We start from the raw sequence: 70794 nt of genomic DNA, 5'->3' as shown, positions 1-70794 counted from the left end.
GGCCCTGGATCAGTTCAGCTCTAGCTACAACCACCTCCAACCTCCATTCTTCACCTCACTGCAATCTGTGGAGCAGCTGTTGCCTGGTAGCCTTCCCTTAGAGGCCAGGGTTGCTGTGAGACCAAACACCAGGCTAAGCTGCACAGGTATCCAGTTGTGTCGGGATGGCTGTGAGCTATGCTGTATGGACATACAAGGGTGGATATCCAAGAGAGACACCTGCATTCCTGAACTGGGTGGTTCCATCTGGGTTGGACCTGGGCGGGGGCGGGGTGTGTGTGTGTGTGTGTGTGTGTGTGTGTGTGTGTGTGTGTATGTCAGGCAGGTGGAGAGAGGAGAATAATTGCCAGGCTGGGCTGTGGAGGGAGAAGAGGATTGCCAGGGGCTGCAGCAGTCAGGAGCAGAGGAAGAGCAGGGAGGCCGTCCCACTAAGGGAGAACATGCTGGCCACTAGGGTAAAGATGGAGCCTTGCTCCATCTGTGTGTCTGTCTATGGTCATATTTGAAAGGACATCCTAAAGCACTCCAAGTAACCATTAACAAATTAGTGGACACACAAAGTGTGCCTTCCCTGGAGGAACTCTAAGGACTTGCCTTATTTACCTTCTGCCTTCCAGAACTGACTTGCTATTTGTCCCGCTGAAGGTCATCTGTCAACAGGTCTGAGCGAGCACTGCCTGGGATGTAAAACTTCCTGTTGCCATAAGCTCAGCAGTGTCCCCAGAGCCTCTGGGAGCAGTGCTTGCCACAGGTTCAGGCTTTGGTTATTTAAGGTAAGAATGGTTTGGTGGGTCTAGTCGTGGCCAGGTACCCAGTATACACGACAGACCTGGGGAAGAGCTGACTCCCTAGGACAGTGGTTCTCAACCTTTTCAACCCTGACCCTTTATTACAGTTCCTCATGCTGTGGTAACCCCCAACCACAAAATTATTATCGTTGCTACTTCATTACTGTAATTTTGCTACTGTCGTAAATCGCAATGTAAATATCGGTGTTTTCCAATGGTCTCAGGCAAACCCTGTGGAAGGGTCCATTCGATCCCCTGCCCTGCAAAGGGCCCTGACCCACAGGTTGAGAATCACTGCTCTAGAACTCTCTGACCACTTTGAGATTCCATCCCAAGAAGAAAGCTCCGTCCACCAGCATCATGTTCTGTCCTCCTGGGTTTGGGCTTTGTGGATAACGATGGAAGGCCTGCCACACTAATGTCTCCACAGGGTACCCAAGGCTGACCTGTGATGTTGATAGGGGGAGGAAATAGTGTCTTTAACATACGGTGATCCTGCCCCCTTAGCCACTAGTTCAGTTACCCGTGGTCTGAAAAGGTCACATGAAAAATTCTAGAAATAAATAATTTGCAAGTTTCTGGCCAGGCGGTGGTGGCGCACGCCTTTAATCCCAGCACTTGGGAGGCAGAGGCAGGCGGATCTCTGTGAGTTCGAGACCAGCCTGGTCTACAAGAGCTAGTTCCAGGACAGGCTCCAAAGCTACAGAGAAACCCTGTCTCGAAAAACCAAAAAAAAAAAAAAAAAAAAAAAATTGCAAGTTTCAACCAACATTTATTACTGTGCATTAGAATAGTTCTGTTTTGTCATTATCATTACTAATCTCATAGTGTGCCTAATTTATCGATTAAACCCAATCATAGGTGTGTGTGCGGGAATCTGCATTGTGTATTGGGTGGAGGGGCAGTCAGCTGCTGCTGCAGGCGCTCGCCCGGGTGTTGTGCAGGCCCTGTGATTAAGCACAGACTGCACAGACTCTGGTGTCAGAGCCCCGCCCCCTCCTCATTCTGACAGTTATGTTTGCCTCTCTGTGTTTCCAAATGGGCAAGCAGTGGCCAAAGGCAGGTACGGGGTGTCTCCCCTGCACCCCAGAACATGGGTGTTCATGGTGGTCCTCACACACACCTCCGAGAGAAGTGAACTGTAAACCCAGTCACACAGGCTCTGTGGCAATGGATGAGTCACATGACCAGAGTGGGTCACAATTGTTTCTCCACCTGTATTCCAGTCCCCAAACTCATCAGTCACAGAGTCATGTATCACCCCCAGATCCAGGGAGGTCACCACTGACCGGCACTGGACAGCCCCTTACTTTAGTTTTTCCAGCTCTAACACCCTCGGTTTGTCTCCAGAATGAATTTTCTGCTTGCCTATTTCGGCCTGATCCCGCCTCCGTGTGGGGGAGGCTTTTGTCACAAGGGAAAGGAGTCAGACAGAGGTGTGGTTAGAAACCCTAGTCAACCACTTGCTATTTGTGTGACGTTGGGTAAACTATTAACTTCTTTTCCTCATCTGAGAAATGGATGAGAAGCTGTACAGGTCAGGGCCTTTGTAATCACGAGAAACAGAAAACCACCCAGCTCAGGGGCAGACAGCCTCTGATAAGACCAGTGCCTTACCTGTCAGCAATAGTGTCCCCTGGAGGAACAGGACTGTCTCAGCTCTTAGGTTCTGCACCTGTAAGGCTTCAAAAGAAAAAAAAAGTCACCGTTGAAAGCTGGTGTTGAAACCCATGGTGTTACCTACCCATAGGGCCACTGGTTGCTACTGGCACACATGGTGGTCAGCAGCCTGCCCACTGGGCCTCTATGAATGGGTGTCCCAGGGGAACACTACCAAGATGGCTGCGCTAGCTCACACACACGGACCCTGACTTTACTCTCAAAGTGCATCCTTAGCAGGAGCGGGCCGTCAGCTTCCCTTCCCCTGGGGTAGACATTCTGACTTCAGCCCATATGTCTGACAAGCTCCCAAGTGATGCCCATGGGCTGGCATAGAGGCTGCCCAGGGAGGCTGCTGCAGCTTCATGGGGCATTTTCAGGTAAGGCCACGGTGGTCCAGGAGGAAGGGATGCTTAAGCCTACCATGTGCATGATACATTTGAACAATGCAACAGGGTGTACCGACCCCACCATGGTATCACACAGAGAAGTGTTCCTACTCTCTGCCTACTCCTCTCCCCCTCAACAACTGATAACTGCAAGTCCTTCAACAGGAGACAGGGTACCCAGCTGGAATCCACTCCATGCTGTCTTGCCAACTAGCTTTCTTCCAAGGTGACATGTTACTAAGATGGCATCTTTGATGCCTCTGCTCCCTCCTCTAAGCCTCATAAAAATCTCTCTGATTAGGCAAGTCTCTTGGCGCAAGGCCTGTGGCATTCTATGCTGTGTGGCTAGCTGCCAGAATCACATATGAATGTTCTGAGTGCTTCCGGACTGAGTGGGGCTGTTTGATTTCTGTTATTGGTTGAATGGCTGTAATTTATCCAAACATTAAAGAAATCCCTACTGAAACATAAAACCTTCCCAAGCCACACTATAAGTTTTATCCTAACTCTTAATCTCAGATCATTTCAAGTCCATTAATTTCTGTTCTCTATCAGAAAGTACAAAAGCAAGCTATGAATAATGATGCACACTCTTAATCCCAGTACTCAGGAGGCAGAGTCAGGCAAGTCTGTGAGTTTGAAGCCAGCTTTGTCTGCAAAGTGAGTTCCATAACAGCCAGGGCTATGCAGAGAAACTTTGTCCTGAAAAACAAAAAACAAAAGCAAACAAGAAAAAGTGATATAAGCCTTATTTAAGGGCTGCTAAAGAGTTACCAGGTTTCGGATATACTAAACTAGACAAAGCCGTTAATGTCAGCATTCCATGGAGTACTGACAGTCATGAGAATAATCCCATCACAGCCGTGCTCAACAACACAGCCTCACTCCGGAAGTAATTCCCACCTCCATCATGATTTATTTTAACACGTCTCTGACAGGCTTAGTGAGCAAAGCTCCTGTTTAACCTGCTTAAATTTAGTCTTTAGTGGCCTCAACCAAGAATGAATTGGGCAGAGATGAGAGGGAGACTTGGGACATGAGTGTGTGTTTGCACGGCCATCCGTGAGAGCCCTTGCTTGGCTGATGATTTGAGTTGTTTAGATACATTTTCACATGCCTATGTTTCTCTCCGCTTTAACCTTCACATATATGCATTCAGTATTCCTTCACCAGATGTTAAGTAAGAGGCCACTGTACCATTTGCATGTTCATGGGTAGGGCAATATTTTTATTGTCTTTACCCTGACCAGCATTCACGGCATCCTCTTGTCTCCATAGCCTCCGAGGAGAGCACACAGGATGTCTACAGCCGGTGATGCCCGCCATCGGGTAGGGAACTCACTTCCGCTCTCTCCTGTTGGGTTACCCTCTGACCCAAAGTTGACTTTCCTAAAATCTGCTCTAGCAAGTCATATCTTGACAATTGCACCATCCCATTAAACATAGCCACGTGCCAAATTACCTCTCTGTCCATCACTGACCGTGGGTACCACCGTGGTTCGTAGGTGTGCAGCTGGCTATTTGTGTAAGCATATTCTAGAACGTTTGTGCAATGACTGAGTGCCCGGTGATGCATTCTCAGAGTGTCTTTCCATTGTGAAGTGATTCGCGACCTTAATACATAAACCACGAAACTGTGAATGCAAAAAGAATATTAAAACCTGCAATCTCAGTGAGAATGAGTCACTGGAAATAAAGGTCTGACAGAGCTGTAGTGAGATAACTGGAAACTGGGGGGCGGATAATGAAGAACCCTGCACGCCCATTGCTTCGAGCACATCTTTAGCGGCTGCACAGACAGGCTCAGCAGTAAAGAGCACCGACGGCTCATCTGGTCCCCAACCAGCCGGATCAGGAGGCTCAAAATCACCTGTGACTCCAGCTCCAGCCCCAAGACTCCTCTGACCTCTGTGAGCACCTGCACTCACGGGCACATACCTAGACACACACACCTGCACTCACGGGCACATACCTAGACACACACACACACACACACAACTAATAAAAAATAAATCTTTAAAAACGTCTTTAATTTTTAATTTCTTCCACATACTGATGAATAGGTATGACTGTGCAAAGACAATGTGAATTCCAGAAGGAAAAGAAATGGGAAAAAAAAAAAAGAAATGGGCCCTACAGCAGAAGGGGACAGATAAATGTAATTGCATTCTTTTTTTTTTTGATTTTATTTATTTATCATGTATTCAGTATTCTCAGTATTCTGTCTGAATGTATGCCTGCAGGCCAGAAGAGGGCACCAGATCTCATTACAGATGGTTGTGAGCCACCATGTGGTTGCTGGGAATTGAACTCAGGACCTTTGGAAGAGGAGGCAGTGCTCTTAACCACTGAGCCACCTCTCCAGCCCGTAACTGCATTCTTTAAGGATAAATAAATGTTAAGTAAATATGCTCTTAAAGACTTAAAATATTTTTACTAATTGAGAAAACCCTACGATGTATTGGGGTCATACCCCCCCACACACTCATCTCCCTAATTCCACCCAGATTCACCCTTATCCCCTCATCCCTCTCGGTCTCATGTTCCTTTTTTGTTTTGTTTTGGGTTTGTTGTTGTTGTTGTTATTGTTGTTTGTTTGTTTGTTTTTCGAGACAGGGTTTCTCTGTGGCTTTGCAGCCTGTCCTGGAACTAGCTCTTGTAGACCAGGCTGGCCTCAAACTCACAGAGATCCGCCTGCCTCTGCCTCCCAAGTGCTGGGATTAAAGGCGTGCGCCACCACCGCCTGGCTCATGTTCCTTTATTGTGTAAGATTTGTCCATTTTTACTTTATGTGTATAAGTCTTTTACCTCTATATTTGAATTTACACCACATGGGTGCAGTGTCAACAGAGAAGAGGGAACTGGATCCCCTAGAACTGGAACTACTGGTGGTTGAGGCTGTCATGTGGGTGCTGGGAACTGAACCTAGGTCCTCTGCAAGAGCAGTCAGGGCTCTTAACTGCTGAGCCATTTCTCTAGATGTAGATCAGGCCTCTTCCCTTTTTAAAATAACCCATATGTGTGCATTGTTTAATCGCTGGTTTCCATTGTCCTATACAGAAAAGATCTCACTGCCTCATGCTAAAGATCCCCAGTCCTACACATGGATGGATCCTTGGAAGCTGAATTCAAAAGACAAAACTCCAGTGTACACTTTCCCTGCTTTTTCGGATAATACAGAATAGAAATACCAGTCTATAATTTGTGCCACAGTTTGCTACCCAAAAGAATGCTTCCCTATGAGTAGTAAAGAGAATCCTGTTCTGTTTATTGCAACAGCAAACCCCATGCTATCTTATGGATTGGAAGAAACATTATATCATTCTCGTGTCCCTGAGTGTTGGTCAGGCCTTCGTCCTCACCATGGGTTCCACGCCAGTCACTCTCTGAGTCTCTCATTCAACTGCCACAAAGAGCCCCTGGGTATGTCTTGAGAGCTTGAGGTTAAATCTCCAGACTTCTGACTGGGCAGTGGTGATGCACACCTTTAATCCCAGCACTCAGGAGGCAGAGGAAGGCAGATCTCTGAGGCCAGCCTGGTCTACAGAGTGAGTTCCAAGAAAACCAGGGCAACACAGAGAAATCCTATCTTGCCGGGAGGGGGGGAGTGGGGGGGATCTCCAGACTTCTGATACTGCCCTTAGCATTCCCACGCCGAAATGCTCCACTGCAGAAATGGGAAGAAGAGGAGAGGGAAGAAGAGAAGAACTCAGAGCCTGAGAAGAAATATTCGTCTTTGGGTCAAACATTCAACCTAAACCTCCTTTTCCACCTGGGCCCAGGACTGTGTGAAGAGCAAGGAACAAACCCAGAGAGTGCAAACATCAGAATGTGACCCTGCAAAGGCGAACTCCTGGAGGATTGCATGGCATATAAACCCTCTCTATTCCGAGAAGCCTGCTAAACTTGAGAGGAGTCCAGACCCCCATGAAGCAGGCGGGGTGGGCTGCAGAAGGACGAAGGCTTTTGTTCTGGGCTCATTCTGACTCCTGTATCTGGTATGCAGTTAATAATTACCGCTTTCTTTTTTTAAATGCTACTTCAGCAAAGCTGGAGTGTCACCAAGAGAGGAGGAACACTAAAAAGGAGATTAAAATGTATAAATAAACCCTGCAAAGCCCAGCAAGGGCTGGGCTGTGACCTCCACGTGGGAATCAAATGTGGAGCCTCTGGGAACGTGGTTCTCTTCTGCTGGCCTGGTCTCCACCCCCAAATGCATGTCTCCTGCCCACCAGCTTTCTGTCTTCTTTTCGTCTCCTAACAAAATGAAAGTGTCTGGATGCCCAGAGATGATTAAACAAGGTACCCTGTACACCCCACCGTGCCAGAACTCACTTAAGAACTTCTTTTTTTAATTCATTTATTTATTATATATACAGTGGTCTATCTGCATGTATGTCTGCACGCCAGAAGAAAGCGCCAGATCTCATTACAGATGGCTGTGAGCCACCATGTGGGTGCTGGGAATTGAACTCAGGACCTCTGGAAAAGCAACCAGTGCTCTTAACCTCTGAGCCATCTCTCCAGCCCTGCTTGAGAACTTCTTGAAGGAATGTAGGTCCCAGCAGCCAATGTCAGCATCAACACTACAACAAATCTACCAATGGCTAGAGAAAATGCAATCAGAAAACCTCAAAAGCTATCTGTCTCGTGCTGACCTAAAATTCTACCCACATGTAGAGTGCGGAGCAGAGAGACAGCAAAGACAGTCATGGCTGAGAAGGAGCGCACACAAACATACAACGCATGCACACACACAATACATATACACACATACAGCATAGGACGAGTACCTCTGTAGAGATGTCAGGCTTACATCAGACACGAAGTTCACCTGCATCTCAGCCTTGCCCATCCCAGTACCCCCCTGCAGTAGTGCTGAAGTTCAGTGTGAGGGTCTCCATGGTAAGTTCTGCACCTGCCAACCCTTCCTGTAAGAGCTAAGCATCAGACAACCATAATGATAACTTGAATGTGGCTCATAGCTAGCTATGAGACATGGAGAAATTAAGTTGAAACTAGAAAGGAAATTTCCTCCCTTGTGGCTAGTTCTTGTGCTTTTAGAAGGTGCTATTTAGGCTGCTGGAGGGGAGAAACCATAAATGGTTTAGTCCAGTAATGAATGGGGTATGCTACACTACCCACCTGCTAGAAAGTATATGTGACCGGAGCAGCAGTGGCTTAGATGCCAAGGGGTAACTGATTGCTTTCTGATTGGGTTTGAGGACTAGACCACAGAAGGGAATTAATGCCTGGTACTGTAAACCTGATCAAAATCCCGTGCCTGGGGAAGTCATAGGTCCCAGGGAGGAACCTACTTCAGTTGTTTTGCTAAATGAACATATTGTCAAACTGCCTTCTAAAGATTCATGACTACGCACATAAATTAGTTCTCTCGGCTTTGGTCTGAGAGAACTTACTTTTGCAATGGACAGTGATTAATACTGAAACTGATAACTGGCCAAGTGCTGAGAATAAGTGACTGTTCAGTGCCTAACTCTAAACAGGGCATCTTTATCACGCCTTCTCTTCTCAAGACTCCAGGGACATCACTGAAGAGAGGGCGCAAAGCGTGTTGGAGTTGAAGACTAAGGAGGAGGCGCTTTGAGATGCTCTCTTCTAGACATGGCGTGGCCACTGCGTTCAGGAATTCCCAAAGCTACAGTTCTCTACTCTAGACCTACACACAAGGTCAAGTCCGAAAGACCACTCGGTGTTCCAGCTCAGATGGAGGAGGGCTCATGGGGCGCCACCCCTCGTTGGGGAGTCATTGCTGTTGAGGTCTGCTGGGGAAGGAGTGTCGCCTGTCTTCAGGGGTGGGGCTGCAGGTAGACCGCCCATGCTCAGAGTCACTGCCATATTCCCCTAGCACAGGGTCATGCCTTCCTGGAAGGATGGTTTGGGCACAGGCATGCGCTGCCAAAGCCTAGCAAAGAGAAAGACAGATTTCCAGCTAGTATTTCTGTCACAAATACCCCCTCTCCACTTAACTGATCTCTCACCTCACGCTCGCAAACTGCCAGGCTGTGAACTGGCTGCCCAGAAGTCCAACTGCTTCCCAGGTCTCATGAACTATGACATTCAGTGTCTCTAAGACTAGGCTCACCCGCCTGGAGCAGCCTGGCTGTGGGTGCTATAACAGAGAAAGAGAAAAACACCCGGTAGCTACAGCTATCAAAAGCATTACGTGCTTAAGAACAGTTGCAGACAAACCATTTCCAACAGGAGCTGCTATTCCTGACTCCGTGGTATAAAATGCTTGTGGTAGGAACAAGAAATAGATGCTCCTCCCTGGTGAGAATGCCAGGCTGTCACTGAAAACCTGTCGGTGGGCACCCAGGATGACATCTCAGTGTCGCTGGCTCTGTTGACAGCAAAAGCACCTGAGTTGAAGTCATCTAGACTCCGCCTGGTCTTCTTTTGCTTTTGTTTGCTGTATACTTTTTTTTTTGTCCCCAAGACCCAGTTTCTCTGTAGCTTTGGAACCTGTCCTGGAACTAGCTCTTGTAGACCAGGCTGGCCCCGAACTCACAGAGATCTACCAGTCTCTGCCTCCCGAGTACTGGGATTAAAGGTGTGTGCCACCACCGCCCGGCTAGCTTGCTGTGTACTTCATAAACTCACTTCTTGGAACCTGAAGTGTGACTGCCGTAGGTCATTCTCTAGACGGAATGGCCACCTGAAGCATTCTTGGTTTGCATTGTTGTCTGAAGGAGATGACAGGCATGGAGCTTTGCTATGACGAGCTCGTCCTGGCAGGAAGTGTGGGTTGATTTGGAGTAGAACAGGAGCTTGCCTTAGATGGGGGGGGGGGGACTAAACTCGACTCTGAGCAGAAATTCATGGGAGGGAGTGTCTAACAAAGCTAGCGAGGTAGATGTAATAATGAGAAGAGGGAGGCCTTTAAGATAGTTCATTTGTTAAGAGCGTTTGGTGTTCTTTCAGAGCACCCAAGTTCGAGTCCCGGCATCCACACCAGGCGGCTCACACCACCTGTAAATCTGAAGTCTTTGCCTCCTTGGGCACCTACATTCCACCACTATGCATAAACCACCTCTCTACACACATATACTTTTGAAAAAAAAAGCAATAAGAGGAAGCCGATGGTGTAATGGCAGAAAAGGATAAACCATACATAAAAAGAATCACAAGTTCAAAATCCATGACATCACGGTCACTTAGCATAGGAGCATTTAACTCAGGGATGATGGTGTTGTAATGCCACCTTATAATGATACAGTTGTAATGATGTTGCCCTTCAGAGATCTTATGTTATATTACAGAAAATAAGAACATTATTATAGAAGGTATTCAAGGGGGCTGGAGAGACGACTTAGCAATGAAGAGCACTGAGTGGGTTCAATTCCCAGCACCCACACGGCAGCTCACAGCTGTCTGTAACTCCAGTTCTGGGGGGACCTGACAGCCTCACCCAGATATACATGTAGGCAAAACACCAATGCAAGTAAAATAAAAACAAATAAATTTTTTAAAAAAGAAAGTATTAAAAAACGGTAAGTACAGGGGCAGAAAAAGTAACTCAGAACACATACTGCTCTTCCAGAGGACCAGAGTTCAATTCCCAGCACCCAGGCAAGCATCTCACAATTGCCTGTAACTCCAACTCCAGAGGGATTGATGCCTCTGTCTTCTTTGGGAACCTTCACACACGTGCTCACACACACACACACACACACACACACTTACACACATATACATACATGCTCATATACACACATACATATGCACAAACACACATACAGGCATACACACAAATACAAACACACACATACATGCGCACACAGAATTAAAGTAATAAAAATAACAAGCCTTTCAAAACGCTAAGTATAAAAACTTTTGTATTCATTCAAGAGGCAAACTTAGGTGTCCAGAAGATTCCCTCACACAAAACATCTCATATCCCAAACAATAACTAAACAAATTCTAGCCCTACCTGAGACAAATGGCTTTCAAACGCACACTACTTTACTTTGCTGAGCGGTGAGTGGAAAGCATGGCTTGGGAATCCAAGTTCAGGGCGTTAAAATATCCATTATTTATATGAATGAATATCCACCTAAATACTGTACAAATGTACGGACCTCATCCGGGCAAGGCTCCTGACGAGAGAAACGTGTGGTAGTACCAGGGGCTTGGGTAGGATGAAGGACCTCGACGTTAGCGGGTAATTTCACATCTCCCACTGAATGGTGGCGTGTCCAGACAGTTTCCGCAGCAGTCCATCCCTGAATAGAAACTGTGGAATTGTTGCTGGAGAGACGCTGAGTGGCCCAGGGCACTGACTGCTCTCCCAGCATACACGAGTTCTATCCCCCGCACCCTCATGGTGGCTCTCTAGTCCTAGGTGATCTGAAGCCCTCTTCTGGCCTCCACAGGTAAGAGGCACGCACACAGGGCACATCCATACAGGCAGGCAAAAGACATGTACACACACAAATAAAATTAAATAAGATAAATCGTAAGAGAGAGAAGAGAGGAGCTATTCACAGATCTATAGCTGTCTTTGTGGGTTTATATAGAAATGCAAAACCAGAAAGAAACCCTCCTGCCCAGGATTAAGCTCTTGGTTTAGAGAACTAGACCCCAGGGAAATGTAAAGGAAGCTCCTTGGAATTTCTAAATAGCTAGAAATTCTATCCTAAGACGACTGAGGAAAAAAAAACAACACAAAGAATCTTCTAGAAGATGGAGCTTCTCCCTCAGCTGGACTGTCCCTCCATTTCTAATGAGGACTTTCTTCAACATCCCTTGTAGATTATTTTTGACTTAGCCACGCAGGGAGCCTATTTTAAAGCTCTCAATTTGAAAATCATGGACGCTTTATACAGCCCTCCACCTGCGTCTCTTTTTAGGAACACAGCCCTTTATTCGCTGATGGATGAAAACCCCCAGCAAGCACAAAACTTTGTTAAGCTGTCACTCTCAATAGAGTAAGAAAAAAAAATGATGGACAAAGAAGGAACAAATTGCATCTTCCAATAAGTTTTCTTGAAGCCCTTGTTAGAAGCTGTAACCTCCGACGTTAACTAAATTTAACCCACTGCGACCCAGAAGGTGACCTTCACCTCCCCATTCTTGTGCTTCCTGAGGCTGCCGGAGAGAACTGGCTCCTGCATTGGAAAAGGCCTCTCTGTCCTACACAAAGGCCCAGCCTTGCTGCCACCCTGCCTGGAGGCCCCTTGCCGCCCGAGGGGTCAGCACCTGGGCCGAGAAGCAGGTGACAGTAGCCTGCCTGCCTCCTTCTAGAGCAAGTTGTAAGAGTGTCTACCCATCAAGGATCACGTGGCAGACGCAGGCATTCAAGCTACTGAAGTCCAGGTTTCCTTTGTGAGCGCAGACTTTACACAAATCAATCTATTGCTGTTCAGCTGACTGTAAAATTGGTAGATTTACTGTTGCAAAAAAAGAAGAAGAAAGAAGAAAAACACAGTTTTCACTTCCATGTTGGCAGGGCCGTGGATGCATAGGGCTGCCAACAAAGCCGCCTTTAAAATCTTTGCCGGGGAGGACTTAGCAGTTTTTTGTGGTGGGGGAGTGTTAAACAATGACTCCAATGGACAGCGGACAGTCTTCTCTACAAGCACACATGTAAAACTCCACACCCCAGGAACTTGGGAAAGGAGAGTAATTGGCCTCTAATTCTATTTGCCTCAAGGAGAGTGACGGTCCAGATTTTCCATCATCAATGTACTTACTGGCAGACCTGCCCTCCTCAAGTAGCGAGGAGCCAGACGCTGTCACACGGCATCGAAAAGCGGTGCTGTGCTTTATGTGAAGTGTAAGTGCTAGGTGATATGTTGGTCGTGTTTTGCTGTGACCACCACAGTAAAGAATATGGAATGTCTTCTAAGTTTTTATCGTCCTGTCCTCATTGTTCTGTGTGATGTGAGCAGTGGGAACTACTCACTTTAACAGTTTCAAAACTGAACGCAGTTGGCTCTGAGGCCATAGCTCAGTTGATACTGTGCTTGCCAGGCAAGCATGAGGATCTGAGTTCAATTCCCAGCACCCATATAAAAAGTTGAGTGTGGTGGTGCCCACTTGTAATCCCAGTGCCGAGGAGGCAGTGACAGGAAGATCCTGGGGCCTCCAGCCCAGCCAACCTAGCCTAGTGGGAGAGGTCCAGGCCAATGAGAGACTGTCAAATTTTGTCAAAAGGAGAGCACCTGTGGAGCAATAGCCACCATTGACCTCTGATCCACTGGTCCTACACATTTGTGCATATGTGTGCACGTGCGTGCATGTGTGTGCGTGTGCACACACACACACATCAGTGATGAAAGTTGGCTAAGTCACTCCAAAACCCACCACCTTGCTTTTCCAAATGAGACATTTCAAACCCATTTTCTCTTTCATTTGGTTGTGCAAAAAGACTATGCATGGAAGAGAATGCTTCTCCTTCTGTAAACATTGCATTTAATGCACATGATAGCTTTTGAAAAATCACGCTGTGTAGACTCCGACACACTTATTGTGCTCATTTACAGATATGGTCGTGGTTTAATAATTGGTGTCATCGGTTTTTGACAAAAGAAATACTTGATCTGGAGTGCGATGCTGTGAGGGGCTTTATACATGATGAAGAGGTGTATTCTGGATTGATTTATAGTCTTAGGGTACATGAAGGGCTGAAAGACAGGTGTGGCTACCACCAGATGCTCTCCAGGTCTCCTGGGGGGACCTGTCTACGTAGTCACGGAACAAATGTGTCACACAGAGGACGATTCTCAAGTCTCACACACGTTGAAAGCACAGCTAAACCTACTGGTGTTTTTATTTTGTTTTGTCGTGTTTATTCAGCACATTGGTGTTTGGAGTGAGTGACCCATGGTCCCACCTGAGAGTAAATGGTCAACATGAAGACTTATCGTGATAGTTTATGATAACAGACTCGTGGATTCGTGGTAGTCATCTCATTGGATGGAGGCGGTCATCTTCAGGAAATTTTGAATGCTTTTTCTAACGTTTGGTCAAAGCCTACCCCCACCCCAGCACATCTTGTTTCCTGCATCCCTTTCACCATAGCAGCAGGCAGAAGGTGAATGCGTGTCTTCTCAGCCATTAGACCCACGCTATACTGACAGAGTCACTGCCCTGAACCCATGCAGACTTGACAGCATCTCTACAAGTTCAAAAGAAACCCAAGAATTGCACTAGTATGTGGTTTGCTTTTAAAACTGTGACTGTCCCTAGTCACCAAGCAAGAGGGAGTGTCTGCTGGTGTCTGTGCAGACTTTCTTCACCAGCTTGTCCCAAGGTACCCTCTCTGGTGCCCTGGCTGCTGTGGGTGGCCTAGCCGCTCCCCTGAAAGGTTGGACTCATTGACAGGCTTACTGTGGACACCAGTGTCACGCTCTTTGGTGTGTAAGGACCACTTGTTCTGAAATTAATTTGAGACAGAAGTTTTGAAAGAGTTTCCATGGAGACCTTTTTTGGTCATTTTTGTTTTTTGTTTTGGGTTTTTTGTTGTTGTTGTTTTGTTTTTAGTTTTTTGAGACAGGGTTTCTCTGTGTCGTCCTGGCTGTCCTAAAACTAACTCTATAGACCAGGTTGGCCTTAAATTCACAAAGATCCACCTGCTTCTGCCTCCTGAGTTCTGGGATTACAGGCATGTGCCACTACTGACCGGCGAGACCTTTTAAATAAAAGTAAAATTTGGAAAAAGAAATATTGAGGACTTATTGACCTGCCATCTCTTAAACATTCATCCTGACAGGACTTTTTCTGGAGCTATAAGACAGCTTTGTTACCGGTGAGAAATGTAACAGAGGCAGCAATGGTACCAGAAAGGCTTAATACAGACAGAAACCCCCAATATTCCAATATTTGTCCAAAGAATCTGGAGTTCTTTTTTGACAGACAAATCAGAAACTGCGCCTTGGGAAATAGGTGAGAGAAAGACAGTCTCAGGGCAGGGTGCTTGTTGTATGTGTTGTCTTCATTCAAGAGTCTCCAAACCCTGCCACCACCAAGCTGAACCTATTGCTCCCATGTCTCCTTAAAATAGGCCACATCCTGGAGAGATGGCTCAGTGGTTAAGAGCACTGGCTGCTCTTCCAGAGGATCCAGGTTCAGTTCCCAGCACCCACATGGCAGCTCACACCTGTCTGTAACTCCAGTCCCAGGGGATCTGACTCCCTCACACAGACATCTATGCAGGCAAAACACCAATGCACATTAAAAACATTTTTAAAAATCAGATTTTTTTTAAAAAATAGACTACATCCCATTTCCTGGAGGCTAAAACAGGATTCAGGAGCTGAAGGGGAAAGTGGGGGTGCAAGTCCTAAGGCCATGTCTATAGCAGCATTCCTCCTTCTGTCTGACTTCTCTCAGGAATGCAAAAGCAAAACCACCATCCTAGGTCCAGCGCTGTAGCACTCACCTTCTCGCCCAGTGCTCAAGAGGTCAAGCAGGGCACGCTGCTTGTTGTACATGTTGTATGAGACAGAGGACCTCTGTGAGTTCATGTCCTTCCTGGTCTACTTTGGGAAATCCAGTACAGCCAGGACTGCATAGAGAGAGCCTGTCTCAAACAGAATAAAACAAACAACATTTTTTTAAAAACCCACCATCATGTAGGTGTTAGGACAGCTAATGGTGGCAGCTGCTCCAGCCATTCGCTAGGTCCCATGGCCTTCAAAGAAGGCTACAGCAAGATGCTGAGCTGGTAAAGTAGTTACCAGGGATGTCTGTCTGGTTAAATTTCTTAAACCATAATCTTATCAAACTGTAAGCCCTTTGTTTGCATAGTAAATACTTCTGTTTCCTTGTGTCCATTGGACTTAGCGTTTCCACAGAGCAGTGTCTCTTCTCCAGCACAAGTACTATCGAGGAATACGGCACCAGGCTGCTTGGGTCAGCTTTTCTTTTTCTCTTTCCCCTCTTTTCATTTCTTTTATTTTTAAGTACTCAGGATAGAAACCAGGGCTTGCACATGCTGGGCAAGTACTCTTGCTCTGGGGTTAGGGATTTAACTCAGAGTTAGAGCACTTGCCTAGCGAGTACTAGGTTCTACACCCTAAATCAATCAATCAATCAATCAATCAATCAATCAAACAAGGATGATCCGTCACTGAACTCTTTCCCCGGTCCCCTTCACTCTTTCTCTTTTTTTCTCCTTTTAAACTCTTTTAAAGTTATTTTGATCTGTTTGTGTGTGTGTATGTTCCTGCATGTACCCGCGTGTATGGAGGTGCCTCCAAGGTAATAACAGGGCGTTGGGGTCCTTGGAACTGGAGTTACAGGCAGCTGTGGGTGCTGGGAGCAGAACCCAGGGCCTCTGCAAGAGAAATACCCTCTTAACCACTGAGCTATCCAGCCTTCTTGTTACAGTCATTACATTGCTAATTGCGTGATGTCGGGACAAGTCATATAGTGTCTTCATGTTTCTGTCCCCTCATCAAGGAAATGGGTAATGACAGCAGTAGCTCACGAGGGTGTCTGGAGGATTAAACTAACTTGATACACATTAAGTGCTTAGAAGTGTGGCAAATGTTGTCGTAAATACAGGCGCATGTGGCCGTAGTGGGCCTGTCTACCCAGAGGTATCCGCACAGCTGTGCTTCCGTCTTCCCATCAAGGACTAATCCCAGCAGAAGAAAATGCGTCTCTAATTCTTCATTTCACTTGGAAATGACCGGCATGCAGGCCCCAGACTGGTCTTTGGGTCGTACAGAATTGCTTCAGGTTTTGCCATATCACAGATCCAAGGTTCATGTGCCAGAGGCTGTGATTCGATGGGAAAAGGAGACTTAGACGTGGCTCTCAAGAAGCTATTTAAGGCTGCCTTAGTTTCCTCTGATGCAAGCGTAATAGCTGTAATCAAGTATTACCCTGGTTATCTGTTGAGAATTAAGTAAGACAAGTCTTGTCATATTTAACACGCAGCCTATAAATACAATGGTTTCCCTTCACAAAAAGAATGTAAATATCACCACTTAGGAATCCCCTGTTGAGAACCGAGAGAAGAAGGGACTAACGCCGAAGTAGGACAGTTAATGGCCTGTTTGCAGGGGTGCGGACCCCAAGAGCCAGAAGGTGTAACACAGACCGTGAAGTTCCCATCTGCCCTCTTCCCCAGCTCTGTGGATGAGGTGCGATTTCTCCCAGTTCTGACAGCTCTGGAACCTGAATCCATCACTTGTCTTAGCAGGGAGGCTTACTCCTGGCTACCCAGAGTTCTCACTAGCCTGATTGCTCTTATGGCAGTATTCATACCAAAGAGTGGAGTCCAGACATTTATGGAACCCATTTATGAGGCATTTGATAGTTCGTTAATACTGCTATTAATGTAATTGACCCAAGTGATGCAGTGACTTTGCTCCAGGAACTTCACTTTGGGTTTTGTTTGTTTGTATGTTGCTTGGTTTTGGTCTTTCAAGACAAGACTTCTCTGTAGCTTTGGAGCCTGTTCTGGAACTCGCTCTGTAGACCAAGCTGGCCTCGAACTCACAGAGCTCCGCCTGCCTCTGCCTCCTGAGTACTGGGATTAAAGGAACGGCCACCACCGGCCCGCTTGGGACTTCACGTTTTAACGTTCTCTTCGCCTCCGGAGCAGCAGAAGGTAAGTAGCAATATCCTCGACTTCTTCCTCAGAACTTCTGCACTTCCGTCGTCCCCCGCTCTCCCCCCCCCCCCCCCCCCCCCCGGACTTTATCCTAAAAGCGGAAACCACGACTGCTGGTGGCACCTTCCCTTTAAAAGACTCGGGAAGTCCCGCCTGCTACGGAAGCCGGCGCGGTCCTTCCGCGGGGCCCGTGTACCGATCTGCCGTTTCCTCCCGCTCGCCGTCCCCGGCCCGAGTAGCGCTAAGGTGAGGGCTCGGCGGTGCGGGGCTGAGGCGGAAGGACGTGTCCCGGGGACAGTGTGCAGAACACCCTAGGCGGACGGGGTACGGCGCCCCCAGGCTTCAGGACCCAACCCAGCGGCCGCGCTCCCGAGCCACTGAACAAGCAATCCCAGCCATTTTCGCCGCGCAGGTGCGCACGCGCACGACAACGGGGTGGGGGACGTGGTGGGGGGGGGGTGTGTGCTTCAGGCTTCCTGGTGGCCGTGTCCTTCGGGTGGGCGTGCCCGCTGCCGACCCTTAGAACACCTTGTGAGGATTTTTTATTTTCCTTATTTTTGTCTTTTATTGAAACAGGGTCTCACTTTGTAGCTCTGGCTGTCCTGGAGCTTACTCTGTAGAGACCCGCCTGCCTTAATTTCCATAGTGCTGCTACTAAAGGCGCGCGTCGCCGTGCCCGGACTTTTGAAACTCCTGAAAGTGGGGGTGAGAGAATCCATAGTTGTAGTGGAGGCCAAAGTTGAGTCCACGGTATATTGAATCTACTCGAGCCCATTCCTTCTGGAGTGAATAGGTGTCAGGATGTCAGGGCTTGTGACTATGAAGTGATAAATACCATTAGTATGTTTAGGATCCCTTCAAAAATTGTTGGAAAGCCTGTCCAATCCCAAGCCATAATTCATTTTATTATTATTATTATTATTATTTCAGAAAACTAAGCAACTCAAATAGCAATTTTTAAAACAAGACATTGTAATACGTTACAGCTCAGAGGTAGACTAATTTGATTCATACTAAAGCATGTCAGCAGGGCTTATTAAAAGTTGTGAACCGTAAGCACTTTGCAGTTCGTAGTAGTGCCGTAGCCTTGAATCTGAACTGAGGTGTTTGAGGCAGTGGGCATTTGCTGGTGCTCTGTGCTCTGACGCAAAGTAGGTGCGAAGCGTGTTGTGGGTTTTGATGCTGTCAGGCAAGCTCACTGTGGTGTGGCCATAGATCAGGCTGTGTTGAGGACAAAGGCTGCCATGGAGTTGCTAGTTGCAGCATGAGTGCATGCTGGTGGAAGCACCATGGGCTCATTGTGCAGGTGTTTGTGAGTTAATTTTTGATTCTTGCTCATTCGGACATGATATTGAATCAGCTGCCACATCCAGATACACAGCCCCCAGTTTAAGAAGCTGGATATTAAGCGTTCCTAAATTTTGTTCTAGAGACGTCTTTGCAGCCCCATCACCACTATCTTGTGAAGAACACAGTCCGGGCGTCACACGGTAATCAGTCCCTTATCCATAAGAGCCTGAGCCCAAGTAGCTCAGGTGTCCGTTAATAATAAATTAGACTTCTGCGGGGTGCAGTGCCGTGTCCTGAGGACCGCTTCTCAGAAGAAGGTACAAACTAACAGGTGTTCTGTATCGGACACAGTAAGTCAGGTCAAGCCCAATTTAGAAACTAAAAGCAGGTTTATTTGCACAAAGCAACTTCCCAGGGAGCTCTCCAGCCCCAGAGATTGAGGCGGGAGAAGTCACACGCCAGGACTAAAGCTGGGTGCGCATAGAGCCTCTAGGGGAGGGGTGATGACATGTCCACCGTAAGCTGGGTTTGTGCCCAAGTATGGTCAAAAGCTGACCACTTCAGGTGGGGATTTGGACTGCTGGGAACTTCAGCCTAAGAGATGTTTGCATTTTCAGCATGTTGAAGGGAATTACAGCCGTTTTCCTTAACGTTTAAATCATGCAACTGGCTAGGGAGAGCCCCTTCATGCTGCCAAACTGTAAGTGAAATATCACCGCCAAACAAAATTATAAGGTGTTCAGGGAAATCTAGAACCCAAGAATCTTGTCTAGAAAGGGCTGTCAGGCCGGGCGGTGGTGGCGCACGCCTTTAATCCCAGCACTCGGGAGGCAGTTCCAGGACAGGCTCCAAAACCACAGAGAAACCCTGTCTCGAAAAAAAAACCCAAAAAAAAAAGGCTGTCAGGGCTGGACTGTCGTGTTAAAAAGACCAAAGCGGGGCAGGCTATGTCTGCTGGCTACTTTGTAAGCGATCCTAGCTGCTCGTGGGTGGAGGATGGCACCAGTTTCTGCATAGGCTGCTCAGTACATTGTTTCTACGCAAAGATTTTCCAAGATTGTTGCTGCTGTGTTTGGGGGCTGAGGATTAAACCAGGGCCTTGCACGTTTTTGGCAAATGCAAATGTTCTACCACTGAGCCAAATTCCCATGTCCCCAGTAAAGAATTCTAAATAATACATTCTTATGAATTTGTGATTTTTTTTTTTCCCCTCAGGCAGGGTCTCACTGTGTAGAGCAGGCTGGCCTAACACTCACAGAGATCCACTCTGCCTCCGAAGTGCTGGAATTAAAGGCGTGCACAAGAAGAACCATGAGAAGTGAGAACAGCACTTTTTATTGTTTGACTGTGGTAAAGAAGCATTTAAAAAAAAAAAATCAAAGTGCCTGTGTGTGTGTGTATATTTCTTATATTTTACAAGTGCTTAGCCGGGCGGTGGTGGCGCACGCCTTTAATCCCAGCACTCGGGAGGCAGAGGCAGGCAGATCTCTGTGAGTTCGAGACCAGCCTGCTCTACAGAGCTAGTTCCAGGACAGGCTCCAAAGCCACACAGAAACCCTGTCTCGAAAAAACCAAAAAATAAATAAATAAATAAAAAATAAATAAATATTTTATAAGTGCTTGTCTGCATATGTATCTGTGTACCACATGTGTGCAGTCTCTTTAGAGGCCAGAAGAGGGTGTCAGATCCCCGGAACTAGAGTTACAGTTGAACATTTGGACACCGTATGATTGCTAGGAATCCCGCCCAGGTGCTCTACCAAAGGATGAGACTCTTAACCTCTGAGCCATCTCTGGAGCCCCTGAAATGACATTTCTACTTCATCCTTGTAAACAAACCCTTAGGTAAACTTGACTTTTGAGCTGGTACTGTAGGATCTAGGAAAGAATAGATGTCACGAATGTGAAAGCAAAGGTAGAGAGTGAAGAGTCGTGCCGTGGTGCTCAGTCTGGTCACCAGCTGCACTAGGGATGGTAGCCACCAAGGGGCCATGCCTTGCATGGATCTGGTGATCTGTGTGCCGTAAGGCGCCGCAGCCTCGCCTGCACCACACTGTGCCATACTAGCAGACCATGGCATCATCGATTGTGTGGTAATACACTTTCCCCATTGCTTTATCAGGATGGCTGTTCTTCTGAAGAGGCTAACGCTGCAAACCTCAATTAGAAGATGTTTCAGAAAACCCATTGTGAAGCCAGACCCGGCACAGCTGTCCCTTGCTGCCTCCACCACGAAGCTCGTGCATCTCACCTTTGCCAAAGGTTTCAGTACTGCTGGAGACGCCCACAGTGAGAAGAGACAAAAGAGGAAAGATGCTTTTACTAACACTGGAAGGAAAATCAGTGAACGGATTATCCGCGTCCTGGATGAGAAAGGCAGTGACCTGGGACTGATGCACCGAGCCGATGTGATCAGACTCATGGACAAGCAGGACTTGAGGCTGGTGCAGAGGAACACCAGCTCAGAGCCGCCAGAGTACCAGCTCATGACCGGAGCACAGATCCACCAGGAGCGGCTCAAGATCCGGGAACAGGAAAAGGCCACCCCAAAAGCTGGTAGGTGCTTTAATATTGGTGCCTCAGATACACCAGAACAGTGTTTCTCAGCTTGTGGGTTGAGATCCCCCTTTGCACAGGGGTATACGGAACAGCAATCAGATCACCATGAGGGACTATATTAAAGGAGACAACACTAGGAAAGTTGAGAGCCACAGCTTCAGGACACTCTCGTGTTTGCCAAGGTGTCAGTGGGACGTGAGGAACTGGGAACTCTGGTGTGCCCAGTTTTACCATCATTGCAGGGAGGTACACATCCCTACTTCCAGTCCCCTCATTTTTGATGTCCCATGTCCATCACTTCTTTTTTTTAAACTGTCAAGTATGGAGGGGAGACACTGTAAGCCCACCAGAGTGATGGAAGTCGCCGTCATCTTGCAGCCTGGGCTCCAGATGCAGTGGCGAGCCCTGGGGCTGACGGGGCTGATGGGGCAGTGAAGTGACACTCTAAAGAGAGGTTTTCCAGATCCAACCTCCTTTCTGTCATTTTGCTTTTCAAGCACCTTATAAATGCTGGAACTGTTCACAGTACCCCTGGCCTGTGCACATGGCCAGTCACCTTCAGACACCTGTCACGGAAGCCACCTGGAACTGGGCACTCAACGAGGAGTTGGCTTTTATGGCTCCCAGGTATGGAAGACTCCATTCCATGGACTTCATGCTGTGACAAGGATTAGGGGACTGGCCCCACTGTGGGAGGCTGAGCGCTGTGAGGAAAGATAACCTGTTTCTTTACACCCCAGGAATGCTAACCAGAAAACAGACATTCATAGGAAACTAATGAGATCAGGGAGTCAGGATATCAAACCATGTCACAGCCAGAAAATGTGGAGCAGACTGGGAGCCTGGAGAGCCTGGCGGGTTCACTCCTTTCTCACAGAGACCCAGAGCCAACTGGTGGAAAACAAGGGGTGCTAGAAACTTTTTAAAGACCTATAAGAAAAGGCACTAAAGGTGGTTGTGGTGGCGTACATCTTTAATCCCAGCACTCAAGAGGCAGAACCAAGTGGATCTCTGAGTTCGAGGCCAGCCTGGTCTACAAATCGAGGGACAGGATGGCGAGGGCTGTTAAACACAGAAATCCTGTCTTGAAAAAAACAAACAAAAAACCAAAAATACAAAGGAAAGGAAAGGTAATAAACAGTTGTTTATCAGTGAATCTGGCTGTGGTTCAGGTTTTAAAACATTGTGGAAAAGTTGGCATCTCCTCCACTCTCCCAAGAGATGTTGTCATGGACTTGAGCCAGTGTTAATATGACAGATGTTGAGAAACAGTGTGTGGATTTTTAAAATGGCACATCCCATGTCCGCAGGACAGCTGTGGGTAAGTTACTGGATCTGATTTGTTATTCCATCTCCACGGCATCTGGCCTCTTCCGTTCTTTGTTCTTATGAATGTTTGTGTGCATTCTGGAGTCTGTGAACCTAAATGGGCCAGGCTGCAGCGCCTCTGTGTTCCAGTACTGTCACAGTGATTTTCAGCACAGTGACAGTGAGGAGCCACTGCTGTCTGAGCGAGTCTCCGAGTTGTCCACTATGCCCCAACTGTATCTCTTGGGTGGTCTTCCTGCGGAGTCATAGCTCAGTCTGACACACGGTCTGGGGGCGGGGTCAGTGGGTGAGAGTGCTTGTGCACAAGAGTGGTAAAATCCAGTCTCAGCCGCACTCCAAGCCTGCCCCTTTGGGGAAATGGGAGCCCACAGGCTAGTGACCCTGGTGTACAATGTGCAAACAAGACTTTCTCCAGGGAGGTGAGAACCGCATGCACACATATCTGCACACGCATGCACACCTGCATTCACAAGCACAAGTGCACACATACACACAAAAGCCTTAGCGGATCTTAACTATTAATTTAGCACATTAAAAACAACAAACGTTTATGCCTGTCTCCCCCATTTAAAAAAGCAGCTGATGGTCCATGAGGCTGAAATGAGATGGGGCTCAGAGCCTGTGGGCCTCAACTCTTACCAGTGTGTGCGGAAGCTGTTTCAAAGGAGAGCAGACACAGCCCAGCAATAAAGTTCACTGTTTCCACCCAGGACCAGCTGTGACAAAGGAACTCATGTTTTCTTCAAATATTGGACAGCATGATTTGGACACAAAGAGTAAACAGATTCAGCAGTGGATTGAGAAAAAATACCACGTTCAAGTCACAATAAAGAAGGGGAAAAATGCAGACCAGCCAGGGAATGAGCCGGTGAGTAAGTGTAAGCACCCGCTGGGTCTTTGTTCTCCCGTGCAAAAATACAACTGTCGAAAAACTGGAAGACTACAGGCAAAGAAACTGACTATAACTACCACCCTGTGTGGTACCAGCTTGCTAGTGTCAAACTGTACACTTACTGTATGTTTTCTGTTATAATGTATTTGCCACATGTAAACCCAAGGACTCAGGTTCAATCCCCAGCATCCACATGGCAGTTGACAAATTTCTAACTCCAGTTCTAGGGAATGATGCCATCTTCTGGTCTCTGTGGGCTCCACACACATGGTGTACATCAGGCAGAACACCCAATCACAGTTTTTTAAGAATTGTAATATAAAAGCTATATTGTCTTTTAAAAAATACAAAAAGTAGATAATTCATAGGATTCTCTTCTATTCACCTGTTCTCTCGAGAACTTTATTCCTTAGACTTGCTGGAGTTTCTGTGCTGTGCTGTTTGGCCTTAATCCTAGATCTCTTTATCCACACCAAAGGTGCACTGCTACAGTGGGTTTGCAGCCTAGGCTGCCGTCACATACTCGCAGGGCACAGCTCAACTGCTTCCAACTGAGTCCAGGTGGGACCTTCTTCCCTCCCTTCAGAATAAGGACGGTACTTTGCCAAGATCCAAAGCCAGTGCCTGATTTTGGGAAAGCATGGGTGAGCTAGCTATAACAGAGCAGAGGCTGCAGTCCGTCAGTGTTAGCACACATATGGAGTTCCCATGTAGATGTCAGTGCATAGCAGACATGGGAACTGAGTGGCCTGTCACAGAAGCTCCAACGTGCAATGCTCAGTTTCACCTCAGCATCAGAGACACCAAGTTTAAACTAATCTTGCACTGTTGTCCTTTGTAGGATGAGATATTTAACCAGATTCTCCAGACTATGCCTGGAATAGCAACCTTCTCAAGCAGACCGAAAGCCATTAAAGGAGGAACAGCCTCCACATGTGCTTTTCGTCCCTTAAGCAAGAAAGAAGAGAAGGCATACAGAGACTCTCAGGAGGCGGAGAGAAGACACACTCTGAGCAAGGATAACAGAAACACGGAGTCAGAAGTTCTGTGTCACTGACTTTAATAAAAAAGTCCAGGCTCATGCAGAAGCTCCTGCTGGCTGCTCTAGAGTCCCTCATGTGGCCAGTGCTGCTCACTGGAGGGTAAGTGATGCAGCTGGTGGGAGCATTTGGCCTTGCAGGCTGCTGCCTAAAGGCTCCGAGGAGTCTGGCTCTAGTTTCTTTTTAGGAGGGAGGTACCCACTGAGGTGAGAGGCCAAGCTCCGTCTTTCCCGACGTGGTCTTACCTATGGGAGTAAGGAAAACAGACAACTGAATTCCCCATCAGAATTGCTTGTGTCACAACCATATCCACTTCGATGGAGTTACACCTTCAACGGGTGGGATACACACACAGCGGTGGGGGCGGGCCAGGTGGAGTTACACCTTCAACAGGTGGACAAATACAGGGTGGAGGGGGCCGGGGGATAAATGCCAAGCAGACTCGTGCAAGCAGCTCGACTTACTTTGAGCTTCATCCTCTTCTTGTCAGGATCATGCACAACGCTGTGTCTTATAAGGCTTTGCTGCAGTGCAGGAAAAAGAAGGCCACTTTAGAAACCCTTGGTCCAGGGCTGGAAAGCTGGCTCAGTGGTTAGAGCATGAGCCACTCTTGCAGAGGACCCAGGTTCTGTTCCCAGAAACCACATGGCGGCTCAGAACCACATGTATGCTGGTTCCAATAATTAAGCTTTTAAAAATTTAAAAATTCTTGGGTATCTGCTAACATTAAAATGTCATGAAAATCTACAAACTACCAGCTGCCTTTCTGTTGTGGAATGAATTTGACCAGAGCCTAGGGGACTTCCACTCCTCAGCAGAGTGGCGTTCAGTCTTTCCCAAGGGCCATGCAGGGAATTTATTCCATCCGTCTACTGACTTAGATCTTGCCTGAGAAGGGAAGCCTGCTGGGATTGAACTCCCAGCTCATGCTGCTTAGCTGACTCTCTCTGTGGCATCCTTGAAATCTGGCTTCTGCCCTGCTGGCTGGCAGCAGTGGTCACCACACCTGTCCCAGTGTGGACTGACCTGAGCTATGCTTGGAGAGTTTACAGTCCATAGTAAGAGGTTGTAAGAGACCAGCTAGGCCGAAGCAAACTGCACAGTCCCCTGCTAGGAACCATGTTCTCACCTGACCCTGTGAATCATGCCAAGATCCCACAGCTGAGAGGTTGCCCATCCGTGGTACCCACCTCCTTTCTCAGGCCCTACGTGATGGTCTACAAGTTCACAGAGTACTGGCTCTCTAAGTGGAGATAAAGGACCCTGGCTCTCCCACAGCACAGCTAGAATCCCCTAGAGCAGTGGTTCTTAACCTGAGGGTCAAGACCCCTTTGGGGTTGACTATCAGATATCCTGCATATCAGATAGTTACATCATGATTTATAACAGTAGCAAAGTTATAGTTATGAAGTAGCAAAGAAATAATTTTATGGTTGGGGGGGTCACCATATGAGGAACTTTAAAGGGTCACAGCATTAGGAAGGTTGAGAACCACTACCATGAGCAATTGTCAAAATAAGTTCATCAGCTTCCAAATCTGGGGCTTCTGGCCTGGCTGGGGTCAGAATGGGGGCCTGGGGTTCTGCAGGCTGGACATGAAGACCACCTGGTTGGAGCAGGACACTCACTTTCATTGCAAACGTCTTGCCACAGCCAGCATGCTCACACACGAATGGCCGCTCTTCCTCGTGGAAGGAGAGAATGTGGCTCTGCAGGTTGAACACGGTAGTGTAGGTTCTCCCACAGCCTTCTCGCAGACAGTGGTACACGTCTCTCTCTGGAGCATGAGTCTTCATGTGCTGCTTAAGGTAGTCTTTGCGCTTGAATGTCTTCTGGCACACCGCACAGGTGACTTCCTCTGGTGGGGAGACACTCACTTAGCCAACCTCTCTATTACTGCACGTCTAGTCCTGAGACTACACACAAACCGGGGATGTCAGAGGAAACTTAAACCCCTCATCTCACTGCCGCTGGCTCCAAACCCCTTAAGTCCTCTCATGACTCCCAACTTCCCTGACTCTTCATTTGGCAAGGAGCAGGTGTCCCTAGCATGGTGACTGGGCAGGCATCTGCCTCTGTCCTCTGACATGCAGCAACATTTCCCAAGAAGCCCTGCAGAGTTGCAGAGTCACAAAAGCCAAGTGAACAGCAGCAGCAGCTTGGAGATGTGGAGCCCAGGAAGCCAGCACTACACATGATGCCGAGCCCTCCTTTACAGCATCGTGTGCAACTCAGTCTTTCAGAGTGCGCCCTCAGCTCCCCAGGGCTGATGCCCGCCCTCAGCTCCATGTCGCCTACCTTTATGGGCTTCCCTCATGTGCTTCAAAAGCTCTGTCCATGTTTTTGCCACAAAGGAACATCCCTTTTGACACAGATAGCCTGTTCAAGAAAACAAAAACAAAAAATTATCCACTGCCTATTCTGAACCAGAAAGGAACCGTGTGCCTCCTCTCTCAAAACTGTGCTGCTCTGCTGGAGGAAATGAAGTGGGGGTGTTAAGCTCACTGCTCTGGCAACTTCGACTGTCTAAACCTTTTGTGCACTTTAGAGGAGCTAACTAGAAAGAGACTCATAGGTGGCACACAAAAAGGGTTATTAATAATCTCGAAGCATAGCCAGGTGCTTAGTACCACACTGGTTTAATGGCAATGACAAGGGACCAAGACCCAAATAACAGAGCAGTGTCCTTTCCCACACAGCTCTATGGAGTGACTAAGGATGCCAAGCGGCCCGAGCAGCAAGCACATCCTGCTGTTGGTGTGTCTCTCAGTGCCAGCATAGTGCCCGTCTGTACGTACCCTCGTGAACCTTCCCATGCCGCTTCAGACTACTGGGTGAGGCAAAGTGCTTCCCACATCCCTCCTGGGGGCACCTGGGAAAGCAGCACAGGAAGCATTAGCTAGTCCCTGACCATGGAGAACTTTGTTGAGATCCTCTCATCAGAGCCCATCGCTTCCCACACCAAATCTGTCACCAAAATAAAAACTCAGCTGTGGCCCTAAATACAAACACCAGTGACTTGTCCAGCTTTGGAGCAAAACAAGCTATTTTGAGAGAAAAAAAAAAATCACACATCTTTTGTTTATGTCATCAAATTAAAAGTTCTCATAGTTCTGAAAATATCCTGCATTGTGGCCACAGAAGCTACTTCAGGAGGCTGGCTGACTTGGTTTAGGTGACATTGGACCATCTGAGCTGTCTGTCTGTGTGGCCAAAGTGCTACATGTTGTCAGATAAGAACATAGTGCAGGGCCTGGAGGTGCAGCTCAGTGGGGACCAACACCAGAAAAACGCCAACAAGAGATTGTGTTTGTAGCTGGGTGGTGGTAGCACATATCTTTAATCCCAGCACTCCGGAGGGAAACAAAGACAGGTGGATCTCTGTGAGTTCAAGGCCAGCCTGGTCTACAAAGCAAGTTCCAGGACAGCCAGAACTGTTACACACAGAAACTTGTCTCAAACAAACCAAACCAAACCAAACCAAATGGTGTTTGCTGCTGGGCATGGTGGTCCATGCCTTTGATCCCAGCACTGAGGAGCAGGGACAGGACAACTGCGAGTCCAAGACTAGCCTGAGCTGTGCAGGAAGAGCCTGGCTCAAGGAAACAGAAAAGGGAAGCAACCAGGGAGGAAAGGGAGACGGTAACAGCAGATGCAAGGGCTGCAGGGGAGTGGGGAAAGAAGGGCCGAGCGCTGGCTCCCCAGTACCAGTGAAAACTGCACAGCAAGGCAGCGCCAGGGCCACAGGCCTGTGGGTGACACCGTACTGTCACTGCAGCAGCACAGGGCAGAGCGCAGCCGGTGGGAGCCAGAAGCAAGGCCCTGGTCAGCCCAACTGTGCAGGGCGACACCACACAGGCAGGCAGACTCCGTGGCACACACACCTGGCCACCGCACCCCACCCCATGTGTCCTGAGTACTCAGGAAACCCTCAGTGCAGATAGAGCCCAGTTACTTCCGTTCTGTAGAGAAAGAGTCTTCAGAATGGCATGCCATAAAGCCGAACAGGCGGTTCCTCACCTTCACTTCAAGCTTAGCCAGCGCTGCAAGATTCTCACAAGCTGTTCTCCACACACGCAAAATGATTTTTAGAGACATGAAAACAAATATAACTGTTCAAGTCCCCATGGGCACACACGACAGCTCCGCTCAGGACCCCGATCTTGGTCTTTCTCTGAACTGCAGTGTTGGCAAAGCACTGACCTGAAGAGCGGCTCGCCCGTGTGCTGGCACTGATGTGTTTTCAGCTGCTGGTGCTTCTTAAAGGCCTTCATGCAACCTTCAAAACTGCACTGTGAAGACATAAATGCACTGTTCAGTAAGGGAGAGACTCAACAGCTGCTGAAGTCCTCTCAAGGCTACAGGTGGCCTCGTGGTTAAGGACACTGCTTCTCTCTCGGAGGATACAGTGCGGACTCCAGCACCCACCTGGTGCTTCACAAGCTCCCTAACTCCAGTTCCAGAGGAACTGACACCCTCCTCTGACCTCCACAACACCAACATGCGTGTGGTGCACAGGCACATACGCAGGCAAAACACTTGCACATAAAATAAAATGAATAAATATAAAACTTTTTAAATTAAACAACAGTTTCTCAGCATCTAAGTGCCTCGGGGAAGTATAAACTTTACCCACTTAGTCCCTGTGAAATGCTTCATCTCAAAACTTAAAGAGCAATGACATTCAGAAAAGCAAGCATGCTTCTGCTGAGGTAGCCAGCAGTAACATAGGGTGCCTTGCATGATGAGGGAGAACTTGCATGATGAGGACAGCCAATGCTGGGCCTCGCATACCTAGTAAGAAAAAAATCTGCCTTCTGTGAACTCACTTTGGTGGCAAATGTAAAAATCATCAGAGTTGAAGCATATAAAGGCATACTCACTATATACTGTTTCTGTGGATTTTCATGTTTGCGTTCAATGTGTTTCTTCAAGTTGGATTTTGTGTTGAATTTCTGATTACAGCCATTATCTTCACAACTGCAAGAGATTGTATGAACCAAAATATAATACACTAACGTGAAAGAGGGTTTAGGGTGTGAACATCTGGGGCTGGAGAGACGGCTCAGGTAACAGCACTGGCTGCTCGAGCAGAGGACCCAGGTTCAGTTCCTAGCACCCATGTGGTGGCTTGTAACCACCTGTAACTCCAGTTCCAGGGGATCTTATGCCCTTTTCTGGTCTCCACAGGCACCCTGCACACACAACACAGAAATACATGCAGGCAAACCCCAATATATATAAAATAATAAAATGGTATTTTAAAAAAGGATGTGTATATCCTTCTACATTATAAAAGCTGATGATTCCAAAGAACACTATAAAGTAGCCTTTTAGTAAATCCCAAAGAGTCAAGCTGGGACTGTGCTTGTGTCGGGAGCTGGGGGACAGTAGCACATGCCACCCATGTCATGCAGGCCTCAGCTGGAGGCGTGCAACAGGATGCTTTGCACGTCCACTCTGGGCAAAATGCACACTGGCTCACCCATCCCTGTACACTGGCAAAGGGAGGAGAACACCGGCCTCGGACACCTGATCGCACCTCGGGCTCCAGGTTCCACCATTTTGATTTAGAATCCAATAACCTAACTTTTGTGAGAAATGTCCCCATAAACTGCATTTTCAACAGGAAAAGAGCCTGGCTCTAGTATTGTCACCACAGGTAAAAAAATAATACTTGGCACAAAAGTGTGACCCACTGTCCCCTCTGGGATGTCACTAAGCCATTCCACTTCCCCTTGGCCTTGAAGGAGTTAAGTCCCTCGTGAAGAGTTCATGGCCTGAGCAATGAACGAGGACCCTTTCCCAGTCTCGCTGCACTAGAAGATGCCCCTTGGGCACTGTGCACCTGGGCAAGGGGTCAAGAGTCCGCAAACACAATGAGGGGGTACAGTGCAGAGGCCACACCAGCACATGGGAGGGGGAGTTATGTACCTGAGCTTTCTCCCCATTGCCCCTCCAATTAGAGGTGGCCATGGCTAAGCTCAGGCCACCCCACTCAACACTCATGGCGCCTGAAATGGGAACAGCATGCCTACTGCCCTCCTTGAAAAAGCTGGGCACCAAAAAGGCATCTTGGACTACAGGGTTGAAGGACCAAGATGAGAATGATATAGAGAGACCAATCTGGAGCCCAAGTCCCCAAAGACCCTAGAGTACTCTACCCTTCCCAATCCTACTTCTGCATTCCAGTCAGAACACAGAAAGCCCGATGTGTGAGCGACTTGTGCTTATTTCCTCTGCACTCTTAAAACTACAATTAAACAGAAGCACAGGACGGGAGGACAGGGTCACAAATCCTGGCAGGAACCAGTGGCACGGGCAGGGGCAAGAAGGACCCTGGCAAGCTGGAGAAAAGCGTTGTTGTCAAGGACAGCTGGACCAGTTTCATTTCTGAGGACCCAGCACACGGGGAAGATACGGAGAAAAGGACAGAGAAGCACAGGCATTGCATGGCACAGAAGGGGCACGGATGTTATACAATCTGAGTGCAAAACCACTGTCATAAAGTCCCCTGCTCTCGACAGTAGCCAGCCTGAGCCACCAGCGACACTTCAAGGTTCAAATTCAGGTTGTCAAGCTTGGTGGCAAGTACTTTTACCAGCTAAGCCATTTCGCCCGCACCCTCCATTCTTAATCCTATGAATCAGCAATCACCTTGCCAGGGCTATGTGCAAGATAGGACCTACTGCAAAGGTTTAGTCAGCCCGTACTCACACAAACGGCTTTTCTCCGGTGTGAATCAGAACATGTCGACTCAGATGGTAGTCTCTGATGAATGCCTTGCCACAGCCCTCATAGTCACAAACAAATGGCCTCTGGTGCAGAGAAAAGGGGGAAGGAAAAATGTTAGTTATTGATTGAATGACTGATTGTGTGTGTGTGTACCACTACATACATGTGGAGGTCAGAGGACAACTTTCAGTGTCAGTTCTTTCCTCTACCCTTGGGTTCCAGGAATCCAGGTCCTTAAATCTGGCTCCCAGTGCCCCTCCTCACCAAGCCACCTCATCAGCTCTGTTGTTACAAGTCTGATTTGTGGGAGGCAAAAGCTCCGGGCTTCCTCTCCAGGACTATGTCCATTCAGCAAGGCACCTGCTATGGGCAGGCAAGAGCTAATTCTGCTGCAATGAGTTCCACATCATAAACACCCCATCTTCGCACAAGGTCACTGCTTTGTGGACGGACAGTGTACTGACTGGTTTTGTCTGCCAATTTGACACAAGCTAGAGTCATGAGAGGAAGAAGCCTCAGTTGAGGAAATGCCTTGATGAGATCCTGAAAGGCATTTTGTCATTTAGTGATCAGAAGGGGGAAGGACCAGCCCATTGTGGGTGGCACCATCTCTGGGTTGTTGGTGCTGGGTTCTGTAAGGTGGCTTGAACAAGTCATGGGAAGCAAGCCAGTAAGCAGCTCCCCTCCATGGCCTCTGCATCAGCTCCTGCTTCCAGGATCCTGCCCTGTCTCAGTTCCTGTCCTGACTTCCTTCAGTGATGAACAGCAATGCTGAAGTGTAAGCCAAATAAACCCTTTCCTCCCCAACTTGCTTTTTGATCTTGGTGTTCTGTCACAGCCATAGAAAGCCTAAGACAGACAGCATCTGAAATAAGTGGGCGAACCCGCTCCTAGCAGGGACCAGGATTCCCCTGCAAACCCCTTTTCAAGGTTACTTTGCTGTGAGCACTTGTGGCCTGTTTGCGCATCTCTCCCACAGCATCCCAACCAATGGGAACTCAGGGCAGAGGAAGGAACAGTTTGTCTCATCCCAGGGAGCTCAGTGTCTGGACTAAGAGATGCCTGAGGCACCGATACAGGAAAATAAATGCATCACAGTTGAAAAAGCCCATAGCTGCAAGGATGGACAAAGGAAACAGCTCCCACCCCTAACTGCAATCTCCCTTTGGGACCATGGAAGGAGGGGAGGGGAGGGGAGGGGATGCTCTGGTGGATCCACAGTAAAGATTTTATATATATATATATATATATATATATATATATATATATATATATATATACACACACACATACATATACATACATGTGTGTGTATGTATGTATATGGAAATACTCTGAAATCCAGGAGAGTGGTACCAAGACCTCATTCACAATACTAGACAGCCAGTGGACAGGAGCACACAGGTGAGCCGCACTGCCCAGAACAGAGTCAAAGAACCTTGTCCTGTTCAGCTCCAGTCCCAGAGTAGGGTCGACACTAGTCAAATTATTGTGGGACAATAAACACAACTTAGTGCCCAACCAAAGTGCAGCATTTGTAGTCTAGAAGGAAAGGCGAGCTCTGCCTCCGACATGGACCAATGTGGGACCAGAATGGACAAGGAGAAGAGGGGCTAATGTCACAAAGGATGTTATGAGGGATGGCAGTAATGGATAAATCTGCCAAGAGACAGGCCAGGGGAAAGATCCAAACAGGAAGGCTTTACCTGACTACCCCTTACCCAGCTTGATACCTGACCAAAGCCCTGCAATTAAAGGGTGTACACTTGTTGCTTGCAGGGAACCCTTAAGCTTTCCCCTGCAGGAGCTTTAGGAGGCGGAGATTCACTGGATGGGTGTGTCTAGGGGGGTGTCTGACTTCCAGATCCCAGTACCGGTCTGACCCCCTACTAATGATGGCCCTACTAACAAGGGCTGCCCTAGACCTCCGTCCTTGCTCCACCAAGGCCAAGACTAGGACGCAGCCCCCACGCCGGGTTAGCCACGCGCATCCGCGGCCAGGTTACCTCCCCCGTGTGCTTGCACAGATGCGCGTCTAGCTTCCAGGCTTTGTTGTAACTGGCGCCACAGTCGGGGAAGGAGCAGATGAACCTGGTAGGGAGCGCGGGGCGTGGCGGGGCGGGGCCCGCACAGGCCGCCACGAACGCGTCCTCGAAGGTTAGGGACGACACGGCTTCCGCGACCGAGACCCGCGGCTCCAGGGCGATGCGGCCGCTCCCGGGCCGAGGCGCGGCAGCCACGTGCCGCTCCTGGAACGCCCGGACAGCACAGGAAATCAGCATACGTTCCCCGGACTCCACACTTCCGGGAACGCGGCCTCGCCGGGCTCCAGGCCCCGCCCAGCAAACCCCGCGCCTCGACTGCGCATGCTCAGAAAGCCCCGCAGAAAACCCTGGCTGCGCACGCGTTCGAAAAGGCCGGCTTTGTGCTCAGCTGTCTGGGTTTACAGAAACCGGAAGCACTGCTTAAGGGCCCAAAGTGCCCACCTGGTTTAATATGGCGTGTTCTTCACATTCCAGGTTTGCCCTCTGCCTCCTGCCACAAGCCCCAGACACAGTACATCTCAAGCTTGTCTGCTCATTCGCTTAGCGTGGGGATTTTTCAAATTTCCAAAAACCCAAGTTTATCAGGATCAATTAAACAGTAATTTCTGAAGGCAAATATACTGATGAGTGTTTCGTCGACTTTCTTTTTGTTTTTGAGTCCTCAAGTGTTTGGGGCCGTTCTCAGCCCTAGGCTTTCCACTTTCTGTTCTCTTGATTTAACCTCTGTGTTGGCAGAGACTGAAAAATGCCCTTTTTGACTCTTTACCAGCAGGGTGGTGTGCATTTATGAAGGGCTGAGCTAGCTGATCTTACTATTGGCTGAGTGAAGATGACCATGAATTATCTTTACTAAAGAAAGTTTTGAACGCACTGTACCCTAGTAAAACTCATTCACGTGAAAAAGGGATTGATTGGCTAGGCGGTGGTGGCGCACAGCACGCCTTTAATCCCAGCACTCGGAGACAGAGGCAGGTGAATCTCTTTGAGTTTGAGGCCATCCTGGTCCACAGAGTGAGTTCCAAGACAGCCAGGGCAATACAGAGAAAACTGTCTGAAAAAACCAAAAGGAAAAGGGGGGGGGGGGGGTTTGGAAGGATACAAGAGGGTCTCAACAAACCAGATGCAGAAAGGTCTGGGGACAAGAAAGTTGTTCACAGGTCATTTTCTGTGTCGCTATTGGGATCTCCTCATGCTCACCCTTGCTCCTTGGATTCAAGCCCCACGTGCCTGTGTGTATAGCTGGCTGGCTCTCACTTAGTCCCCCTCCCGCATTCCTCACCTCCCCCCATCTCCTCCACTGTAACTTCATACACGCCCTCCCAGTTCCGGTACTCTCCCTACCTCTCTGTCCTTCCCGTTCTCTGAAGATCAGCTTCTAGAAGATTCTGAGGTCCTGTTCCTGTGACTCTTGTTTTCCAAGGACTTTGGTCTCAGCTAAGCAGCATGGACCGCGTAATCTTCTCCCATCTATCCTCTTAGCGAATAACCTTGGTTAGACAATATGGTGCCCAGCTAAGATTCAGACACTTCTCAGACCTTCACATCTCCACCCAGTTCCGGTGGGCGGGGCTTGTGAGTTATGAGGATAAGAAGATTTACAGAGAACTATCACACCCATACTCTAGCTGGGGGCTTTCTCCATCACTTGACTTTGTTCTCCATTACTCAGGGGGATCTTCACTCATCCTTGGATTCTGTTCCCAACTTTGAGGCTACTTTGACGCTATCAGTCAGAAGCAACCGTGTGTGATTTCCAAGCTTAAGTCTCAAGAAAACTTGTCTGTGTCCCCTGCACCTGTGCCATTGCCCAAGGATAAAATTTTTGTCCCAAGAAGAAAAGACTGGAGGAGCAAAGCTGAGCCCTACCAGCCAAGCCCAGCATGAATAAGCCAGTCAGCCATACCAGCCGGATCTAGCACGCATCTGTGGCAATGACTAGAAGCCATCGAGTTGTAGAGAGGCTTGTGGGCCAGCGATTTGGTAGCAATAACCAATACACCCTTGGCTGGCTTATGCTCATACAAGAAACATGCTCAGCTGTAGGCAGATTTTTCTTTGGGCTGCCAGCTCACACTCACACACACACACACACACACACACACACACAAATCACAGAGACTTCTTTTTTTAAAAAAAATATTTTTTATGGTTTATTTAATGTGCATTGGTGTGAAGGTGTCAGATCCCCTGCAACTGGATCTTCAGACAGTTGTGAGCTGCCATGTGGGTGCTGGAAACTGAACCCAGGTCCTTTGGAAGAGCAGTCAGTGCTCTTAACCACTGAGTCATCTCTCCAACCCTCACAGAGACTTCTTATTAAGTATGAAAAGTCGGCCAATAGCTTAGGCTTTTATAACTTAAACTAACCTGTATCTTTTAATCTATGTTCTTTTACATGGCTTGTTTGCCTTTACTTTATGAAGCCCATGATGCTGGCTCCGCATCCCTGGCATCTCCTCAGGATTCTGCCCTTCTATGCTGCCTAGCTATTGGCCGTTCAGCTTTTTATGAAACCAATCACAATTGACGTATCTTTACACATTGTAAACAAGTATCTTGCGACACTCAGCCAACAAACATGCTCAAATGTGTTTCTGTAATCCTTTAAACAAACAACTCTGTCTTAGATCCCGGTGATTACACCGTTCATTACTGATCACACCCCTGCCCTTCATAGCCACGTGTTTTAAAAACAACTTACTCCTTTTGCCCAGTCACGCTTTCATTGTTACCACCACTACCACCACCACCACCATCATCATCACCAAAACGTTAAGCATGCCCCAAAATGGAACCAACAGTACACAGAGCCCATTGGACTCCCACTCAGCTTCAACCACCATCAAATTTTGGCCATTCTGGTTGCATCTTAGTCTCTATACCCTTAAGACCCACATACCTTTAAGCCCAGCATATCCAAAGCGTCTCTTCTTAGCCCTGTGAATGCTGCCACAGTCTACCCTCCAACTGACCATAAATGTCCCATTCTAGACTGTACTTACTCATTTTCACTTATGCCCAAGGAAGACCTTAGCGCTCTAGTATCTAGGCTGAGCCATGACTCCATCAGCAAAGGGGTACTAGGGAGACTTCAGTTCTATCTCAACTACACGAAGAGAATTCTGTTACTCAGGGGCTTTTCTTTCCCCAAAACTAATCCATATATCCTCTGGTCTCTGGTTAATTCCATCGAGACCTTCAAAACCATCTGACATCTGTGATCTCATCAGGTAGAGCGTATTCCATAACTGAGGGAGAAGCCCCTTCCAGAAGCTGATCCTTTCCCGCGTTGTCTATGATTACAAAGAGTGATCATTTTTTGAACCAACACTTGACAGAACAAATATGCTATTAAAGAAGAAGTGGGGATATAGTGGATTGGAAAGGAAGTTCTGGAATACTAAGTGCACCCTAAGAGGACCTTGTCATTAGCAGAGTTGGAGGTCTGGAGTTGAGGGGGTAGCCATGTGACTGGGATGGAGGAGGCCTGTGAGTGCTTACCCTGCTGGTTAGAGATGCAGGCTTTAGGGTGCTAGGCCCTGACTTTGTGTCCTGTTTCCTATTTGACCTTTAGGCAGTTAATTTCTCTGAAATACATGTTTTCTATAAAAAACAGTTCCAGTGCCAGTGGCCCTAGAACTGCGTAAGATAATAAGCCCGTGTGTGATGTTTAACACAGGGCTAAGTAATTAGAACACAGCAGCCTGTTCCCTTCAGATCTAGAGCAGTTGACACTTCTATCTCTCTAAGGAAGTTCCGTGCCTTCCACGAGCTTCTTGGCTGGTACACTTTTTTAAGCTTCTGTCTTGAAGAAGTCTCTGTGGTAAAGTACCCACAGTGGCCTCTGGCCAGCGCCAGATAGGACCCCAGGCTCTCAGTCAGCAGCCATAAAGGACCCTGCCCTTCAGAAAAGTAACCCTGGCTCACTTCTTCACGGTGGCTCTGGGGAGACCCTGAAGGGAAGAAAGACCAACTGTGCCCAGACTCCTGACCCACAGAAACTGTGTAATAAGAAATGCTGGTTGTGGGGCTGGGCATGGTACATGCCTGTAATCCCAGCACTCAGGAAGCAGAGGCAGGCAGATGTCTATAAGTTCGAGGTCAGCCTGGTCTCCACACAAAGTTCCAGGGCAGCCAAAGCTACACAGAGTGACCCTATTTCAAAAACAAAACACCAAACCAAACACAAAAAATTAAATGCATGTCGGAAAACAAAAAGAAATGTGTGGTGGTTTAGCCCACTAAGTAAGGGGCGAAATTGTTATTTGGCCCAACCAACATATAGAGCCCAAGTTCTGTGCTTCACAAAGTAACTCTAGAGTTGGAGCTGGGCTCTCACAAAGGAGAGAAGAGATAAGCAAAAGGGAAGAAGGGCCTTCTGGGAACCAGGGAAGACTCTGACACAGAATTCAGGCATTTAGAAAACGTAGCCAGGCAGTGATGGCCTTTAATCCCAGCACTCAGGATGCAGAGATAGTTGGAGCTTTGTGAGTTTGAAGCCAGCCTGGTCTACAGAGCACGTTCCAGGACAGCTACAAGTATACAGAGAAACTCTGTCTTGAAAAACAAGCAAATGGGGCTGGAGAGATGGCTCAGTGGTTAAGAGCATGGCCTGCTCTTCCAAAGGTCCTGAGTTCAATTCCCGGCTCACAACCATCTGTAATGAGGTCTGGTGCCCTCTTCTGGCCTGCAAACATACAGACAGAATATTGTATACATAATAAATAAATAAATAAATATTAAAAAAAAGAAAAGAAAAACAAGCAAACAAAAAGTAATAATAAATACAATTTGTATTATCTTATGTGTATGGCTTTTTTTGCTGCGTGTGTATTTGTGCATCGTGTGTGTACAGTGATCACCAAGGCCAAAAGCGGGCAGCAGATACCTGGGACTGGAGTTACAGGGGCCACCATCACACTGGAGAGCAGCCAGTGTTCCTAACCACTCACCTAGCTCTTCAGTCTCAATTCAGCTAGTTTATATTTCTTCCTAACCAAAACTCAGATGTATACTGTGCTAAGAATGAGCGTGTATGGTAAAATCTGCAATCTCCTAGGGCAGACCACACAATCCCCGAGATGGTCTGCCCCAGGAGACTTCAGTGTGGGATCCCATTTGTCCGAGTTCTGCTTTTTATAACTGCTGGAAGTTGAATGAAAGGCTTTGTCCATAAACGCAAGCAGCAGTATCTGCTCTTTCCTCGTATTTGAGCGGTGAGCAGTCTTATTCGTGTAGCCCTGGCTGGCCTGAAACTCGCCGTATAGACCAGGCTAGTCTCGAACTCAAGAGATCCTTCTGCCTTTGCTTCCTGAGTGCTGGAATTAAAGGTGCAGGCCACCATGCCCAACATGCTCTTTCTTCTTTTGTCACCCAGGTGGTACGGTAGAAAACTCTTTTTGGGTTGGTTCAGCTCGTCACCACCAGCAAGTGACTCAGGCAGCAGCCCCCACCCCGTAGTGGTTCCTCTAAAGAGTTGAAGTCACCCTGGCCAACAGCCTTCACTAGGGTGGTTTCAAGTCATCTCAGCAGGTTGTTTGGCCTCTGGGCTGCTGCTACCCTGTCAGTCACCTGCCCTCCTCCCCGTAGCAAGGCTTAACTAACCCGTGTAAAGGAGCCAAGCATGTGGCTGAGGGGACCTGTTCTGAGGTTAACTCTCATCACCCCCACTTCTGTGCTCTGCATGTCAATCACAAAATACTGTGTGTCTGTAAGCAGTAGGTTTACACTGACACCTGAGTGCTGGCCCAGGTGAAAAATGACTGTATGAATAGCGCTAAATAAATTTCGTGAGTTAGGAGACAAAGGTTCACAAACCAAATCTAACCATTTTGCCTCTGGGTTAAGCAAGAGAGAATCCCCTGCCACACAACACCTCACCTGCAGCTCCAGTCCCACTGTGCCCCCAGTCTTCCAGAAAGGCTACAGAAGCTTCTGTCTGATTGCTCGGCAAGGGCAAGCTGTCACTTGTGACTTGTCTTCGCCCCCGGCTATGCCGTCGGCACTTGCCTCCCAGTCTCCACACCCATTCTCTGCGTGTTCCCTGTGACGTTTGCAGATAATCTAGAATTGTGGACAGGCTGTTGAGGCACGCTCCATTTAGTCTTCTTCATTATCGACTGGTCATGTGACTCCCCACTGGCTTTTCTGATCAGCCCTCCTCTCCCTTGGTCGGATCGCGTGTTCTCCTGCAGCCCTAAAAGCTCTTGGGGGGGGGGGAGCGCCACCAGCCCATCCCTAATCACTGCCACCCACTTCAAGTCCATTTTAGTCTGAGGGAGCCAGACACTGTCTAGCCAGTGAGGCTTAATTGCTCTCTGATTACCCTTGGGGTCAAGCTCTCGCCAACACACGGTCTCCATCTGCAGCACATGCAAGGGTTTTGTGTTTGATAATTTCCCCCAACAGCCAGGAGAAATGTGCCTGACTGACATGAACAGGCATCTCTGGGAAGTCCTTTTGCCATTTCTGCCCGGCTTCTTGCTTTACCTTGGAGGCGGGATCCGTCCATCTCTCTTCCCTTCCCCTGACACCATTTTGATCCAGTTTACCACAGTCGCATCTGACCTCAGCCACAGATAGCATCTGTACCCATCACCCCTGGTCCTTTCTCTCCACTGCTGCTCAGGGATATTCTCAAACTCCAGCAGTTTGAGGAGTGGCCCACTATCGCTGGGATAGTGTCCCAGTTCCTTTCTGATGTAATTTGTAAAGTCTCACAGACCTTGGATAAGTCCAGGCCTCATTTCTTCCCATCATGGCCAAGGATGCTCAGCTGAGCTGCCTTCCTTAGCCACACTCACCTTCTCCCACTCTTACGCAGATCCTACCAGATGCCAAGGACCACTGTGCTATCTCTTGGTTTACATCACTGCCTCCTTCCTCCTACATCTTCCAAAATTTGTAAATGCCCACCCACCTATCAGATGGCTGCTTAGGAGTCAGTTCCTCCAGAGATCTTCCCAGACCTCCTCCAGCTAGCCATTGGTCCTGTTGGTGGGGTGGGGTAGAGGAAGGGGTGTCAGATAAAGGCAACTAGATCCAGAGGTCCTACCCAAGAGGGATGGATTCACACAGCCTTTCATAGAATGTATAGTGTGCCACAGGCATTGCCACAATTGCCTTGGCAGCAGGTAGATGCTAGAGCATCGGATGGACAGTGTGGACTCCTGACCTAGATTGCCAAAAGTCTGGTGGCCTCCAGATCCTGCCAAGCAGGTTTTTAAGCCTGAAACAGCTTTTCTTTCTCTTGGAACTTTTAGATCGCTGACTTTGTCTTATTCCAAAGTCAAAGGTCAAGGAATCCCTAGCCTCTGTGCCCATCTGACCAATACTACAAGATGAAAGGAGAAGGAAGTTTAGGGGAGCCTTGGGACCAATCCTTTCTTGCTGGTTTCAGGGCCAACTTCAGCCTCTAGAACCATCTCTCTTCAAAATGATGGGTTATATGTGGAGAAGAAGGAGGCAGGAGGGTCTGTGTGTTCCTCCAGATGTCCGGGTCCTCTGGGAGAGCTAGAGGCTGTATCCTGGAAGCCCCTGGCTCTCATTTGTGGGATAACTCCAGCTCACTAAGAAATCGCCAGAGGACCACTACTGCTGTAGGTTTAGCCATAGAGAAGAACAAACAGCTGGCTCTACTAGGATGTCTTCTAAAAACAGGGCTTCGAGCAGATGTAGGGGCAGCTGCTGGCTCATCTGGCCACGAGCCCGTCCTCTCTCTCTCTCTAAAGGGATCTAAAAAGAGCAAAAATGCCTTTGTGTTGCTGCAGCTGGAATGGAAAGTTCCATCTGGATTTCCCGTGTTCTAGTTCTTCAGAGCTCGTGGACACGGGTTCAAGGAGCAGCTAGCCAGCAAGTGGAGCAGCAAGTCCTTAGAGGCAAGAGTCTTCTTTGGTCACCCCATCCTTCCATCTCTACAAGTACCAGCTCTCCATACAAACCAAAACTATGACACCTGTGTTATCCTGGCGTGCATTGCCTTCCCCCAGGGCGCTGCAAGTGTGTGTACCCAGTAAGCAGTTGCCTCTTCAGCTGTGTATGTTGCTGTTGTGTGTTCAGCCACTTTATATTGTTCACGGAGGAGGTTCCCATCATCGATAGTGAGGTAAACAGGCAGCAGACAGTCTAGCATCCCTAAGGATCTAACTGCAAATCAATTTCTCTGTATCTCACGTAGATAACCAACATGGCCCTCAGATGACCTGGAACTGGGCTCTCAGCTACTTCTCAGCTTTGGACCTGGGCAATCTATTCATTTTGTCCGTTTCTCCATCTAAAGAAAAAAATAGAATTGTATGCATGGCTTTAAGCTCTGGGAAAATAAGAGAGTAAACCAAACAGACCCAGCCCTTGCGGGGACAGCATCCAGAACCTGTTGAATCTGGGCTGGAGAAGAGGGAAAGAGTGGGTTCCGCCCCACAAGGAAGGAAAAGCACTCCTTCTGTCTTGTCTTGATGATACTGTGGCCCAGAGCTCATGCTGTACCAAATTCAGGACATGATAGGAAAGAATAAAAAATGTTGCTTCAGGAGGGAGAATTAAAAAAAAAAAAATTACACAGTGCCATCTTGTGGTGAGGAAAAGGAACATGCGTTCCAATCATAATTCTTTATTGGATTTTATATGACATTAGCAGGTGTAAATAAATTGCATGCTATTACACCCTCAATTCCTCCCATATGGTCGGGCAGCATTTTAAAGTGGTCAGCAAATGTTGACAGCAATCTATACTTGTCCCACTAACACATTTACCACAAGTAATTAACTTAACTACCTGATAAAAATGTCATTGGCATGCTGTAATGCTAGCTATTGTCTGAAAAGACTTTGACTGACAGTTTCTTGTGTTGGTTCTCTGGTTATCTTTATAGGCACATAATCAAATTCAAATTTGATCATTATTTTTACGATTTGATTAAAGTAAACAGCCAAACTGTGTGATCGCGATCCAGGAAGATTTATTCTTTGCTCCAATGATGGGCTTTGGATTTTTATATTATTAGAAGACAATAACCAATTAGCCTGATTGCTTTGTGATGGTGCCAAATGCTGGCAGCCACGCCCTCCTATGAATGTAACTCATCAGCAGGATTCCACGGGCTCTGGGACATCAATCTGTATGCTTTTAGGGTTCCAGTTGCTGCTCCAGAAACTGCCATCATTCCGTGAAAGCCTTTCATTGCCACACAAATAGGAGCGACACAAGCTGAGTTTCGTGAACCATGGCAAGCGTGCCCGCCTGCCTGGGGTCAGATTGGCAGAGGGTGAATGGCAAAGCAGCAGCTGCCTGAGCCCGGGTGGCACAGCTCCACACAGTCCTATGAGCTGCGGGTCCAGGCTGTTATAAACAGCTCCAACAATGAAAAGCTCCTTGGGGCTGCTTCAGCTGTGACTCGTAGTGTGTGCCTTTTACACACGGAATGCAGTCCTCCAATAGGAAACAGCCTTCTGTGTAAGCTGGACAACGTTCTCCTCTTGCATACGTCTGATAAAAGACACCTCAAAAACTGTGATAATTGGGTCTGGAGAGGTGACTCAGCGGTATAGAGTTTTTGCCGTTATTGCCTAGGATGCTGGCTGGTATTATTCCCACATGGTGGCTGGAGACTACTAGTCCAGTTCCAGGGGATCTGGTGCCCTCTTCTGGCCTCCACAGGCACTGCATGCTGTGGTACACAGACAAACATAAAGGCAAAACACCCATACACGTAATTTCTTTAAAAATTTTTTTTAATGTGACAGTTTTTAGAGTTTTTCTCCCCCTGACTAAAGGGTTGTCAGGACCCAGTAGATACTTCCATTAATGTAGGTGATTTCTCAACACCCTACCCTTTGCTAGCCTGTGTTGGTGAAGGCCATGTCTCAAGACTACAGACCATGGAAACAGCAAGACTTCAGTATGGTGCTGATGCTTCAGGCATTAATAGACTCAGATTATGTCTTTGGCCATTTATTTGAAAGGCTAAGACAGAATCAGACCAATCTCTAAAGCCCGGTTTCCCAAATCCTGAAGGCTTACCTTATGTGTCCACACCCACCCACCCACCTGAAGCAACCTGATCTTTGCCCAGAAGACACACAAGTACCTGCCAGCCTCAGCCCTGGGCTCACAAGGGCCTCAGAGCTCACTGACTTCCTGTAGGGAGTACTTAAGTGACTATGTATCAGCTCCTGGCTCCAATGGTCTCATCCTGGTTCCGCCCATGCCACGTAACACCCGTGCCTCCCTAGCAAGACGTTAAGTGACATGGGAGCAGCAGGCCACTTGTGAGGAGCAGGTGGCAGCACCCGTCTGTTTGCTCAATAAATGCTCACCAAGAGCTTATCCCATGCTGAAAAAAAGGAGAGAAGGAAGGAAGGAAGGAAGGAAGGAAGGAAAGAAGGAAGGAAAAGAAGGAAGGGAGGGAGGGGAAGGGAAAGAGAGAAAGAAAGATAGAAAGGAAGGAAGGAAGGAAGGAAGGAAGAAAGAAAGAAAGAAAGAAAGAAAGAAAGACGGGCAAACGGTATTTCCTAGATGCAGACTGTGTCCAAGGTCCTAGGTCACTCAGACGTCTGGGAGTGAGAAATCACAGCGAAATCAGAAATTAGCTGTCAGCGGTGCAGGCTTCTGCTCCCCTGTGCGCTGCTGTCAGAGAATTTGTGTCGAGCAGTTTGATGATAAGATGGGCTTGGGGAAGTTCTCGTGGCTCCAAACTTCTTGCTGTTCTCACATTCAGCATTTGTCCCAGTGGAGCTGGCTCAACTCCAGCCTTAAGAGCGCCGAGATGCTTCCTGGGTTCCCGATGTGACCTGCCACACTTAGCTCAGTGCAGCAGGAAGTTAAGGGGGCAGTTGTGCTGCCAATTCCAAATTACCCTTTGCAAACACAGTGCCCTTTACAGGGAAACACCACCCAGTTCACGAATGGAGAGATTGAGAAAGAACTTTACCCACCATTAATGTTTTACAGCCTTTCTCAAAAAGAATCACCTTTGACCCCAAGACGGAGAGGTATTGCTCCCGAGTGAGAAAGTTCTAGGTGCCGATGCTGTTCCAGCCACCATATTTTTGAGGGGAGGAAGGGAGTTTCAAGGCAAGGGTTTCACTGTGTAGCTCTGGCTGTCCTGGAACTCACTCTGTAGACCACGCTGGCCTCAAACTCAGAGAGATCCTCCTGCCTCTGCCTCCCCGGTGCTGAGATTACAGGCATGAGCCACCACAGCTCAGCTAGACAGACTCTTTCAAGCACATGAGAAAGCCAACCCAGACTTCCCAGAGCTGTGCTAACAGCCAGCCACATAGCCTTCATCCAGAATGATATACGGCTAGTTATCCAAGCACTTCCCTGCCTGCAAGGGAGCTGGGCCTCTGCAGTGGCGAGGCAAGGGAAAGCCACCGTTCTTCAGTCTCAGAAACCAGAGGAGTTGCAGGTAGGCCTGTCAGGAGTGAACTGCAGAAATTCTGCAGCTGCCCCAGCTCCAGCAGCAGGGTGCCAACTGGCTCAACATGAGTGATTTTAATCAAGCCAAGCTGGGGACAGCGAGACATGGGGCTGCAATGCAAGTCCAGAGCCTGAGCTACCTCTGGGCCAGGCAGCCTCTCCTAAGCAGGGACGAGTGTCTCCTAGGTTAATGACAGCCGGCACTAACAGGCTCATTTTTCAGGATGAATGACATTCAGTTGTTTGTAACTTAAGAAACTGGTCATTGAGTACATGAGTATGATTAGTTGTTAGTCACTAACACTAGGCAGAAGTAGAGTTGACTGAGAGGACTCGCGGTTAGGGTTAGGTGTTTTTCCCTGGAGGCCTGCTGACTGGACAACGCATCACCGCATCACTGTAGAGCTAGTATTCCTGTAACCTGGAGGGGTAAGCTTTGTCATCAGTGCTGTCCTTACAATGACAGATAGACTTTTTTTTTCTTGTCTCTTTCTTTCTTTCTTTCTTTCTTTCTTTTTTTTTGTTAAGTTTAACTTCCTGTTGTTCGTGTGACCTTACTGTCTCCTTAGTTAAGTGGGCTTGCTTGCTGGGTACACTGTTTTTCAGGATCTGCCTGTAACATTTTAATAGTTTCACCTTAACACACAAATGCATGACTCACATGAACACCATGCTCCTGTTTCTAAGTCACAAACATGTGTGTGTGTGTATAAGTGTGTGTAAGTAAGTGTGTGAGTGTGTGTGCGTGTGTGAGTGTGTGAATGTGTGTGTCAGTGGACAACTCTGTGGAGTTGGTTCTCTCCTTCCACTTTTATGTGAATTCCAGGATTGAACTCAGGTCACCATCTTGTGTCTGGTGTCTTTACCTCACTAGCCAGCCCCAGTGTTAGCAAAGATTTCATGTATGGATATACGTGTGTCTGCCCGAGTGTTTGGGCATATGTGTGTGTGTGTAGGTGCATAAGCCCGGGAAGGTATTAGGTCCCTCAGAGCTGAAGTTCCAGATGTTCACAAGACGCTCAGTCTGTTAAGTGCAGACTGGAATCTGAAGTCTGCTTCTCCTGATTGGGCAGCGAGCACTGTTGGCTGAGAGTTATCTTTCTAGCCCCTGGGTTATAATTTATATGTCTTGATAACCAGTGATTATCTTGAATTCTTGACACAGGAGATTCCTAAAGAGCCTTTGCAACCAGCTAGCCAGCTCTGGTGTGGCAGAGTGAGGCCATAACCGAAACACAGAGCGTGGCTGTAATCGACGGCTGTAACCGACGGAAGGGCTATTTGAGCTTCTTTCTCCTCCCAGTTCCCCTGGCTGGGTGGTTTAAGCAGCGGCTCCCGGCTGGGCCTCTCCACCACCACTGTCACCGTCACCACAACGTGGCCACCTCCGGAGATGAGCTGTGGTTCTGTGGATCAGCCAGGGCAGGTCCACACTTCAGCCAGTCCAGGAAGCTCAGCCCCACCATAAAGAGAAGGCAAGCAGCAGTTTGGGAATTAGGAAGAGACTGGCAGCTTGCACTAAAGCCTCCTGGGACCATAAAAATCTGCCCCAGGTTATTTCTCCAGAAACAAGGTGTGGGCTTTATACAGGCTTCTATTTTCTTTTCCTGAAGAATCTTAACCCCAAACTTTAATTATAAGTCATAAAACTCCAATTCCATTTTCAAAGCTATTTCCAAAGATGTAATTTACACATTTATTGACTTTATGCCTTGACTAAAAGTCCCTCTATGAATAATTGCTTCTGTCTTCTTTATTAGTCAAGTGTGGGTTTTTCAAAGTTTGATTCCCACTGTATTCCCTTTTTACAAGTTATTTATTGATTTTGTGTGTACGGGTGTTTTGTCCACGCATGTATGTCTGTGCACCATGTGTGTGTGCAGTACCCACAGAGGCCAACACAGAACACTGGATTCTCTGGGTCTGGAATTACAAATGATTGTGAGGTTCTATGTGGGTGCTGGAAACTGAACCCGGGACCTCTGTAAGAACAGACGGTCCTGGTATCACCTTCATAAAATCAAGTCTTCATGTCTCTCAAAAGAGGATCGTTTTTTTTTGGAAAATGTAACAAGGTGTAACACATTGCCTAGGCTCCCACTTCTGTTTTATCTGTTGACGGAAACTTGGGTCCTTCTGCTGGGGAATGTTCTAGACTTGCCCCGGCTTTTGGCTCCTAACATGTACTATTCCCATCAGACTCTGGGATTCTTCTCTCAGAACTTGTACCCGTGGTTTCCCATGGAGCACCAGCTATTTTTAAAACATTTTTTTAGAGCCATCCTGGGCTGCTGAACACAAATACCTGCCCTTTGTAAGACACGACAGGACAATCCCTGTAGATATTTGAGTCTCCTCATAGAGGAATTTAATGGTGGGCTAAAAACAATGGCAAGGTAATTGTTCTTGACCTAAGAGCCCTCCTTTCTATAACGCAGGAGAAAGAGCCACCTTCAGATCCAACAAGCTGGCTTCTAAGAAGGATGGAGGAGCAGGTCTGTGAGCAACTTGAAACAGACACCCAAACTGCTGTCTGTCATTGGAGTGCCTATAGCAGTCATATTTATGCACATACAAACCAACTTTTTTTTTTTAACTAACAGTACCTCTCTTTATAGCTCAGGTTAGCCTAGAATTTGTGATCCTCCTGCCTCCGCCTGCTGGAGGTACATTTCTCTTTCTGAATGAGGGATCACTGCTTGCTGGACTTCATCAATGACTTTTACATCTCCTTCCATTCCTAGCCTAGTCAACCCAGCTGTCGAGTCAGCTACTGTAGGAAATGGCTGGGTATCAGCGCTGCTGGACTATCTATCAGCGCCTAGTTTTGTACTTTGCCCGCATCTCCCAGAAGCTCTTGCAGCTGTCCCATCTGGGTCTGCTCCCCCTAGACTTGCATCTCCAGGGTTTACAGGAATCCTGGCAAAGCCGTTGCTCCGCTCCCATCTCTGAAGCCCAACAAAACAAGGCCTGGGCACCTTCCCGCCCACGGCGCCAATTCCATCCTGTTCCAGGTCCCATTCCTAGGTGAGGTGGAGACAGGCTCTGTAACCAGCAAATATAAAACCGACTGCTGGAAGCCAAGACTCTTCGGTGAGCAGGTGTTTTCCAGTCTTGGTCAACAGACAGTTTGTTCAAACTCCCACCTGGGGTTTATAGATGAAGTGGACAGGAGTCGCTTTTGGGAAAGGTCTTGAGTAAAACCGTGTTTCCTTGAGCAGAGCTTTGGCGAGACGAGGTACAAGTCTAGATAGTCATTTCACACAGCAAAAGCTAAAAGAGAGAGCCATCCTCTGAAGATCAGCCCAAAATGATAGACAAGTGACCAAAAGAGCTGAAATAATGTTCTTATTTACCTGTATTTTGTCCAATTTTCACTTCTGAGGACAAATTTACAAACAGAAGCCCAAACCAATAAAAGCTGGGGGGAAGCTGGGCAGTGGTGGCACACATCTTTAATCCCAACACTCCGGAGGCAGAGGCAGGCAGATCTCTGTGAGTTCAAGGCCAGCCTGGTCTACAGAGTGAGTTCCAGGGCAGGCTCCAAAGCTACACAGAGAAACCTTTTGTTGAAAAATAAAAAAAGAAAGAAAGAAAAAAGAAAAAGAAAGGAAGGAAGATAGGAAGGAAGAAAGCAAGAAGAAAGAAAGCAAGAAAGAAAGATCAAAATTAAATACTGGGCATGGTGGTGTAGACTTTTAACAGCAGGCAGACCTTTGTGAGTTCCAGGGCAGCCAGGGCTACATAGTTCTACCCTGTCTCAAAATAATAACAATATTAATAATAGTTTGAATCATGTTTCTCACAGACCTTCAGTATATTCAAAGACATATAATTTCCCTCAGTTTTGGCCCGCTGTGTCCAGCATGCCTGGGAATTTAATAGATAATAAACATTTTAATGGCAAGCATTCATCCCTCAAAATAAGGAGTGAAAAATTATTATACATAGGTAAATTAATTTTAGTTCGTGGCTTCTGTTTTGGTTCCTCTCTACATTGACTCCCATGCAGGAATGTCAATTTTTCAAGGAAGGGGACACATTTTCTTACTTGCCTCTTGACAACTCCAAATTAAAGACATCTAGGAAAAAGAAGGGTGTGTGCTTTCTAAGTGTCGTGCCGTGTCCCACTCCATTGTGTGCTGTTTTCTGCCCTCTACCCCTGTTCCCAGCAGCCGGCCGGCAACCATAGCGTTGGTGCTGACGGCATTGACTTTGGCATTGGGCAGCGCAGCAGGGCAAACAGCAACTACACGCTACATGATGACTCTCAGGGAAACCGTCCTTTACCTAGTTGGAACTTGTTTTTATTACCTGCATAAAGAGGACAATACTACCGGTTTGATAGCGTTGTTGAAGGAAATAAAAGAGATAGTCATATAAGAAAATAAACATGTTGAGGAGAACGGTGTTTAACCTATTTGGATCGGGAGGGTAAAACTACGCCAGCCTACATCAGTCATGAAATCGCTGGTCTAAAGTCCAAAGGAAAGCAATCTTCCACTTCAGTTCCCAGGTAATAACTTCTGAAAGGTTCTCAACTTCTCTGATTATGTGAGCCCCACCATGTACAGAACAGAGCTCCACTCTCTTGGATTCTTTTTTATTTATTTATTTATTTATTTATTTATTTATTTAGTACACAATATTCTGTCTGTGTATGTCTGCAGGCCAGAAGAGGGCACCAGACCTCATTACAGGTGGTTGTGAGCCACCATGTGGTTGTTGGGAATTGAACTCAGGACCTTTGGAAGAGCAGGCAATGCTCTTAACCGCTGAGCCATCTCTCCAGCCCCTCTCTTGGATTCTTGCTTTTATTATTATTATTATTATTTATTTTATGCGTATGAGTATTTTGGTTGCATGTATGCCTGTGCTCCATGTGCATGCAGTGTCCGCAGAGGTCAGAAGAAGGCATGCTAAACTCCTAGAAGTGGAGTTACAGATGGTTGTAAGCCACCATGTGGGTGCTGGGAATCGATCCTGGCTCTCTGCAAGAGCAGCCAGTGCTCTTAACCACCGAGCCTTCTCTCCAGCCCCGAGACTCCAGCATTTGAAGTGCCATTTCACAGATTTAAAGTTGAAGACATGGAAGTGTTCTGAGTGCCTATAAGGAGGTAGCCTGGTGTTTGTAATTCTGTGCTTGAGATGGCACGATAAGGTCAGCCCCTAGGCTTCTGGTTCATTCTGCCTGTGATTTGGGGACTCTGGGAGCACCTCCCGAGCGGTCTCCAGAGAACCTTCAGAGGTCAGGAGGGGTCTAAGAGAAATGTCCTTGATCTCGCCCATTATCTGGTCTCTAGGGATTCAGGGTCCAGGAGGGTCATGTGATTTGATTTGAGATGCTTAAATTCCTTTAATTCTGTGATAAGGCAAGCATTCACTAGGAAGATCATTATTGCAGGAAGATGGTATTGATAATTGCAGGTTAGATGAAGAATTTTAGGACTCTGTGGGAGTGGAGGAAGAGATGGCTCAGCAGTTAAGAGCACTTGCTGCTCTTCCAGAGGACCACGTTTGGTTCCCAAATCCGTTCCAGGGGATCGATTGCCTTCTTGCAGCCTCCTTGGGCAGAAACAGTTAGATCTCTGTGAGTCTGGGGCCAGCCTGCGCTACATGTTTCCAGGAAATCCAGGGCTACATAGAGAGACCTGGCCTCAAAATAGAAGAATTCTAAGAAGGAGGAAGAATTTTAGGGATCTCACAATGAGTGTCCTGTGTGAATATTTGCATATGTACACAATTAGTCAGTAGAGAAAAGGACCCATGTAGAAAGAGGACAGGAAGGCAGGCTCTGTAGTCCCAAAGAGGAAAGGATCAAATGAAGATTAAGCCACCTTTGCTGGCTCCCAATGCTGAATGGGCACAACTGAGATGTCAACTCCTTTATTCTTTCTACACATCCATTAATCCTCTCCAGTTCATTCTTACGTTTGTTATCACCAGATAAGTTTAGACTGATGAGTCTCCCACAGAAGTAAAATCTAATCCAATGACTAGTAACCATAACAACAGCCAATGCAGCCACAATGTGGCTGGCTGACCATTTATGGGGACTTTGTTATGGGCTGTGCCTGGGACCGGCTATAAGGGGTGCAAGGACTTTAGGACATTCTCTCTGCCTCCTCCAAACTTACAGTGTCCCTAGAGAGACAAGCATATAGGCAACCAACTCAACGTGAAGGGGGAAAGAAGTGGAATCACAGGCAGTGTGCACCAGGGTTAGTACTGGGAGGCAAGAATCCACCAAGGGTATCACTTCCCAATGCCAAGTGCGATCACGTGACAGTGGTAGAGGAAAAGCAGCCACCTGGGAGTGTTTACACCACAGGAAGAGCCAACACTACAGATCGGGGCTTATTCCCACGAAGAGGTGATTGCTAAACACTGGCCATTGCTGTGCCCAGGTGAGAGGACACCTGAACAGGTCCTGCAGGTGGAGCTGAGTTCTCTCCCTGAGACGTATGTTCCGGGTCTCTGCCCACTCTTGATGTTTTTTGTTTTTTTTTTTTCTATCAGTTCTGGGTTTGCTTCCCAGGTCCAGCTGTGGCAGAGGGAAATGACAGTGGAATGAGTCTTTGGGGCACTTAACCTCTCCCTTACCCCTCGACCCCATGCACAGGATGAAGCACACGTCACCATCATCAAATCCAATGAACAGGGCCAAAAACCTGAACAAGCTCAGCATTGTAGAGATGGAAATCCCCATTCCCTGGGAATTTTCCTATTTAACGTAATCTAAGTGATCAGATTCACTAAAATGGGTCCTTTAGAGGCAATTGGGTGTATCGATGTTCATTGAAAGATAATAAACGGGAGGCCACGGTCTCTACCGGCTTCTTCCCGCTGTAAGTGCGTGTATATTGCCTTTAAAATAATTATTGAACCATTAAGGGTTTATGGAAAGACATTCACAGTCCAATAAGACGTTTCTGTGTTTTGTAGGTACCCATAAAATTTGGAATGAAAACGTGAGAAGAATACTACACCCACGCAATGGGAAGTGATGCTTGCTTGTTCTGTGTCTTGTAGAAGATGGTTTGGAGTCAGCTGGGACAGCTGGTCAGATTCCTAGAACACCGTGGTACGCACCCATCTTTGACTTTGGTTCGTTTTTCAAAGTCAAAAGAGGCATCTGCAAGGAACCGTAAGAAGTCAGTACAGAATCAGGTCATCTGGGGAAGGCAACGCATCTCCTAGTGTCTACCTGAATCCACGCTTCTGGGGTTGTGGGAGGCGGGAGAGCATCTTAAGCGTCACGCTCCCCCTCAGGGCAGCATTGGCAATGGACTCCTTGCTATGAACACGCTGCTGCTCTGGGGACAAGATTGTTCAAAGAGGCCATGGGTTTGTGGCAGTGGTCTCCAGGGGCAGGCCACCGGCCTACCAGTCACATTACCAGGAGGGCCAGGGGGGCTCCCAGGACAGTGACACAAGAAGGGGGGAAAATAGGAGAAATCCCGTTGGGGGAAATTCCACGAACCTCGCTTCTTTTCCACAGCTGCTAAAGCTGGCTTCCCAGGACTGCATCACTGAGTGCCCAGCTCCAGCTCCAGGCTCGTCCAACTTATCATTCCCTCCAAATGCTGGGATCTCCGGAACAGTCTTCCATCTTCCTTTTAAGAAAACACATATGGCGGATCATGCCCAGCACCCGCTGTAAAACACATATGAGCCAGGCAGTGGTGGCGCACGCCTTTAATCCCAGCACTTGAGAGGCAGAGGCAGGCGGATCTCTGTGAGTTTGAGGCCAGCCTGATCTACAAGAGCTAGTTCCAGGATAGGCTCCAAGCTACAGAGAAACCCTATCTCAAAAAACAAAAACAAAAACAAACCAAAAACAGCAACAAGGAAAACACATATGTCTCTCTCTCTTTATTTATTTTTTCTTTTTTCCTAGCTAATTTTTAAATTTTATAACTTATTTATTTGCATTTTTTGTACACCAGTGTTTTGCCTACAGGTATGCCTGTGTGAGGACATCAGATCCCCTGGAACAGGAGTTAAAGACAGTTGTGAATCGTCTTGTGGGTGCTGAGAATTGAACCGGGGACCTCTGGAAGAGCAGCCAGTGCTCTTAACCCTTGAACCATTTTTCCAGCCCCTATTTTTTTTCTTTTTTCTTTCTTTTTTCTTTTTTGTTTTGTTTTGTTTTTGTTTCTCAACACAGGGTTTTTCTGTGTAGCCCTACAGCCCTGGCTGTCCTGGATCTCACGCTGTAGACCGGCCTGGCCTCAAACTCCCAGAGATTCGCCTACCTCTGCTTCCTGAGTGCTGAGATTAAAGGTGCGTGCGCCACACCCGGCTCACAGATGTCTCTCTTGATGAATAAACTGTTTCTTGGTTGATTATCCTCCAACTTTTCCTGAATTATCCATTTCTCCAAAGACTTAAGAAGTCCGGTGCTTGAGTGTGTTCTCGTGCAAATTCATATTAACAGCTCCCAAAGTGGGGTCTATGAGCCCTTGAGGGGGCCAAGATTCGTTGGGGGCTCCCTGATGATCTCTCTCTCCCCCCCCCCGTGTGTATGTGTGTAGAGATGTATATAGCATATATATGCTTTCATGCATAAGACATATATGCTATGAACATTTGCAAAGTAGAAAACAAGGCATCAGTGAGATCGGCAAATAAGAAGCCACGCTATTCCTATTCTTTTTTGCTGCTTTGGAAAATACAATTTGTCTTGTTTTTCTGATTTTTCGAGACAGGGTTTCCCTGTAGCTTTGGAGCCTGTCCTGGAACTAGCTCTTGTAGACCAGGCTGGCCTTGAACTCACAGAGATCTGCCTGCCTCTGCCTCCTGAGTGCTGGGATTAAAGGCATGTGCCACCACTAGAAAATACAATTATTTTAATGAGAATCCATATGTGAGCATGGAAAGAATTTACTATTGTTGTTTTGATTGTTCTAATTTGGTTTTGTAGTGCTAAGGGTCAAATATGGGGCCTGTGCACATTAGACAAGCCTTTGATCATTCTCAACCCCTCGGGACTGTTTTATAGTAATCTAATAAATCATAATTGTAAATGCTTTCACTTTAGTCTCTGAAATGATAAGCATAGATGGATATGACTCGCAGGCAAAAATTCATTAACACTTCATTATAAAGGGAATTTTAAAACTAATTTGTGTGGGGGCTGGAGAGATGGCTTAGCTGTTAAGAGCAGTGGCTGCTTTTCCAGAGGACCTGGGTTTGACTCCCAGCACCCACACGGTGGCTCGTAACTGTCTGTAAATCTAGTTACAGGGATTGCAGAAGAGAATAATAACTAATTTATGTGTCTGGGTGTCTTGTTTGCATATAGATCTGTGGACCATGGGAGTGTCTGTTCCCACAAAGGCCAGCAGAGGGCGTTGGAGCCCCTGAGGCTAAAGTTACAGATGGCTGTGAGCCACCCGTGGGTGCCGGGAATCAAAGTCAAGTTCTCTGGAAGAGCAGCCAGAGCTCTTAACCACTGAACCATCTCTACAGACCCTTAAATTTTAACTCTTTAAACGGAGACTGTAAATATCTCTAGAAAAGTGCATTTGAACTAGATTTCAGGTCTTTTTAAATCCTAGTCCCTTGTAACTCAAAAATGTAATCTAACAAATTAGTTATTTTGAATTTACAGGCGACAGTCAGTAACTCAGCAATATATAAACACCAGCGAACAACTTAAATTACATGGTAAAAAGATTTAACCAGAGCCAGAGGTGGGTGCTGGGAATTAATGAGATCTGTAATGAGATCTGGTGCCCTCTTCTGGCCTGCAAGCGTACACACAGGCAGAACACTGTATACATAATAAATAAATAAATCTTTAAAAAAAATTAGCCAACCTAAATGGCACATCCGTATCTCCTCCTCAAGGCTCCTGGACACCATGGAAAGGAAGAACTGGAGGGGAAAGGAGAGGCATGACATGGGCATTGCACACATGAACTCTCCCCAGCTGTGGTTACCCCCACAAGATCTGCTTCTTAATGCTTTCCACTAGGGAGATGGTCCTGTCTGCAAAGTGCTCGGTGCCCAGGCAAGGGAACCTGGCTTCAGATCCCCAGCACCCACACGAGAGCCAGACACACCAGGGCACACCTGCAATCCCAGCACTGAGAGGTGGAGACAGGGGGATGGATGGGACTCCAAGGCATGGCTTTGGGCCCTAATGATGACCTGTTGGTCTATCTGAGCATCTTGCTGTCCCTGTGTCCTTGTCTCCTAGTCTCTTTTGCTCTGTGTTTCTTGGGATTCCTCTGTCAGGCCTGGCTGGATGCAAGGACCCACTTCCTGCTTTCAGGGAATCTGCTGTCCCTGAAGCGGTGTTTCACAGGGTGACAGAAGCCACAGCAGCTCCACCCCTCTGGAGCGCAGAGAGACATGGTGACATTTCTGAGCATGTAGGCCAGATGGCAAGGCCCAAATCTTCCGTTTAATAACAGTTCCATTACATGCCTGTCATTCACCACCCAAGCCAAGAAATACGACATCTCCAGCTCCACCCGTCCGTTCCCATGTGGTTCCTTTCTCTGCTGTGACAACGACTCGTCGATGACAGTCATCTCCCGGCTACTTCATTGTCTCACGTGTTTCTGTTTCTCCTGCTGACTACCGTGATTTTGGTTTGATGCCTTTGCCCACACCCCTTGGTAACCTCGTTTCTAAATAGCACACGTGTGTTCTTGGATGTGGCTCACAGCAATGCTTCTGTGATCCTCATGGGCACTACCCAACCAGCTTATTCATCTTGAAGCGGAGCGATTACCCAAGGCAACAGCAGTCAGCAGTGAGTGGCTCCATTTAGCTGCCAATGAACGGCGCCAAGCTGTGGGACTAGGAGCCAGTTTTATGGAAAGGGCACCTGGAAGATCTATTGCCAGGGCTGAAGAGGTGTCTCAGAGGTTACGAGAACATAATTCTCTTTCAGAGGACACAGTTTCGGGTCCTAGCACCCACATCGGACAGTTTACAACCACTTGTAACTACAGCTCTGGGGATCTGACGCCCTCTTCTGGCCTCCTGGGGCACTTGCCTGCACATGTACGGACTTACACATAGACATATGTGATATAATTTTTTAAGAACTAAAAAAAGATATATGTTATTTACAATCTAGAATATTTATCTTTAAAAAAAATAATTTGCAACTGGGCAGTGGGGTCACACACCTTTAATCCCAGCACTTGGGAGGCAGAGGCAGGAGGATCTGTATGAGTTGGAAAGCAGCCTGGTCTACATAGTGAGTTTCAGGACAGTCAGAGCTACACAGTGAGGACGTAGCTCATAGGAGAAAAACTCCAAGTTAGTCAAGAAAGAAAGAGGGGGAAGGGAGAGGGAGGAAGGAAGAGAGGGGATGAGGGAGGCAGAGAAGGAAGGAGGAAGGAAGAATGGGTGGAAGGAAGGAAGGAAGGAAGGAAGGAAAAGAAAATCTTTCTATTGGAAACACCCAAAGTAAAAATAACACCTAGTGGGTTTTACTGAGGACTGCCTAGAACTGCAATGGTTCAGAAGCATCCAGAGCTGGAGTCTGTAAGGAGGAAAGCCATCATGTATGTGTGATGTGATGGTGGGTGTGCTGGTTTAAATGAGGATGCCTCCTTAGTCTTAGGCATTTGAACATTTGGTTCCCAGCTGCTGGTGGGAGGTGGAGATATGGGATTTGTTGCTGGTGCAAAAGATAAAGTAGAGAACAATGTTTATCATTTGCTACTGTTACCTTTTGTGTGTGTGAGTGTTTTGTCTACATGTATGCATGTGCACTATGTGTGTTCAGAACCCACAGAGGCTAAAAGGGGGCATTAGATCCCTTGGAATTGAAGTCACTGATGGCTGTGAGCAGTCATGTGGGTGCTAGGAACTGAACTTGGGTCCTTTGCAAAAGCAGCCAGTGTTCTTAATTGTTGAGCTATCTCTCACTTCCCGCCACTATTTTTCTATGAGGAGAAGTAGCATAAAAAGATACTTTAAAAGCAGTGGGTTTCATTAAACTATGTATAAACCCTTAAAATGGAGATATAAAGCTTAATACTTAAACACTATAACACTGTAAGGAAGGATGAAATACATTTAAGGATGCAAGGATAAGATAAAAGGTAGTGATATTTTTTATATACTATATCTTTTTCTTTTAAGAAAGGGAAATTGTATTTATTAATTTATTTATTTTGGCAATAAGGATTAAACCCAGGCCTTGACACTTGCTAGGCAAGAGCTCTACCACTGAACTATGGACGACCTTATCTTCAAATCAGTCTGTGAACCAAGAACAACCTACAGATACACTCTCCTGGCTTTCAGGGGTAATGGCAATGCTGGCTCCCTCTGGCAGTGTCCTTCTGTTTAGTGGAAGGTGGCAGGGACTTGATGAAACCTCCTTCTGGTGCTTCTGAGAGCGAATCCCTGTGTGAGGAAGAAAGCCAGGCAGATGCAGAGACCCTGGTGACCCTGGATAGATCTGAAGTCCCAGAGTTACACCTTATGGCAGCTCCCTCTTTAAAATAAAAGTACATGTTTTCATCTGGATATGATAGCCTTTAATCCCAACACTCAGAAGGCAGAGGCAGGAGAATCTCTCTGAATTGAGGCCAACCTGGTCTGCAGAACAAGTTCCAAGACAGCCAAAGCTGTTACACCAAGAAACCCTGTCTTGAAAACCCCAAAGGAAAAAAAAAAGTACATAATTTCTGGCCATCTTCACAAAAAAAGCTTTGAGAAGATGGCCCTGTGGGAGTAGCTGGTGCTTTAGCCTGGAGAAGCTGACCCTGTGGGAGTAGCTGGTGCTTTAGCCTGGAGAAGCTGGCCCTCTGGGAGTAGCTGGTGCTTTAGCCTGGAGAAACTGGCCCTCTGGGAGTAGCTGGCACTTCAGTATGCAGATTTCCCTCACCCAACATCCTCCGCTGAGAGCAGGTGGCCTCCACTTGGAGAAGTGGCCCTGCTGCAGGTCTGGGGACAGACACATTCTACATGTCCCATGCCAGGAATTAAGGATGCGTCTTGGGTGACAGTGGAAGACTTGCGACTTAAAGGGCCTTTCACTGGCCATGGACAGGACAAGCTAGACATTTTCATCAAGGTTATAAACTTCATTGGATTGAAAACAAGCCCTGATGTTTAGGTCACTAGTCTTGCAGTAACACCCAGGTCATTCACAACAATCATAGCTCATTGGGTAGCAGCAAAAACAAGGGTCAGCACCAAGCGTGTCCCCCATCTGTCATAGACTTGTTATCTGTGAACAAAAAGCTGCTGAGGGAGGGCTTGCTCTACCATAAAGAACCTAAAACACTCCAGATACATCCAAATGTTCACAGTTTACGAGGTTCCCAATTCAAATAAGGCAACCATTAAAGATAAAGAAAACCCAGGGACACATAAGTGTAGACCGGCTGTCTGAACGCTACTGGGGGACACTTACGGATATTTGGAGGAGCTGATACCATGGTGGTAATTTTTTAAAGGATTTTTATTGTTTAGAAATCCTTGAAAAAATAGATAGGTGATGAACTTTCTGGATTTGCTTTAGAATAATCTAGGGGTGGAATGAACTAGGGGCACAGGAGAAGATGAGCAAACTGGCCCTGGCCTGGAATTGAAACCCACAAAAGACAAGGGTCCTCAGGGGCGGGTACTCTCCACTTTCTTCTGTTGTTTGTTTTCAGGAAAGAATCAAGCTTGGCACCAGACTGGCCTCAAACTGCTGACCTTCCTGCCTCAGCCTCCCAAGTGCTGGGTTTGCAAGGGTATAGCACCATGCCTAGCAGATGTGGGAGTGTCATATCAGCTAATGGGCCAGGCAGTGTTTGAATACAATTTGTGTTGTTATTTTGGGGCATAAGCTAGCCAGGCAGCCGGGAGATGGGCAGCAGGAACGCAGCCCACAGCTCCCACTACACCTAGCTTTATATTTAAAGGAATATCTTAGCTAGGAGGCTGATGGCTCAGCAGTTAAGAACACTTGTTCTTACTGGGGACCCCGGTTTGATTCCCAGCACCCATACCACACTGGTTCACTGCTCCAGTTGCAAGAATTCTGATGCCCTCTTCTGGACTCCACAGGTACCTGCATGCATGTGCTACACATAAAACCTCGTGCAGGCATTCATTAAAAAAAAAAAAATTAAGCCAGGTGATAGTGGTGGTGCATGTCTTTAAATCCCAGCACTCAGGAGGCAGAGACAGGCAGATCTCTGAGTTCTAGGCCAGCCTGGTCTACAGAGCCAGTTCCAGGATAGTCAGAGCTACACAGAGAAACCATATCTCAAAAAACAAAACAAACAAAATTTAAAAGAACATCCTAACCAATTAAAATAAATAATGACACATATGTATGAAAATACCACAATGAAACTCATGACTTTGTATGATAACTAAAAACATTAAACAATTAAATATAAAATAAAAATATACCTTGCTTTGTTTTTCTTTTTTGTTTGGTTGGGTTTCTGTTGTTGTTGTTGTGTTTTGTTTTTTTTCCCTGAGACAGGGTTCCTCTGGAGCTTTGGAGCCCAACCTAGAACTCACTCTGTAGACCAGGATGGCCTTGAACTCACAGAGATCTCCCAGCACTTGCCCTCTGAGTGCTGGGATTAAAGGTGTGTCCCACCACCGTGTGGCATTGTTTTTCAAGACAAGATTTCTCTGTGTAGTCCAGTCCCACCTGTCCTGGAACTCCACTTTATAGAGCAGGCTGGCCTCAAACTCACAGATCCACCTGCCTCTGCATCTAGAGAGTTGGGATTAAAGGTGTGCACCACCATAACCAGGTGTGTGTGTGTATGCATATTTTAAAGAGAAAATAAAAAGAACATTCTAGCCTCTAGCAACTGAGAAAAGGTGGACCACAGACCTGCCCAGGAGTGGAAGTTGGGTCGGAATCAGGATGGGACCTTAGGGGCAGAAACAGGAAACTTTCTGGCTCTTTGGCACTTTATCTGAGTACACCTGGGTAGGGGGATAAGGGAGGCCTGCCGGGGTGATGGGGGTGAAGAATCGGAAGGCTGTGGGGCATCTTCACCAGCACGACTCTTCGACTCTTCCGAGGCAAGCAGCTGACAGGCCAGCAGTATAGTCAAGCCGCTGCAGAGATGCCCACCAAACTGCTCTGCTTTGATCTGCTAGAAACGGCTCTCTCTCTCTCTCTGCCTCTACTCCCTCCTTCCTTCTCTTCTCTCTCGTTCTTCCCCCTCCCAGCTTCCAGGATGCCCGGGCCTGTGTGTGGTGGGTACTGGGCAAACACTACGCTGGGCTGATGTGTCCAGAGAATAGAAAACGGCCTTTGGAAGGTGGTGGTACCAGAGTGTCTGGTCGTTTTCCTGCTGAAATCACATCCCAGAAGAAATTCACCCCTTTAGCTGGCTAGGTGGGTCCCAGAATCTGGTATTTGACAGTCAGGGACATTTCCAGCTGGAGAGGTTGGCATATCTCTTGGAGGGTACTCCCGCTTAGCTGTGCCTCTGAGGAGGATTGCAAACTCAAGAGGCACAAGTGTTTGAAGGGCGAAGTGACCCGTGTGCCTCTGGTCACAAAACAAGTGACTTATTCCCCCACCCCTACACACAGCCCTTCCTGTCCAGGACCATCCAGTGACACTGTGATGACGTAGGCATGTCGCTTGTCTAAGAATAGCATTGCTGTGCCCAGGGTGGCTATTCTCCTATGATGTCCCATTGCATAGACAGACACACGTACTCCTGAGGGAAGGTAAAAACTAAACATGCATGCTTAAAACATAACTGGACCCGTGTTCCCGTGCCCTGGAAGTTTTATTACTGAGCCATGCCAAATGCCTTGCTTTTTTGAACCCAGACCTTGTTCTGTCACCTCAGCACTGGCTGTCTGGCCTAAAAGCAGGTGCATCTTAAAGGTATGACCAAACGGCAAGGGACGCTTATACACACAGGGGCAGGTGTGCCCGTGCTTCCTTGGTGAGGCTTCCAGAAATTACAGACAGAGCCACTTTTGGCTTTGCAGAAGAGCATCTGCCTTCCTAAGCAGCTTCAGAAACTCCCAGGAGAACGACACCCCCGCCACGACCCACTCCCCTCCCCCTCATCCCGTGAACCACCTCTCTTTACACTTCTCAGCTGTAAGAGGGGAGGGGCTAAAAAAAACAGCTGTCTGCAGCCCCAAGTCCATTATAAAGGAATTTACGCAATAGAGGCTGACCTAAAGGGTGGCTCCCTAGAAGCCCAGAGGCCCTGACGTCCAACCCTCTTGTCCCCCCCACGCCCCGCTACCCTTGCCCCCCCCCCCCCCCCCGCCCCATCAGGTTGGAATGTGGGATAGCCCCTGGATGCCTGGAGCGGGTGGGGGAGGGGCGCTCCTCCCCCATCCGCACTGGAGCCTGTGATGTTGGGAGCTGCTCTGACAGGAAGGCCATTCTCAGCCGGGTCAGCCCACCCCGGCCACCACTTTCCCCATTGATCTGGCCAAACGAACCCGCACCTGGCTCTCCCGTGTTGTAAACACTTTTATTTTCCCTCGGGTTTATGGCCTCCCCTTACAAGGCTCCACGACTTGTTTAAAAGTGCACCAAACAAAGGGCTCTGGGGATTACAGACTAGCTGCTGGTTTATGGTGGTCTTCTTTTGTTTCGTCTTCTCCCGCTCTCTTCCTGCCTCCCCCACCCCCTCCAGCGCCAGGTACACGGGCCCTTTAGGAGAGCCCTCCCTGTCAACTGCTGGGGGCTTCCGACTCCAAACATCTGGTTCCCCTCAGCGGTAAACTGGCTGACAGGAGGTGTGGGACTGGGCACTGAGACCCGGAGTGTCCTCAGGTCAGGCTTCGACTTGTCACCGTGAGATGAGGGTTCTGGGATGTCTCCATGGGGCTTACCAAATGGCGTCTCTACCACATAACCTCTCATGGGCCAGCCCAGCTACGGGGTAAAGATATTCTTGGTCTTCTGTTGTATTTTCTGCCAGGCTGGCAAGCCCACACTTGATGTAGTCACTACCATGGAAGTCCAGAGGGTGTGCTAACTCAAATGCCTGTGTGGATGGGTGCCTGGGGGATGGGCTCTCATGTCTTCAATAGACTCAGGTTGCAGGAGCTCCCGAGGGCTGGGTCCAGATAGCAAGTGATAAACAGGTCCATATGTGAAAGAACGGACTCAAATGTTTGTATGTCCCAACAGCCATTATTCAAAGAGTGAAGAGGTGGAAACAACCCACGTGCCTATCAATGAATAGAGACGGCTGAACAATGGGATAATGCATATCATTGAGCCTCTTGGAAAGGACGAAAATTGCAGTATGCGCCGCTGCAGTGTAGACAAGTTTTGAAGACCTTATGCTTAGTGAGATAAGTCAGTCACAAAGGAACGGGGTTAGCGCTCAGCTTTATAGCAACAGCGATAGCAGGGTGCTTTCCCGTGACTGTGGGGAAGCAATGGGAGTCACGGTCTAGTGGGACCTCGCAGCTGGACGGTGGAGATGGCTGTGCACCAAGGTGCACTTTGATGGTCCTGAAACATAGTCTCGGGTGGTTTTTAAATGACCAAATTAATGGCATGTGGGTTCTATCACTTCTTTTGACATTTATTTATTTTGTGTGTGTTGTGGGGGTGTGTGTGTGGAGGGAGCACCCATGCCACCGTGTGAAGGGAGCATCTGTGCCACAGACAGCGGTGGCACATTCCTTTAATCCCAGCACTCGGGAGGCAGAGGCAGGTGGATCTCTGTGAGTTTGAAGCCAGCCTGGTCTACAGAGCAAGTTCCAGGACAGGCTCCAAAGCTACAGAGAAACCCTGTCTCGAAAAACCAAAAAAAAAAAAAAAAAAAAAAAAAAAGCTATTTTTATAATTTCTCCTCTTTTTCTAGATAAATATTGACTCCTTTTATTTTTATGTGAATGAGTGTTTGGCCCGGATGTCTGACTGTGCACCATGTGCATCCCTTAGACACAAGGAACCAGAAGAAGGTGTCAGATCCCCTAGAATTGAATTATAGACAGTTGTGAGCTGCCACGCAGGTGCTGGGAGTCAAACCCAGGTCCTCTGCAAGAGCAGCCAGCGTTCTTATCTGTTGATAAGAACAGCCACTAAATATTCCCTTCTGTACCTCATGGTTTCCAATGGCACATATTATGTGATACTTAGTTTCATTTTCTGAAAGTGGAGCCTATGTAGGTAGCTTGTACAGTCATAATGGCACACACCTTTAATCTCAGCACACGGGAGACAGAGATAGGCGCATCTCTGTGAGTTTGAGACCAGCATGGTCTACAGAGCTAGTTCCAGGACAGGCTCCAAAGCTTCAGAGAAACCCGATCTCGAAAAACAAAAACAAAAGGACACTGAAGATAATAAATACAAAATATCATGTAAAATACACACACTAAAATATATGTAAAATAGATTTGAAAAATTATGAGAAGCCAGTGTTGTTTTGTTAAGATATCAGGAGGGTATAACATAAAGGAAATAAAAAGAAACCCAGACGGACTGAGTCTCTTATGATTCTTAAGTTATTCAAAGCCATCATATGGATTTTTTTTTCCCTTTCCTTTTCTTAGCTTTCTGGTGTTTTGAGACAGGGTCTCACTGTAGCCCAGGCTGGTCCAGTTTGCAGTTCTTAGCCTCCCTAGCCTATGTGGCCAAGAATGAATTATTTTCAGCAATGAATTATTTTTTGCTTGTTTTGGTTTGGTTTTTTTAGTCAGAGTTTCTCTGTGTAGCCCTGGCTGTCCTGGAACTCGCTTGGTAGACCAGGTTGGCCTCGAACTCACAGAGATCCACATGCCTCTCCCTCCAAGTACTGGGATTAAAGGCTTGTGTTACCAGCGCTGGGCCAGTTTGTCTTAGCTACTTTTCTGTTGCGATAAAGCACCATGACCAAGGCAGTTGATGGACAAAAGGGTTTGTTTGGATTTACTGTCCCAGTGGGCTAAGCATGGCAGGGGAGACATGGCCGCAAAGGGCAGGCATGGTGGGAGGGAGGAGCTGGAACCTGAGAGCTCAGGTTTTCAACCACAAGCTCAAAGCCAAGAAAGCAGGCTGAAAAAGGCTATGTTCAGAGGTCACTCTCAGTGACCTACATCTTCCAGCAAGGTCACACCTTCTAAACCTCTGTTAACAGTGTTGCCAGGTAGGGGGCGAGTTTTTAAATATGTGAACCTATGGAGGCCATTTCTCCTTCAAGCCAACATATGACTGAATAACACCTCCCTTCCCCCATAGCCCCGTTTAGCCTGAGACTCACTATGTAGACTGGGCGGGCCTCTGATGCACACCCAGCCTGGACAGCAATTCTATGGGACTTCCAGCTTAGCTGGGGTTAGTGATTCTCCATCTGCGACTTCCTAGCGCTTTAAGTTAGGATCTCGGATGAGCCGGGAGCAGGGGTAGGGAGCCTTCCACATGGAGGTCAGAGTGAAGGAATCTCACAGGGAGTGGAGTCCAGGCAGGTAAGCCAAAAAAAAAGGAGTGGAGCCACCTGGTGGAGAGAGGTGATGGTGAGGTCTCCGCACAAACATTTGCGCCCCGAAATGTTTCAGATTTTTGGAGTTTTTCTGATTTGGAAATGTTCGGCAGACTTTATTCATTGAAGTTTTAGATTTCAGAGCAGCTTTAGCTTCAGGCTTTTGGATTAAGAGTGCTCAACAGGTACCCCGGGTTTCCCGGGAAACTGCCCTTTGAGGGCATCCTGCACCCTAGAGAACTGCCACTTAACTCCCTTGGTCCCATTAAGGACATTTAGAATCCACAGTGTCCTCTCTGTCACATGTCATCTCGTTTATTTCTCCTAGCAGTGCCAACATATATTGGGTACATGAATTGTCTTTTGGGGGCACCTCTTTGCCTTAAACTTATTCGTGGTGTTGGTGGCACCCAATCTTTATTGTTGCCTATGGCAAAATAGCTCCTTCTCCAGAAACTAAGCAGGTGGGAGGTCCGAGTTCGATCCTCTGCCAACAAGCAAGCCCTGCAGAAAGAATTACTGAATATAATTCTCTAAGAATAGAAGTTGCGGTTCCAGGCAGGTCAACCACACCCCAGTAGATGGCCCCACACCCAGGCGTATATGGATGGCACAAATTGGAGTTGATGGGTTTTTACATTTAAAAATTTAAAAAAGAACATGAAGTTGAACATATGGGGAGGGGCCCCGAGTCCAGGAGGAGTCAGGCTGAAAAGGTTATCAAAATCCATAGTAGAAAATTCTAAAATATAAACAATTTAAAAATATACTCATGAGAGATTTTTTTGCTTTGTTTTGTATTGTTTTGCTTTTATTTGAGACAGGGGTTCTCTGTGTATCCCTGGCTGTCTGAAACTTGCTCTATACTCAAAGCTGTACCCGAACTCACAGAGACCCACCCGCCTCTGCCTCCTGAGTGCTGGGATTAAAGGCGTGCGCCACCACCGCCCAGTTGAGATATTATTATTTTTTTTAACAGGATAGTTTCCTTTTCCTACTTAAACATCCACAATTAAAGTTTTATGTTCTAAGCTCGTTTGAGGGAAACATGCCATGTTTCAAGCCAACCGAGGAAATGCCACGTGGAGAGTTGGTGGCAATATCGTTTAACCATCATAGTGAATGTCGCTTTTAGCATCAAAGGAGTCCTATTGATCGTTTCGATTAGAGTAGATAGAACTGAAGATGTTGCCTTAACTTTAGGAAATTGTGTTGACAGAAATTCCATGCAAATGTGTCCAGGAAAAGATAGATCAAGCTGGGTTTAGTGTCTACCCAGTGGCAGAGGACTTGGGAAACGTCCCCATGGGTTCCAAATCTGTGCCAACCAATCTCAAAAAAAAAAAAAAAAGAGAGAGAGAGAAAGAAAGAAAAAGGAAAAAAAAGAAAAAAGAAAGAAAGAAAGAGGGCTGGCAAAAGAGGAAAAGAGGTGGCTTAGAGCGCTGGGAGCTCTTGCAGAGGTCCCAGGTTCAATTCCCAGTACCCACATGGCAGCTCACAACCTAGTTGAAGTTCCAGGCTCTCACACCCTCTTCTAACTTCTTTGGATACCAGGCACATGGTACATATACATACTTGCAGGCAAAATATGCATACACATAGAATAGATAGATCTTTTAAAAATTGCCTGGGGGTGGTGGCACACACCTTTAAAACCCAACGCTTGGGAGGCATAGGCAGGTGGAGCTCTGTGAGTTTAAGGCTAGCCTGGTCTATATCGTGAGTTTCAAGACAGACAGAGCTACCTAGTGAGATGCCATCTCAAAACCAAAACAAACAAAAATTTCGAGAATAAAATTAATGCATACTGAACGTGTACAGATTTTTGTCTTGCTGTTCCTTATCCCCTAGACACTGCGTTCCCAATGCCAACTATTCACACAGCATTTACACTGTGTTAGTCATTACAAGAAATCCAGAGATGGTTGAACGTGAGAGGGTGTGTTTTGGATCTATAAGGGTCGCACAAGGGACTCCAGCCAATTTGTCGGCAGGATCCCTAGGGGCGGTGGACCACAGAGCCCCGAAGCGGTTTATGGCCACACAGCGCCACCTACTGCCCATTCCCTGAGTAAAGACAAGCCCGGCGAGAAATCAAGGGGGGTTGCGGACTCAGCTTGACAGATGAGAAGTAAGTGAGGCTGAGGCTGTGCTAGTTTGTCCTGTGGCTTGCCAGCATGAGGACACCTCAAAGGACTGGCTGCATCTAGCGACGTCTGCCAACCGGGAGCCCATCAGATAAAACGGGAGGCTAGTGCCACACGCTGACTCACAGGCAAGACTCCTGAGGCTGTGCCTGTGCGCTCCGAGGGTTAACAGCCAACTGAATCAGACACACCAAGTAGAAAGTGGCCTTCTCTTTAATTATCCTAGGAAATGACACTCCTCGGCACCAGGCTGTCTAGGGACGGGCTAGGAGGTTGGGTATGACAAGTCTATTGCTCCCTGACTCACTGACAGGACCCTCTCCCAACACTGCTCTTCAGAGAAGACTCAAGGAGGTCGAGGGAGGGGTGTTTTAAGGTCTCCCTTATCCGGTCCATGTGACCAAGCCAGGGCTTTCCAGAACTCTTCAGAATAGGCGAGGCATCTGGGTGGCTGAGGGAGAAATAGCAGCCTGCCACCAAGCGGGCAATACATCGCGCCAGCAGGCCGTATTTAGTGGCTTCCACTCACTTTGCTGTGTCTGCATTCCGACACCCAGATGTCAGAGCTGGGGAGGGCTAAGGACACCCGGGTTCACACTAGATGCCGGTAGGGCATTCTGCGGGTGGAACCAAATAATAAACAGGCCGCGGAATCCTTGAGCTGCTCAAATGTAAGGATACAGGGATACATACCAGGATGCCCAAACACTGCCTTGTGGGGAGTGTGGGGTTAGCGGGTGGGATCTCCTGGAAGGAGCAGAAGCCGCCGCGCCAAGCGGGATAGAGCCACTAGAGCCACGGCAGTGAGCCTGAGCAGCCAAGGATGAGTGCTCACGGGTACGGGTGCTCAGCCTCTCTGGATCAGGGGCTGTGTGTTTGCGCCTGTCACTCCATGTCACATCTGAGTAGAGTACAGACAAACATCTCAAAAACCACCAGTTCCCTGTCTGGAAGGATCCCTAATAACACACCCAACAGCAAAACCAGCCTTGTAATGGGGAACCGGGAGCTCGGTGGTTCCGAATTTACAGTGGTCCGCTTGAGGGCAGCTCCACCGGATGGGGTGAAAGCCACACACAGTCAGTTGAAACTGTACGTCAGGTTTGGAACCTGGATCTTCTGGCTAGTGGAGATGCACTCTGATGCTCTTTCATGATCCTGGCGGACAGCAGCGGTCACAACCACAGGCTACAGCTGTGGGTTTCTTCAGGGTGGATGGACCACAGTGTTTTCCACTTAGGGTATGTCAATGTGCTATGGGTTTACTAAGGCACAATCTGCTCATTACTCAAGAAGCAACGGCAGATGCTGAGGCTAGTGAGAGTGGATGGTGAGCTTGACTCAATTCTTTCTGGTTTTTCTTTTTCTTTCTTTCTTTTTTTATTTTTTATTTTTTTTTTAATTTTTTTCGAGACAGGGTTTCTTTGTAACTTTGGGGCCTGTCCTGGAACTAGCTCTTGTAGACCAGGCTGGCCTCGAACTCACAGAGATCCGCCTGCCTCTGCCTCCCGAGTGCACCGCCAGCCACTAGACCCAATTCTTAGTTCCTTAAACTCCTTAGCTAAATTACTCCTCCTGAACATGCCTTTTATCGCCATCCTTCAGGTGAGGACCCTCGGTTGCACATAGTTTAAACCTCCTGTAGGGAAACCGGGATGTCAACACCACCAGTCTGGCTGAAGCTTGTTAAAAGTGTTAAAAGCTCTACTCCACTTATATCTATGGCGAAATGGAGGGTGTGGCCTGGTGGAATAAGGACTAAGCAGTCATAGGAACAGTGGGTTGGTGGGTACCCTTTCTGGGATCTTCCTTTCTGCTTTGTGTAGACATCTTTGCACATTTTCCCCACGAATACTTCTTCTAGATTTGTATTGATTTATTTATTTTGAGAGAGAGGGAACTGAGAAAGAGCAGTCTGTTTGCAAAAAGCAGCGGGCAGCTTCCAGTTTCCGGTTGCCTACTCTTCCGGTTGCCTGCTGCGCCCATCTCCACAGCCTGGCGACCCAGTGGCTTGTTCAGGGCGGTCTGTTTGCCGACTGCAAACAAGAGCTCTGCTGGGGACGTCAGGGAAGCAGCTGCTGGGTGTCCAGTGCAGCTTGAGTGTGGTTTGTAAAGTAAACGGACTCTAATTTGGACAAATATGGCTAGGGCCTGGAACCCGGGCAGCTAAAGCTGCAAGGAGGTGTTGACCTGGAGGCACCTTGTCTCCAGGACCCAACGGGGAAATGGGAGTGGCCCAGGAATGTGGGTTGAGGACTACCGTCTGCTGGGGGAGCCGACAACAGCCCACAGCCATTTGACACCTTTGGTATTGGACTTGTCTGCAAAGGAGAATTGGTAGAGGGTGCTATGGAGTGTTTGTTTACAGTTACCTCACCTTCTCGGAACCACAAGTTCAGCTAGGTTTGAGGCTTGACTTCCTTATGGACAGCTCAGGTAAAAGCCAGTCTAGGAAGGGTGTCCGCCTTTGCCAGGCTCTGGCATAAAACGTACATCAGTCCCCAGCTAAGGGGGAGCTGACTGGAAAGAGGAATTCCCTAGAGGCCACTGTTGAGGCCAGGTCGCCACAGCACTGAGGCCAGGCCTTGCAGGATTGGAGGCTGCCTGTGGGGGTGACCTGTGCTAGGCAGGCAGGAAGGGTCACTGCAAAGGTCCCTTTGGAGGCCTGGGAAGTCAACTGGCTCCAGAACTGCTCGTTTCTTTCCTAGGGAACCACAGAGGGGGACCTAGGAGCTGAGTCTTCGTGGTAATGGATGCTGTCTGTTTAGATTTGTCAGCCCGCTGCACAATCGAATTTGCCCTTCTCCATGACCAGCTTGGTCTTCCCGCCCGACTACAGTACCACGCTGGGAGTGGGAACTAAGGACCCTCTCAAGCTCAGTCTGTGGTCTGTGCCACGGGTCCACCCCACCCAACAAAGGCTGTGTGGTTCACAGACCCAGTGCTGAAGTAGAATAGAGGAGCCTGGGGCCAGCCGAGGAGGCACAATTTTTAGTTTAGGAAATAAAGCCCAAGAACATAGACGCACCCAGTGTCATTTTAAAGTGGCTAAGTGTAACTCCAGCTACTCAAAGCCATCTCAAGGCCAGCTTGCAAAACTGAGGAAGACTTCTCAAAACTAAAACGAGCAAAGAGCTGTGGCTGTAGCGTCCCCTCCAGGGACACACACGCACACAGACGCAGCCATGCAGAGACACACCTGGGCATGCACAGACACACGTGCATGAACACATGCTCACGGACACACATTGGCACACATGCAATGGTGAATTTCATGTTGCCTACATTCTGCCAGTCGACGCCATGATCCAAATTTAAACTGAGTGAGTGAGCAAGGGCGTGTGTTCTACCACAGACTAGAAAGTCACCTGAGAGGAGTGTTTTCATCCTTTCAGCACGAGGAAGTGCAGATAGTTGATAGGAGGACGAGGCATGATGGCCATGTCTGTAGACCAATGGGCTACTTCTCATCTAACGGGCCCGCCCGTTCAGTCTTTTTTCCCTTATGGAGATGGAAGGCTTCATAAGACATTTGTTACTGAGGTCCTCATATACGTAAGAGTCCTGTGGCCTCCCAGGTATCTTTCTTTCCTTGTTCCCCTCTCCATAGGACAGCTGATTATCTGTCTGTCTGTCTGTCTATCTATCATCTATCTTTGTAGTTCAGGCTGGCCTTGAACTCATAGGAACCTGTCTGCTTCTGCCTCCCGAGTGCCAGGGTTTTAACCAGGGCACCACCACACCTGGCAGCCACAGGGCAAAACTAAGAGTGAAAACGAGACCCCGACGCCTGGCTCTGAGCATCCACACTGTACAGAAAGCTCAACGAGAGCCAGATAGAGTGACCGTCGTGTCATTTCTGATTGGCCTCAGTTTCCCTAGTGTTCAGCAGAGGCTCACACTCAGAGGAGAGGCACAGGGAGACTGCATTGTCAGCAGGGAATGGGAAGAGGGAGGGAGGGACGGAGGGAGGGACGGAGGGACGGAGGAGGATGGAAGAGGAGAAGGGCCTCTACATTCTACCCACTGTCCACCCTTTTACACCTCCTTGTTCAGACAAAAGGACATTCCTGAGCCAGAGAGGTTAAGGCCAAAGGCGCTGGCTTTCGTGAGTAAGCATGACCTAGCTGGGGTCAAGACCAGACCTCCTGGTGGCTGATCCGAGTGCACCCCCGCCCCCCCACCTACCGTGTTATATGAAAACTTGACAATCAGCATGCCGCTTGATGACTCAGTTAAGTCCAATTAACTCCCACCTGGAATAACTGAACTTTTGTGTCTCTCTTATTTGTTTCTCTGATAGCTTCTGTTTGCCCAGGTAAAGTAAAGTTTGCAAAGATACGGAGCCTGTGTAGAAGGCCTTGCTTTTTCTGCATACTGATAAGCACGCCAGCATGCGGCTTCACCAATCTGCGTTGCTTTCCAAGGCTGCCCCCTGGTGGCGGGCCCCAAAGAAGAAACGAAAATAGTCCCCGGTAGACTTGCTCATGCCCTGTGAGTACTGTGCTTGTG

The 70794-nt window shown here is 47.8% G+C and overlaps 2 protein-coding genes across 6 annotated transcripts; one reads left to right on the top strand and one right to left on the bottom strand.

Moving 5' to 3' along the window:
• The first annotated feature begins 17598 nt into the window (after nt 1-17598).
• Mtif3 (mitochondrial translational initiation factor 3) lies at nt 17599-24574 on the top strand. 5 transcript variants are annotated; one of them, XM_041678146.1, is made up of 5 exons: nt 17605-17838; nt 18857-18916; nt 20839-21272; nt 23315-23472; nt 24338-24574. In XM_041678146.1, exons 3-5 carry the CDS (start codon nt 20840-20842, stop codon nt 24551-24553), a joined length of 807 nt encoding a protein of 268 aa, XP_041534080.1. In that variant the 5' UTR covers nt 17605-17838; nt 18857-18916; nt 20839; the 3' UTR covers nt 24554-24574. The 5 variants fall into 5 exon arrangements, with proteins under 5 accessions (XP_041534081.1, XP_041534080.1, XP_041534078.1 ...); XM_041678148.1 differs by having other exon boundaries at nt 17614-17672; XM_041678147.1 differs by lacking the exon at nt 18857-18916 and having other exon boundaries at nt 17599-17672.
• Nucleotides 24575-24628: 54 nt separating this feature from the next.
• Nucleotides 24629-33607, bottom strand: Gtf3a (general transcription factor IIIA). The gene is made up of 9 exons (XM_041678143.1): nt 33278-33607; nt 31254-31354; nt 29420-29516; nt 28740-28828; nt 27335-27408; nt 26835-26915; nt 26165-26394; nt 25001-25060; nt 24629-24781 (listed from the first exon to the last, which is right to left on the bottom strand). Exons 1-9 carry the CDS (start codon nt 33551-33553, stop codon nt 24629-24631), a joined length of 1161 nt encoding a protein of 386 aa, XP_041534077.1. The 5' UTR covers nt 33554-33607.
• Nucleotides 33608-70794: the final 37187 nt, after the last annotated feature.

Source organism: Microtus oregoni, unplaced genomic scaffold, assembly GCF_018167655.1.
Source record: "Microtus oregoni isolate MIOR12 unplaced genomic scaffold, Mior012 000029F_ref0000214, whole genome shotgun sequence".
Taxonomy (NCBI): domain Eukaryota; kingdom Metazoa; phylum Chordata; class Mammalia; order Rodentia; family Cricetidae; genus Microtus; species Microtus oregoni.
This window is presented reverse-complemented; position numbering and strand designations above follow the sequence as displayed.

Coding starts and splice junctions, on each gene's coding strand:
- Mtif3 (XM_041678147.1), top strand. CDS start 20,840: ATGGCTGTTCTTCTGAAGAGGCTAACGCTGCAAACCTCAATTAGAAGA. Junction 21,273..23,314: donor AAAGGCCACCCCAAAAGCTG/GTAGGTGCTTTA, acceptor GTTTCCACCCAG/GACCAGCTGTGACAAAGGAA. Junction 23,473..24,337: donor ACCAGCCAGGGAATGAGCCG/GTGAGTAAGTGT, acceptor TGTCCTTTGTAG/GATGAGATATTTAACCAGAT.
- Gtf3a (XM_041678143.1), bottom strand. CDS start 33,553: ATGCTGATTTCCTGTGCTGTCCGGGCGTTCCAGGAGCGGCACGTGGCT. Junction 31,355..33,277: donor TGTGCAAGCACACGGGGGAG/GTAACCTGGCCG, acceptor TCTCTGCACCAG/AGGCCATTTGTTTGTGACTA. Junction 27,409..28,739: donor ACGGGCGAGCCGCTCTTCAG/GTCAGTGCTTTG, acceptor CTGCTTTCCCAG/GTGCCCCCAGGAGGGATGTG.